The sequence below is a fragment of the Cupressus sempervirens genome, chromosome 8 (genome assembly GCF_028749045.1).
Source record: "Cupressus sempervirens isolate cs-2001-9-10 chromosome 8, ASM2874904v1, whole genome shotgun sequence".
NCBI classification, from domain to species: domain Eukaryota; kingdom Viridiplantae; phylum Streptophyta; class Pinopsida; order Cupressales; family Cupressaceae; genus Cupressus; species Cupressus sempervirens.
In genome coordinates, this window is record NC_143125.1 from 29,934,180 (window position 1) to 30,006,268 (window position 72,089).

Sequence of the window (72,089 nt, forward strand, 5' to 3'; positions counted from 1 at the left end):
GTCATCCTCGGCATGACATGGATGGCCTCACTAGTTGAGTTCACACTCAATCTAGCGAAATTGGAGATGAGATTCCAGCATGAGGGTAGAACTGTGGTACTTAGAGGGCTTTCAGATGGAGGTTGCAGAGTAGTGTCCTTGAGGAGAATGCAGAGACTTTTTCGTCATGATGACATAGAGTGGGCGGCAGAGTGCCACATTATGCCAACTTCACCAGAGCCACAAGAAAAGAGTCATCCAAGATGTCCAGAAGATACTTGATAGACACGCTAAAGTATTTAGCGATATTCCTCATGGGGTTCCTCCTGACAGAGGGATGGAACATGTTATTGAGCTCGAGGAGGGAGCCAAACCAATTATGATTACTCCCTATCGTCATCCTAAGAAACACAAGGATGAGATAGAGAAGGCAATTAAGGATTTGTTGGAGATGGGGTATATCAGGCCCAGTAAGAGCCCCTTTGCTTCAGCAGTAGTATTGGTAAAGAAGAAGGATGGAATGATGCACATGTGCATTGATTACAAGGCACTGAATAAGAAAACAATTAAAAATAGGTATCTCATTCCTACGATTGATGAGTTGATTGATGAGTTGCATGGGGCATGCTTCTTCACCAAAATTGATTTGCGATCCGGATACCATCAGATCAGGATGAGAGCAAATGACATTGAGAAAACAACCTTCCGATGTCACTATGGCCACTTTGAGTTCATGGTTATGCCATTTGGTCTAACCAATGCACCTGCTACATTTCAAAGTTGTATGAACCAGGTATTCAGGAAGCAGCTGAGGAGATTTGTCTTGATCTTCTTTGATGACATCTTGGTCTTCAGTAAGACCTGGGAGGAGCACTTACATCATCTAGAGGAGGTGTTATCTATTCTGGAGAGAGAGTCATTGTATGCCAAGGAATCTAAATGTGAGTTTGGCATGACTGAGCTCCTTTACCTGGGGCATATCATTAGTGCAGATGGCGTTCGGGTTGATTCCAAAAATATTAGAGCTATTGTAGAGTGGCCTACTCCCACAAACCTTACACAGCTTAAGGGATTCTTTGGTTTATGTGGTTTTTATAGGAGGTTTGTTAAGGGATTCTCACAGATTGCTACACCCTTGACAGATCTTACCAGGAAAGGAACCTTCGTGTGGACAGGGGCAGCACAGAGGTGTTTTGAGCATTTCAAGCAGGTAATGTCTTCATGTCCAGTTCTAGCTCTACCGGATTTCACGAAGCCTTTTGAGCTTCATTGTGATGCATCAGGTGATGGGATTGGAGCAGTATTGATGCAGGAGAAGCATCCCATTGCATTCGAGAGTAGGAAGCTCCGAGGAGTTGAGAAAATTTATTTTGTCTATGACCGGAAGATGTTGGCCATATTGCATGCATTGGCCAAATTTCGATCATATTTGGTAGGTGGATGTTTTGTGATCAAGACTGATCACAACAGTATTAAATACTTCATGAGCCAGCGTGATCTTAATGACTGGCAACAAAAATGGGTGACTAAATTGCAGGCTTATGACTTTGACATAGAGTTTGTCAAAGGTAAGAAAAATGTGGTGGCTGATACCTTATCTCGGAGACCTCACTTATGTGCTCTGGCAGAGATTTCAGGAGATTGGAGAGATCAGATTATAGCAAAGTATGTCGGAGATGCTTGGGCTTCTGGATTGATTTCAGGTACCATACAAGATGATCGCTATGAGGTGATAGATGGATTGATCAGAGTTCAGGATAGGGTTTATTTGATTCCGTCATCACATTTGAGAGAGGCGATACTGAAGGCATTTCATGATGCACCCACAGCTGGACATTCGGGGGTCTTCAAGACCTACAGGCAGATCCGAGAGCGATTTTCATGGAAAGGGCTCAAGGATGATGTTCAGAGGTATGTCAGGGAGTGTGTGGTTTGTCAACAGAATAAGGGAGAGCACACATTTCCTGCAGGTTTATTACAGCCCTTGCCTATTCCTGATAGGAAATGGGAAAGTATTTCGATGGACTTCATCACTGGTTTACCACAAGTGCAGGGAAGGGATTGCATCTATGTGGTGGTGGACCGCTTGACGAAGTTTGCTCACTTTTTTGCTATTCCGTCCACTTACACAACAGCACAGGTGGCAGATCTTTTCTTTAAAGAGATATTCAGGTTACATGGGCTGCCCAGATTCATTGTCAGCGACCGGGATAGTAAGTTTATAAGTGTTTTTTGGCAAGAGTTGTTTAGGTTGTGTGGTACAGATCTTACACCTAGCACTAGTTATCATTCGCAAACAGATGGGCAAACAGAGATTGTGAATTAATGGGCGGAAGGATATTTGAGGAACTATGTAACTACACAACAAAAGGCTTGGATCAGATGGTTGCATATGGGGGAGTATTTTTATAACACCACTTATCATATGTCCATCAAGATGACTCCTTTCATGGCACTCTATGGTTATGAAGCACCTAGCTTCATGGATTTAGTTTTGGGGGATAGTAGAGTGCCCAAAGCCAAAAACTTATTGCAGGATAGTCAGGACATCCTGAAAGTGCTCAAAGAGAATATACAACAGGCCCAGAATCAACAGAAATTGTATGTTGATCAGCACCGAATAGAGCGCAGCTTCGAGGTAGGGGATATGGTTTACTTGAGGCTACAACCATATAGACAGTCATCGCTCAAAAAGAGCGGAGCTGAAAAGTTGAAACCTAGATTTTATGGTCCCTACAGGGTGATTCGCAAAGTGGGCAAAGTCGCCTATGAGCTTGAGCTTCCAGAGGGCAATCGAGTGCACAATGTGTTTCATGTGTCTAGGCTTAAGAAAGCCATTGGTCAGAGTGTAGTGCCTTCTGCAGATTTACCCCCTTTGGATGAGGAGGGAAAGCTTGTGTTAGTACCTGAGGCTATTCTGGATACCAGAAAGAGGAAGCTTAGAAATAGGATAGTGAAGGAGTATTTGGTCAGATGGAAAGACCTGCCGGAGGAAGATTCTACATGGGAGAGTGAGCAGGTTATTCAGCAGGCTGGACTGAGATTGCTTGAGGACAAGCAATTTCAAGGGGGGCAGACTGTAATGTCCCCATTTTAGCAGTTGACCAAGTGTGTGTGCGTTAGCCTTGTTCTACATGGTCCCGAGGGCTAACGAAGGGTTTAATGGGATCTTGGAGTGTTTTGGCCTAGTCATTTCCAGTTTGGGCCAAAACGAAGTTGATTTACTCAGTTTCAGGCATACTTACTATTTTTAGTAAGTCAGCAGGACACAGTGCAGGTCAATTTTGGTGATTGGATTCGATACTCCTCGGTGAGAGCTTTCCGATGAGCTATCACTCGCATTATTCGGAGTCCGATTGCTAATACATTTTAATGCCTGAAGTTTTATTAAAGTAACGTCTAATTTAATTGTAAAATATTAAAGTGTTACTTTAATATTTATTTTATGGTGATGTGTACCCAAGGGAGACATAAGGGGTATTTTAATATATGTTTTATATTACACATCTTTTATCCCACATTGCCCATATGAGTTGAGCGGACCCGTGGGAATAGAATAAAAGGAAGCATTTGTGGCTCCATTAGACAGGGTTGAATATGAGAAGAAATTGGTGTGTGAGTTGCAGCTTTGTTCTTGGCATTTGAGGACGTCTATCCTCTCTTGTAACATTCTAGACGTCATTCCCTTGGGGTTTGGCCTTTGGAATTCTTTCTTATTGGCTTCATTATCAAGCAGTTTAGTTGCATTTCCGGCTACAGGCAGATTTGATATTTTGCTCATATCTTCTTCACTACTTGTCTGACACTTATGCCGCTTGGAGGGAATGGTATTATGAAGGTAGTGGACTGATTGGAGGACAAAGTATTGTAGCAGCAAGTTCGTAAGCATGGGCTGGAGTATTATGACAATATTGCTGAAGTAATTAATGAGTTGATAAATCTGCCATGTATTTGGTTTTATGAATTCTGAAAATAACATTTTATTAGCAGCAGTTCATTTCCACTTTGCATATTATTGTAGTTTCTTTCTTGTTTATGTTGTATGATACCAATTCCATACACGAAACACAACAAACAAATAAACGTTTGATTTCCGGAGTTATAAGGGGTTTTAAGAAGTTGAATGCAAACTGTTTGACATAATTCCTTTCAGCAATTTGGTTTAGTTTTTTGGAACATCCAAGGGTGTCCATTACACATTTGATCTCCAGGAAAAGTTGACACCATCTTTGAAATGGTACAGTCAATCCACAAAACAATCATCTGAAGAACAGATTCAGCCTAGACATAAATCATGATGGCAAAAGAAGATATATAAATCATAACCAAGCAGTCATGTGATGCAAACAGAACAATCATGAACCTTCATGTCTTATCCAAACAAATCCTGTTAAGAACCACCACTGAACTAGTTATCCATAGATAGCACACGTCTAGATGACTCGTGCAATTTAAGAAATAGCAAATAGAAGTTGAGTAATGCCCATCATAAATCAATTTGGACATGTCCGTTTAAGTGGGCTACATTTTAAATGAAGTTACCTCTGTACTATCTTCATTGTGAAAGGAAGACAAACAAATAGAAAAAATCATTACACTGAAGATAATACAGCTGGAGCTGATTCATCTATGCATACAAGTGATGTGTTAGACATGATTGAAAGGAACTTATGTTACACTACAAATAGTTAAATAAAAGAAAAAGTGGTCACTTAAACTTTATAAACTATAAGCATGACCAAAGGGCCTAAACTATCCATATATGAGAAAGCCCTATAATCCCACATTTTAATTCAACAATAACACATATATCCATTGTATGCATGCCCTTGGCTTCAATAAGTATGTCCTTCGCAGATCACCGGATCACCGGATAATTAACAATCAGTTTCAATTTGAAGGTGAAGCTGGCTATAGTATAAGGTGAACTGATGCACAAACAATTCAAGTTGTGTAACATTTCAAAGTTCTAAGTAACAAAAACTATAAACAGAGCCAAGGAAAAGTGCAATCAGAAAAATCACTCCTATGCCTGAGAAGAAACAGATCTAAAATGTAAAACCATATACTCAAAGGTTTAAAAATGGGGCCCCACAATACAAGAGAGATCCAGAAATTAGAGAGACGGATGTTGTTGTGATTTCCTATCATATGGAGAAAATGGATATGTTTCAAAGCATGCTAATGGTCATAACTCAAAAATTGGGTACTCAAGAGAACTGGAAGAAGTGAAACCCAAGTTTACATATGAGCATGGCGAGACGTCGAATGGTAATTACTCAATCTAGTTCAAAGAAAAAACCAACATACAGATCCAACGATTCAATGGACAAGCACGTGCCATAAAGATGGATGAATGGGTCTCTGAAATGAAGGTATATTTTAGGTCACATAAAGCAAATTCCCCTTACCAAATTCCTTTTTCTCATTTACAGTTATCTGGTCATGCATTATAAAATGCTGTGAAGCAGATATAATTTCCTTGTGATTGAGGAAAGCCTCACCCATTTAAAGAGTCGTTGAAGAAGCATTTTTACCCTGTATCTTCTAAAGAGGATAGAACTATGCAGTGACATTAATCAATTGATGAGGACAAATTATTGTATAGTATACCCATGAACTCCAAAAGAAAATAATTCAGCTACAAGAAGATGTGATGGAAACAGATATGCTGATTTAAATATTTTCATATGGCTGAAGTTTGTAAACACAGCAGCCATCAAACACCTGAGAACCCTCAAAGCCAGTAACATATTGACTCAATTCAAAACAATTTCAAACTTTTAAATATCTTCAGTAAATTCCAAAGCATTCCCAAATCAAAACTAATAAAAACAACCTTCTAATCCCAATCCAATCGAAATCATTTAGAAATTATAAAAATTGTGCGTACAAGCTTAAGATAATTATAACGATTGTAGGCACAATGCGAAGAAACGCTTACCGACGCCTATAGCGCAAATATAAATTGGGGAATGTCGCGAGACATCCTGAAGCATAACCTATAATCCAAACTGTTATTAGGGAATGGGGTTTCTCATTCCTTGAGAGCGCCAAAACAATAATACAAGCTGTTATGAGAATAACTGATATGATCATCTCAATTAAAATATAACGTTGCGAATCGAGTTGGCCTGAACGCATATGAAATCGCCAATTAGTAATTTCTCTAGAAGACGAAATATTCCTCGAAGGAAGAGGCCATGATGGGGTCTGTGTGCTTCTGGATGGTACATCAATTGCCACGTCCACCGAAACATTCAAATGATTGCAGTGACCTTGCTTCGATGTGTGTTCCATGACCAAAGAGCACCTGCCAGAGTCCAAAACAGCGGTGGCATCAGCCATGAAAATTGTCCAAAATTGCTCTCTAAAATCATGAATCCACCTTCATTTACGCCCATGGCTCCGCAGTTAGCTTCAGTTTAATTTCTAATTTTAGCTGGTTAATCATTTTTTTACTTCTAATTCTTAGGACACTCTCTTTTTGTTAAATTTAAATTTATAAAACAGTTTTAAAACGATTTTTAATTTAATTTTTAAAACCATCTGGCATAGACATTGGCCTCTCTTTTTATTTTAAATTCTTTATTTATTTTTATCTCGTCTTTTAACTTTACTTCTTTTGAAGCACATAATAAGCACATAAGTGTACAACTATTAGTTTACATTGTTCATGTGCACTACAACAGTCCAAAATATTGTGTTAAAATTTTATTTGATTAATATTGTAATAATAAATAAATATAATAATATGAAGTGGGCGTGCATAATGTAATAATAAATATAACTAGTTTATATATATATAGTTTTAATAATTATAATTTACTTTTATATATTAACTATAATAATGTTTTTATTTTGTGTTGTGAGTGCTACTAGCTTATATATTTTATATATATATATAAAATAAGTCAAGAGATATCCTTCTCGAGGCGCCTCTTTCCATAATCTCACTAAGTGCAATAGGCACCTCAAGAAGGATATCTCTTGGCTTATTTTATATATATATAATATATATAAGCTAGTAAATAAATATAATAATATGAAGTGGGCGTGCATAATGTAATAATAAATATAACTAGCACAAATATATATATATATATATAAGTGGAGAGATATCCTTCTCGAAGCGCGTATTTTCATAATCCTATAATTTTCATCATCGCATATTTATGTGAGTCTAAGAGGCATGAGGAAATGATTCAAGGTTCTTGATCTGCCTCATTTTTACTTCCATTTCTTCTCTATAATTTTCACGATTTTAATTATAATTATATTTAATCTATTTCTATTTTATTTTTCTGACATGTAAATGAAAGTCAATTTTTTTTCAAAATGAAAAATGTTTACATTGAAGATTGTTGCCACTGTAGAAAGCTTCTCGACTTAATTATTATTATTTCGTTAATATTATAATAAATATAATAATAATTGATCGTATTATATAGACCGAAAGTTTTATATATATATATATATATATATTAGTATATCAATACATTGTCAAATTTTATATTATATATGCTTCCATTTTTTCTTCTATATATCTATTTATGAATGTTTTTGTTTTGCTTATAATCTATTTTTATTAATGTAAATCTTGTTAAAATAGAATATAAAATCTGATAAAAAATATTTTTAATAATTAACAAAATATTAATGTGTACTATATGTTTTATATTATTTGCTATATATTTATATTAATTTTAAATTGTTTTAAAAAAGAAATGAATTTTTGGTTTTATTTGAAATTTTTCAATATATTACTAATTTATAATTATAAATTATTATTTATAAATATTTTTTGAATGTATTATTAATTTATATTTATTATTTTTAAATTTATCAAATGTTTAAATTCAAATTGATTTGTGAAATTATTTTTAACAAAAAAATGACAATTAATAAGACATTAAAATAAGCCAATCCTAATTTAAAAAATCATGTAATAGCTATGAATATACTAGTTGTTAATATAGTAAAATATTTTTTTTTTTTTGCAATAAATCAATAGTTTGATTCTAATATTAGTATTAGAACAATAGAGAATATATATAATTTTGAGTTGCACAATGGTAAATTTGTAAGATTCTTATTTAGGATCTTGGGTTTGAGTCTCAATAAATAATAATAATTAATCTAACTTCCTTCTATTATTTATATATAAAAATTTTAAAAATAAGTTGATTTTAAAAATTTATAATATATTCAAAATTAGAATTTTTAGTATATTTTTAGAATTTATAAATAAAATAATTTAGTTGTGGAAATTGAATGTTCAACGGAAAAGTTGCAGTTTCGCTGAAAAAATTGTAAATATTTCCTATTAATTTTTTATCGGTAAGTTCTTATCTCACTCCACATTTAACTCTTGTTTTGATATTTATTAGTTATCTCCCCTTTTAACTATTTTTTTTCTTTTTCTATTTATTTAAATAAATAATTACTTGTATCTCAATTGTGATCTCTATTTATTTATTTAACTTTTGATTTTTAAAATTGATTTAAATTTTAGTTTTTAAATTATTTTAATTTATTTTTTATATGAATTTAATTTTTTCTTTAAATATTATTTTTAAGTTTCTATAATTTATTTAGTCAATAGAATATTTGTTAGAGATGTTACTTTTTCATATATTTTTTCTCTTATTAAATTTTCAGAATAAATTTTCTGATGGGGTTCTAAAAAAAATCATATTTGATAAATTGAAATAAAATAAATAATATTTGTTAATCTATTTAAAAGATTTTAGTAAATATTATGTTATTTAAATTGAAAATTATTAATAATCAAATTTGTTCACAGAAAATTATCTTATATAAAATAATTTTATTATCGAGCACCTATCGACTTATCGTTGGCACAAAAGCATGCAACTGCTAGTTATTTTATAATTAGAAAGTGTGGTTATTATATCTTTTAATTTAAGATTAAATATTCCAAGAACTCAAATAAACCAATAAATAATTTTAAAAACAGTTTTACAATTTTGTACATTTTGCATTCATGTTTATATTGCAACTAAGTAACATAAAGTTCTTTGAACCAATCCATCTATGAGACCACATTTATGTGGTTTTTGGTTGAACAATGTCTTTTCATGTGGTGGATTTCAATTTGATCATATCGATTATGTTTGCAAAGTTATAAGGGTCATTGATGTAAAGTTATAAGGGTCATGTTTACAAACTCCTTTTGAACTAGGCTATCCTTGGGCTACTCCAAACGCCTCCAATTGGGTTCTACCATACTTAGGACTCTTCTAATGCCTTCAATAAGCTCAAAAACCTTGTTTCAACTTGTTACAAGTATTTAATAAGCTCAGATCCAACAGATTGGCCTACTAGGACTAGACCTAATTAGGCCACATTTACAAACCAACCCTATGAAATCAACCTCTCCAAGACTTAAACCCCAAAATAGTCTCAAGTCAAAACCCCAATCAAAATATTTTTGACTTTATTTGAGGTGTCATGCCTATTTGAACACCCATTTACCAAACCCTCACTTTTATGAGCCTAAGACTAGGGCTTTCTCAATCTATGGCTTCCAACCAATTTCAAGCTTAGCCAAAGGTTCCCTCACCATCCATTCAACATGTCTAGTCATTTCCAACATAAAATGATCTCATTTTTCAAAGAAATTACTCCATCCAATACATGGAATTGTGTACCCTTACCCTCAACAATTCACTTTTGCATCAATAGTTGATCACCAATATATACAATAGAAAATTATAATTATGTTAAGTTCCCTTGCACTACCATGATAAGGCCATACATATTATTTTTGTAGTTTTTTATGTTAACTACTAGGATTGTTATTGCACCAAAAGATCGACTTGTTAATGCCTGATATACCTACTAGACTTGCAGAAGACACAAGAGCCTGCTAAACCATGTCATGAATCTAGTGAGGGATGTTGACCCACTGCCAATAATGCCCCTCCCAACATTACTCATCGCGGCCTTCAAGAATTTGAACTTGTGACCAAGATCTAATACCAATTATTAGGAATAACAGTACACGAAACACAACTAAGAGTGGAGGCGAATTATTTGTATTTCAATTTTATAATTAAAACTTCAATCTTCTCAAATAAATCATCAAATTTATATTTCAATTTTAAGGTCCAATGATTCACTATGTAAAGGGTAGGTGAAATTGGTCAAAGTGTTCATCCTATCATCAAACCATCGACTCCATTAGCTCTAGTTAGTCAATTGTCCCCAATGTCAACCTTGTTTTTCCCATGAAGTTGCTCAAATGCTTGGGACCACCCCATACCAAAGTGTCCCCAAGGTGTACTAAACACAATTGGACAATTATCTTCTGAGGCACATATCTCAAAGCTTGTGAGAGGTACTAACAAATCAGTGGGTGATACAGGACCATTTCATTGAGCCCTACACTAACCTCTCTCTGTTATGGGAGATTCAACTTTGTTTAAATTTGGAACAGCAATCTTGTTTGTTATCAAAAATTATGTTGATGCTTGGTTGAACTTGGCACCACTATTAAGCGCGCTCAAGCTGGAGTAGTATTGGGATGAGTGACCTCCCAGGAAGTCCTAGTGCTTCACCTTTATGAGCATCACCTAGATTCAATGAGTGTGAAGTGTTCCATTTATTCTCATGAGAGATGGATTCATGTGAATTACTACTCATAAAACATGGTTCAATGAGTTTGACTCAAAAACTACACAATTAAATCCTGATAGCAATATCACAATTTGACTTGATGCAAAAAATATCTCCTACTTATCAATAAAACCATCAGCTCCATTAGCTCTGGTTAGCTAGATAAACCCTAGTAACAACCTTGTTTCACCCACAAATTCATTCAAACATTTGTGACCATCCTGGACCAAAATGTCCCCAAGGTGCACTATGCACAATTGGGCAATGATCTTATGAGCCCCATATCTCAAGTTTCATGAGCGTATTAGTGAATTGTTAGGTACTATAGGACTGTTTATCAAGCCTTACAATAACACCTCTCTATTTTGGGAGATTTGACTTCATTTGAATTTTTCAAGGCAATATCACATGATGCCAAAACTTGCAGTGATGCTCAGTTGAAAGTTGCACCACTAAGTATCTTTCAAAGCATTTTCCCTGGCATCAAACCGTTAGCTACACTAACTCTAGTTAGTCGGGTGAAGTCCAATGACAACCCTATTTCAATTATGGAGTCACTTAAATGTTTGTGACCACCCCAAACCAAAGTGTCCCCAAGGTGCATTAAGCATGATTGGGAAATGATCTATTAAGGCCCATATCTCAGAGCTCGTGAGAGGTATTAGCAAACTATCAAGTGTTATAGAAAAATGTAGTTGAGCCCTATAGTAATATCTCTCCATTTCCTGCGAGATACAACCTTATTTGAATTTGACAGGACAATCTCACTTAATGCCATAACTTGTAGTGATGCTCAATCGAAAGTTACACGACTGAGTATCTTTCAAATTGTTTGTTCTAGAATCAAACTGAAGTGTCCTCAAGGTGCACTAAGCAATATAGGACCTACACGATTGTGTTACAAAGGCCTACAATAACCTATCATTCCCAATGCATGTTCCAACAATATTACTCAAATAGTAAACATGTTTCTATTATATTATATAAATAACCATTTAAAAATATATGACATAAATGAAAAATTTTGATCTGATTTTAATTGCAAGAAACTAAATTTTTAGAGTACAAAGATACACACAGAATGAACAAACTAAATTGATTTATAGGTTTCATATATATGAAAATGAACAACAATATTAACATATTTTACAAACAATATTAACATTAATAGAAATGCAAACTCCAACATTAAATAAATTTAAAATTATTATAAAATTTAGTGTAAATATAAATCAATTCTTACATAAGTTTTAAAAATTAAAACCATGCATGTAGTGATGGTTAAGTTGTTGTGTTGTTATCCTTGCCATCAAGGTTCAAATCTCATGGGGATGAGGTCCCCCGTTTGTGGCCTCATTGGTTCATAGCTCCAGGTCAAAGCATTTACCCCTCTTTAAAAAAAAAAATTAAAACCATGCTATTGCTATTGAAACTAAAGTATTTTAAGTCACGTGAAAATACATTTAGAAAGTTAATAATAAAATGAAACTAAATAAAATAATTTATATTTTGCTATCAAGATTTTGAAGTTACCTTAGAAAAATATATCAAAATTTTGAAGGAATTTTTTTAAATAGAAATGTGTCGTGTGTGGCGCATTGTGGAATATTTGGACTTAAAACACCAAATACTTACAACATGGACACTGTCTTTAAACTAAGTACCTTAGATTTTATTATATCAACACTATAATATTTATCACAATATTTTTTTAACTTTTATGTGACTTTAAATTTTCCTAATTGTACTAATTTAATATCATTTACAGAATTTTTTATATTTATTTTCACTTTTTATTAATTAACAAATTCACAAAAAAATTGAATTTTGAATATTTTATGCCAAATGTGAACTTTTTTGGAATGTTGACAAGTGGCTTGATAGAGGCAAAGAGCTCTTTAACCATTCTATTTTGTATGTCATCTTTTGTACACCCTTTATCTTGCAACTCGACAAGGTTCTATTTAATAAAGCAACTGCCAACAATGGTTAAGACGGTGAACATTATGGTGGAAGAATGATTAGTAGACCGAAATGGAAGTGCACGTGTGTGGAAAATATACTGAAGAACAGTGGAAGACCGAAATGGAAGTGACAACTTATGAGTAGTGGAAGAATAGGTTGAGGGGAAAACAATGTTGGTTTAGCAAAAACTGACAGAATTGAAAAGCCTATAATCTAATCTGCAATTGTATTGTGGCTATCAACATATAATGAATTCATTATGGATGTTGGCACGTTTGGAACCAACCCTTCTCTGAACTTTTACACAACCTTATGTATGCTTTCCAAGTTCATTCAAGTAGACGTTCCAACATTTTGAAGATAATGTGTAAATGGGATTTATAGTTTTGATTGTTATTTGGCTTCAAGAAATGACGTGTGTTCTGGATGTTGTTTCCATTATTTGGCAGTGTGATTTGTAGAACCAATCTCAGAGAATAGCATCGCCTGTTAATAAACCTCCACCTTAAATCCTTCCGAAATGTTCACATTTTATTATAAAATTTAACAATCTGGATAAATGATACACAAAATACCATTGCCTGTTTATTAACGTCCACTGTGAATCCTTCCGAAATGTTTGCAGGTTATTATAAAAAATGACATTCGGGATGAATGATACTCAAATGTGGATAGAGGATATTTGCACAATGCAACAAATTATCAAGCTTTACATTGCATATTAAGATATCCCACATATTATGACATTAGGTTAGCATAAAACCGAGATTAGGTCAATCTTTATTTTTACAAAATGGAATACTCTTCTATATAATTCTAACCTAAACAAAAGGGGTCAACAAAAATTCTCTTATCAATTGGGAACACGCTGCACCCCGAGAATACACAAATAAAGCTTCTAAATCGCTTTGGCTACTTCACTTATAAAGATTGCTGCTTGAATCCATAATTCATTTTCAGAAACATATATCTTAAATTACATGATAATTCAATTAGCATATATTACATAATAAATACCCTTTTGATTATCTATTCTTTTGAAAACGAGTTTCAAGCTCAAAAAACAGGGTAAAATTTGAATTGCAAAAATTGACAAGCAAAATACAAGATATTATCAACAAATTGGCACGAGTGAAAGGAATTAAGCTAACAAAAAATACTGGAATTAACCATTGGGCTCTTCTGAAATTCAAATACAAGTAGAATCATTCTCAATGAAGTGACCAATGTTGTTTCTTGAGTGCTACATGCATCATATTCTCTTGCAATTCAAACTTCAGTGGAATGGAAAAAATTTAAGCAAAATCTCATTACAACTGTGCATTTAACCGAGCCTGTCCTACTCTGTTTCTCTTAGCCACAAAAGTTCAATTTTTTCATAACTTTTGCATAGGCCGGATGAACAAGGGCAGGCTGTCGAAGTCTTCGTTTTGACTTTTTGGACTGCCAAAGTAACAGGTAGATAGAGATGTTAAAATAAGTTTCAAAGATATCTAACCTGCCAAGCAATTAAAAAGAAATGCATAGTAAACTTTTTTAAACTGAGAAGAATCATGTCACGATAAAACAAAAAGGATTTGATAATACATTGCAGTGTCAAGGATTTTAAATGAATGCGAAGGTAGCGAAATGCAATCATATTCAAATACAAGAGACATGAGCTAGTTAAAGAACACTCAGCTACTACCTAACACCTATTTCTGTCAGAACTTGTTTTAAGTACAAAGTTGCAGAGAACATAACATCTAGCCAGAACCCCTACTGTAGCCAACAACCATTTTTGGACCAGATACAGATCCAAGCCAAACATACCCACAATGAACCCACATTCCCAGACCAGAAACCTGAGTAAATCCAGGTCGAACCTGCCCGACACAGTCAATTTTATATGAAAATAATTAAAAAGAAAAATGTTATTTAGAAAATGCATAAACCCACCCTAAAGTGAGAGGAGCATGAAGCTGCTACACAGGACTCGCATAGAGCAACGATATGGAGGGACATTAATGCTGCTTGTGGTTATAATGAACTAGCTGATGATGTTGATGCTCTTGATGAAAAGCAATCTAATTATTTATATTGGTTTTTCCAAGTGCATTTGCATAAATATAATGATAAACCATTTTGATTACCTTTAACATCTGACAACTGGCATTGAACTGTCGATAATCAACTGCACTCTATATTTAATTATGTACAACTATACCACTTGAAGTTTATATGTTTCTTTATCATAGTAAAAGAAATCAATCATAAATCATTAATAAATCATTATAATTGCAACCTGTCCCGACTGTTGATCTGACTCGGATTGGATTGCCAACATTTTCGTCTGGTTGCTGGCACAGTTCATCAGGCTGACTCTGTGTGTCTGCATATATATATATATATATATATATATATATATATATATAGAGAGAGAGAGAGAGAGAGAGAGAGAGAGAGAGAGGCTGAGTATATTGTCCGAACTAAGGCATACCAAACCCAGGCAAAAAGATTGGTCAACCACCAACTTAATGATTGTTTTCTTCACCCAGATTTCTGACCTTTTCAAAATACCCAGACGTAAACCACAGTCACAAATTCCTTATTTAAGAATTCAAAGTATTATTTATTTCACTTACCTCAATCCGAGCAAGCAGACTTTTGAGGTGCATTGGAGCTTATGTTATATGCCCCACCATTGTTTGTGATTCTAGATGCCTGGGATAGAATTACCAATTAACTCATACCCATTTACATGCTGAAACATACAGAGCTTTTAACAGTTCAGCAAAATCTTCTTATTTCGACAGTTCCCACCTCAAACACCTGAGTGCTCAAAAAACAACCGCACACACCATACAATTCTACAACCTTAAACATTCTTCGAGGTAGAATATGAAATCATACTTATCGAGCTGACTTTGTACAACCAAACCTAGCTGGCTCATTGCGACGAGTAATATGATATCAAATTGAAATTCATGTGGACGGGTCAATATAATAGGAGAATCTATTATTCCCAGGAGACCAAACTAGGCAAAGTATCTTTGTCTTCTTAGACACATTCATTCAATTGAGGTTCTTTGGTTACAATGTTGGCAATATCTTGATTCATATCTTTATTTTATGCTATGAGTAGATGATTGGGGATCATAGAGCAAATGTTTCAATGCTTCTAACACGGTATTAGATCCATGATTGTCATTAGTGCAAAGGCCACCAGACCTTGTAGAAACTATCAAAAATTCACAAAGTGGAGATTAAATGAAAAAAGATGCCCTACAACATTGAGAATATGGCGAGGCCAGGTATCTGTAAAAAGTTTAGACCAAAGATGACTACAAAGAAATTGGTGTGATTTTGTGATCCAGAGTTAGGGTTTCTATTACATGAACAGAGAAGATTACACAGAGCATGTACGATCTAGACACTGCATTTTTAATATCTCAAGTCTCCAAAGTGTCTCTCTCAAAAATATGCGAAACTTAAGGCCAGCACATGACAAGAACCAATTTGCAGATAACTTTTTTATATTTAAATAGTTTAATTATTGCTCTAAATTTGTCGGAAGGGAAAAAACACAAATTTTCCAGATAACATAACTTGGGAAAATGAATTCAAAACCTGTGTTGATGTTATTGTAGCTATGGTCCAATTCCTTCATGCCGAAATATATAACATAAAGGTTGTGATAATATAATTATTGGATTGACAAAAACTATATCATAAATTCTAGTATTTAATTGAAAATATAATTATTATTTTAATAATTATTATATTATATAATAATATAGTACTTACTAATTCTATTAAATTGATAATATTACTATTATATTAAAAATGATTATATCATAACTATTATATTATATAAATAACATAATAAATATTGCATGGTAAAACAAAATGATGTAGGGGAGCAGATTGTCGTATGGGGCTAAGGTTTCAAGTTGTGCAGGTGAATCAAAGGTCTTTGGTAATGATGATGACCCAGATGAGTCTAAGGTGCTTGGGTCCAGATCATGGGGAGTGGACTATATCTGCGTGTGTTGTTGTTGTTCTGATGTCGTGGTTGTTGGGTACATGGTCTGTGAGGGGGTGCCCTTCTACTGCATTTCAGCAGTTTGTGGGCCCTCTACTACCATTTTAGGGCTATCCCTTGTGGGCTTCTCTCGTGCCCATCACCAACGGCTGTTGTTTCTCCATTGGCTTGGAGGAGAGTTTGGGAAACCACCTTTTTTTTTTTTTTGGGTTGGGTTCCTGGTTGCTCTTTGTCAGGTCTCTTTGGCTGCCTTGGTGGATACCCTTTGCACTCATCTTGGGTTGGTACACTTTTGCTGGGTTTTGGGGCCCCTTGCTACTTGCCCCTTTTTTGAGATTGGTGTTCCTCTGCTCTTTTGGGGGGTCTTTAGATCTGGGGTTTCAGCTGAGGGGATCATGTCGTTTGGCTCTTGGGGTACCTTTCTTCTTAGGGTGGGTGCCCTTTTCCTTCAGGTTGTGTCTTGCCTCTGCGGGTGCCATGTTCGTCTTTATGAAGGAGGTAGCGTTTGTTGTTCTTGTGGAGCAATTGTTGCTTTCATTTCTCACCTGGCCTCTTCCAGAGGTGGTTCTAGGATGGCTCTGCTCCTATTTGGTTCCTACTAAGGTAGATCTTGTGCCTATTGAGGTGGTGCTTTCTGGTGTTGTTATTTCTTAGATTAGGCTCTGCCTCCATCTTTTACCCTTTCCTCTTCATCTTTTAGAGGGGATGACCATTCCCTTTGAGGTGGATATGGGCTGTTGGAATGTGGTGATTCATGGATGCTTGTGGTTTTCTGTGCTTTGTGACGGCAAGGAGTTGGAGCTGAATGTGGTTTGAGGTCCTTCTAAAAACGCCGTGATGGTTTGGGTTCCATGTTAAAACCCTTGATATGGTTAGCCAGATCTTCTGGTTGTTTATCTTCATGGGTGAATGCAGAAGTTAGGGGGAATTGTTGTTACCCCAAGTTTGGTTTTGGTAGACAAACTGCATCACCTGGTTCCTTGAAGATCAACTTTTTGAGGTTGATGATGATTACAGCGTTGGGTTTTTCTCTACCCAGTGATGCGAGGCTTTGGCCTTCTGATTGTTCTTTTGGACAGCATATTTCTTGTTGGTTTCATATATCTTTGCTGCAGATGGTTACAGGGTTGGGGCTGCTATTACCTCTTGCAGCGTTCTACTATGGTGGGGTTCCAGTTTCCTCTTGGTTGAAAGATTAGTGCCTTGGTCTCTTTTTGGGCTACTATTGCAGAGCAGCGTGTGGTTACTGTTTGGGAGAATATTGTTACTTTTGATTTTATGTCTAGTACCAGTGAAGAGTCTGTTGTCAATTCTGCTGGACCGTAGAAGTTTTTGGTTGGGAAGACAAGGTGGTTTTGACAGGCTTGGAAGGTTTACAATCCTTAGGAAAATCCTTCAAGGTTTGGGGTCCTTCTGAAACCCTACAAGGTTATGAGTTCCTTTCAAAAACCCATTGGGACTTGGCTTTGCAGGCTTGCCACTTTAGCTAAGTATTTAGTTAGTTGTGCTGTTATTTTAAGGTTCTTCATGCTGTAACAAGTTTTGGGGGCCAATCCCTGCCTTCTTAATCAAAAACATAATAATTATTATATTATAATATTTTATTATTACACCTAATGACAGGTGGTGTCCCTTGGTTATAGGGCACCACTAACACATAAGTAGGAAGATTGAGTCTTCCTCTAAGCAAAAATGGTGAATAGAAAATATACTCTAAAAATCCAACATGGTATCAGAGCCCATATGCAAGAGTAGGTAGGATGGTTGATGTGGATGTGGTGCAGCCCCCATTCTATGCTAGTTGAGCAGGATTGAGCAGAAAAGGGAGCTCAAACTTTGACCGGAGTCTGACAATTGATCAAAAGCAACCTTAGACAAGGTTAGAAGGTCGATCATATCAAATTCAGAGGGAGTCTAACATTTTATCAGAGGCAACCTTCAACGAGGAGCCCAACGTTTGATATCTAACTTCTTCGTAAGGAATAAGTTTGAGGTGCAATCCCTCATTAATGAGTTCTTCTCTGTGAGGGATAAGTTTGAGGTGTAATCCCCCGTAAGGCATTCTTCTATGTGAGAGAGAAGTTTGAGGTAAAAGCCTTTGATTCACCCTTTAATATGGTTTATGGTGAATGTCATGTGTGTGATGCCACATAAGAGAATCTATGGTGATTTCCTTATACCTATGATATGAATATCCTTGTGAGGTGATATGATCTCACAATGATACATCATACGACACTAGTATATTGTTATCTTCATTGTGAGGTGACAATCTCACGATGAAGGTTCATGTCTCATAAAGTAATTCCCATTACTTATGTAGATTTCTTGAAATCCACTATGGTGGGTGGTGCATGTGATGATACCTAACAACATGCCATAGTTGTAGATATCTTAAATCCATTATGGTGGATAACACAGTAATGATACATGACGACATGCCATTGTGGTAGATATCTTAAATACATTAAGGTGGGTAACACATGTGGTGATACCTAACGACATGCCATAGTGGTAGATATCTTAAATACTTTATGATGGATAATACAAATGGTGATATCTGACGACATGCCATATAGGTAACTATTTAAATCTATTATGGTGGGTAACAAATGTGGTTTTACCTGACGACATGTCATAATAGTAGTTACCCTAATCCATTATAGTCGATAGCACATATGGTGATATCTAACGACATGCTATAATGGTGGGCATCTCTAAATCCTTTATGATGGGTAACACATGTGTTGATACCTTATGATATGCCATAATAGTAGTTACCCTAATCCATTATAGTGGATACCACATATGGTGATATCTGACGACATGCTACAATGGTGGTTATCTCTGAATCCTTTATGGTGGATAACACATATGGTGATGCCTAACGACATGTCATAAAGTTAATCTGTTAAATTCATTATGGTGGGAGATTCTTGTAATAGTTCCTGATAACATGCCATAATGGTAGAAATCCTAATTCATTATGGTGGATAGCACATATGGTGATATCTGACGATATGCCATAAAGATAATTTCTACATCCACTATGGTGGATATTGTATAAGTTAATATATTTCCACCTAATATAAAAAGCCTCCCTAGCTACAGGGAGAGTGTTGAAGATATCATCACGAGGATGAACTAGAAGTTATCAAGAAGGATTCCTCCCTAGCTAAGTGGGAGTGTTGATGTTATTGTAGCTATGGTCAGATTCCTTCACGTTGACATAAATAACATAAAGGTCATGATAGTTATATTATATATTTTAATATAAAATAGAAAATATAATTATTATTTTAACAATAATGACATTATACAATTATTATATTATATAACTATATACTAATTATTATATTATATTATATTGATGATATAATAATCATTAACAATAATTATTTTATAATTATTATATTATATAAACAACATAATAAATATTATATTATAATATATTGTTACACCTAATGAAAGGTGGTGTCCCTTGGTTATAGTGCACCACTAACACATGAGTAGGAAGATTGAGTCTTCCTCTAAGCAAAAATGGTGAACAAAAAATATAGTTTGAAAATTCAACAACTTGGACAATTTTATATTACTCAGTAATTGGAAAATATTTGCTTAGTATTAACAAAGTCCAAGAGGTTAATATATACAAAAGAATAAAATGATGTTTCCTTAGGAAGCAATGGTAAAGAATAGAAACATTCTATTCTAGGTAAAAAAAAGCTAAAGAAAGCTAACAGATAACTACAAACTAACTAATATTAGAAACATTCTAATATTTACAATAGATTACAAATAGATAACCATTAACTAATAATAGAAGCTATCTATTATCGTAATACCCTCCCTTAATGGTTAATCTATCCAGAGCACGAAGTTGTCAAAAAGCATAAAAGGCAGATTCTGTCTGCTCAAAGTGCTCCGCACTCTTTGTTGTGGGTTGCAAACCAAATTGCTTAGATAGGGCCGCTAAGCGCTTCTAACATTCAACCTTCATGTGCCCATACTTGTGGCAATAGTTGCATTGAATGTTCTTTTTCCTAGAGTCTTCTAAAGCTAGAGCAAAGGACCTCTGCTGAGAAACAGAACCACAATATCGTTGTCGCAATATTCAAAGATGGTTAGCATCCATTGTTTCCACATGCCATAATGGTGACTGTTGAACTTCTGATTTCCCTCTAGCAAAATATTAGTCAAAGATGCCATAGCATCTTTTTCAGTGAAAAAGCATGAAAATCTGTAAGGCACGTACTTCAAGGCAAAAAACAGAAGACCCAAAAAAATGAAGAGGTACCCAAAAGAGAGCTCAAAAAACCCAGAAGAAATATGTTATCAGATTTTGGATCTACTAGCTCGAAAATCGAGGCACCCAAAAAAATGGACGACAACCCAATTGTGCTCTCTTAAAACCCACCAAGAATCTATAAAAAAAAAAATTGATTCTATACAGAAGTTTAGGGTTTTGAACCAAAACGACCCTTGCTGAAAAAAACAACTTTAAAAAAACTTAGGAAAATGGTGGATTTTCATAAAAAGCTGCAGAGTCTGGGCACAAATAACCAGCAAAGGTTTGTAAAAAACCTAGACGCCTCCAAATAGGCAAAAAATGACAGCTTTTTTTTTAAATGGAAGAAACGGGCCACAAAACAAATGCACGATTTTCAAAGAAATTTGGACACAAGTGGCAAAAAAATCTAGTCATGAGTTGTAGAGAAATGGCACCCAACAAACCTCCACATGAACAGCAAAGAACAACCCTCGATTTTCAGAGGATTTAGCCGTGCTAGTTGCAGATAGAAGGGCACAAGTTCACAGACCGAAAAAAAATCGAAGGAGTTACAAACACAATGGCACGATTTTTTTGGCAAAAAACTCTAGTCAAACTAGAGGTTTTGGAAGCAAATATGCATGAAAATAATTTTGAAAATAAAAGGCAAATAATTTCAACCAAGAAATTATAATTCTTTTCAAAAAACTTAAGAGTATTGGCTCTGATACCATATTACGAAGTAATTGGAAAATATTTGCTTGATATTAAGAGACCAAGAGGTCAATATATACAAAAGAATAAAATGACGTTTCCTTAAAAAACAATGGTAAAGAATAGAAACATTCTATTCTAGCTAAAAGAAAGCTAACAGATAACTACAGACTACCTAATATTAGAAACACTCTAATATTTACAATAGATTATAAATAGATAACCATTAACTAATAATAGAAGCTATCTATTATTGTAATATTTTATATCATTGGAAAGCTCTTTCTAAGATCTATTATGTGGTGAAGTGAGAATGTCTTTAAGGATTGTAGGAAGAGAAGGTTGTGCAATGAGGATGGTGAAGACCTTGCTCACACAAGCCCTAAGTGGAATCAACTATCAAGCTTGGCTTAAGAAATGAAGTTCACCGTGATGTTAGGTCTATGGAGAGTTGTTGACAACTTCAAAGTCAAAGAAAAGATGAAAAGAAAATTCTATAATACACCAATCCGAAGGGCAATGCTAAAGAGATAACTGAAAGGAATGCGTGATTGAGCTTTTATTCTAAGTGGTGGACAAGAAGTGTCCAAAATAAGTGTGAGATACACTGGCGAATATCTTCACTAAAGTTGATGACGGGCACACATATGAGCTTGAAAGGAAGTTAATTACACTTTATCCAAATTAGTGTCCAAAGTAAGTGTGAGATACACTAGAGAATATCTTCAATGAAATTGATGATAGGCACACATACAAGCTTAAAAGGAAGTTAATTACACTTGATCCAATCGAATTTGATAAGAGAGTATTATCTGTATCAAAAATCAAAGTTATTTAAAATCAATTAGGCAAATGTGGAGTCAAAGAAGGGATCAACTATAACTGTACATAATGAGTGAAAGTCACAAGTCACCATATGAATCTTTTCTCACTTCATTTCGAACAAGGTGATGTTCAGATCTCAAGTTTCTTTTAATGTTTTTTGTAAAATACTCATCATGGAGAAAGAAAAGCCCATCAGCTTGGGCATACTGAGAGTAAGCCAAAAGCTTGTATCATAAAGACGAAAGAGGGAAGTGAGAGGAGGATACCTCTTTTGGAATAGGATGAGTTAAAAAGATAGAGAAATGAGGATGATTATCTATATTGAATAGAGAGGTAGAGGATGTGGAAGCTATGGAGCACACTTCTATTTTGGGAAATACGAACACAACGTCTATGCTTTTCATCAAAAGGAGGATGAAGCCAATGAAAAGATATTGAACCATAAGAGCCAAGAGAAGTCAAGGCTAGATAGGTGAATAAAGATGACCCACAGAAGGAAACAACAAAGATGGATATCTGCACTCATTGCCAACACCTCTTCACCTATGTCATCAAGTTTATTCAAAACAAATGCCATATTGCAAAACTACAATTCGAGTACCAAATTGGCCTGGGGTTTGCCCAAGGTCCAGCCATCTTGAGTACTGGCCTATTATCAGCAACAATTTCCCCAGCTCTCAACAGATTTGTGTTCTATTGTGCAGCTTCCAAGTGGAAAAGGGGTTTCTAGTTTTTAGATAACTCGGATTTTTATATTTTCAAACAAAGACAGCACTTTGGTTTCTTTTTTTCTTATTTTTGTGTGGATTACCCAAAAACCTAGCATCAAGAGGGTCTATTTTCAGAGTTTACAGACTTTTATACCAAGGCAGCATGTAGGGTTCTTATTTCCCTGATTTCGTGCAAGTTCAACCACTTCAAGCAAGCTGCTTCAATCTCTCATGTCAGTAATGCTGCAAATAACCTTCATCCACCTACTTTTCCTTCTAGAGATATCACTTCCACATTTGCTTTTAAAGAATTAGCTCCAACTACTGTCAAGTTTAACTTGCAAGAGTCTGCAAATGAGTCACAGAGGAAAAATCACCAGGTTTAAAACAAAACTCGTCGAGTTTCACACGTTTCCAACATAAAAAATCACGGCTAAATTAAGTTAAAGCATGTAGAGGTAAGTTGATATGTGATTTAAAACACATCAGGGCAGCTTAAAATGCAAGTTAAAACAAGTCAGGCCAAGCTAAAACGTGTGTTAAAATGCTTATTTGGAATTTCACAAGAATTTTTTCTTTAAAATTTTGAACACCTGCATTTGCCTCTCCAATAAACCTTTGCCTTTGTTGACAGTTAAAATGCTTATTTGAAATTTCACAAGAATTTTTTCTTTAAAACTTTGAACACCTGCATTCGCCTCTCCAATAAACCTTGGTCTTTGTTGATCCTTTGGTAAGTTTTTTCTGAGTTGGAAATTTTGAGCTGGTCAAGTACTCTCCAAGTCCAAGTCTACAAACTGTGGTTCAAACAATGACATAACTAGGCAAGGTGAGCCCCTATTACCAACAACACCATGTTTATAATAACTATGACATAACTTCTCCCACAGAAGAATGCATTTCCACCATCCCTACTCGCAGAGGGTGGTCCACCATACCTACTCAGAGAGGATGGAATGAGGGCTTTCACCGCAGACTTCTTCCTGAGAAGAATGCATTATAGTAAAATGTATAAAATTGACTCCCTTTCAGTAGGAACAACTTTGATCACCAAAATAAGATAGTTGATTCCAATAAGATTGCAAAGGGTTAGAAATCTACCTCTGTCATGTAACCTCCCTCTAAAGCTAAATATACTTCTTTTGAATTTTCAGACTTATCAATTCAATCCCATGACTGTAAGCAATTGTTCCTATTTTCATGACTTTTGCATATAATCTCTCATTATCTCACTCTTCTTGATGCTTCCTGCAACCAAGAAAGATTAATAAAAATCTATCGATCATAAAAGATATATAGAGATCAATGCTAAAAGCATACACTAAACAATTATAGAATACTTATCTCTACAAATATCATAGAACTTGCTTTATAGAATGCGGCCATATCAACCAAATCTCCAAGTTCCATTAACCATTGTTTTGGGCATTGAAGGAGCCACGCATATTAGCTGTTGAAATTGCTTCAGAGCTAATTCCTCTGATCTTTGGACCCCAACAGATAATTGAGGAGAACAAAGCCTTGCAAGGTTTTGCACCAGTGCCTCGTTCATAGATACTTGATGATCAAAAACAGTGGGACAACTATTATGAATGCTCCATTTCAAATTGGAATATTTGCGGGAGCAGATTCCCATCCAACTGCTCCAATAGCAGACACCCCACTCAGTGATGTACCTGGAGCTAAGCTGATAGAAATATTTAATCCAGGAGAAGATCTTCCTAGATCTGACCTTCCAACAGAAATATTCACTACTCCAACACATAAAAGTCACAAATATAAAAAAAATATCATAGAAGACTTCTGCAAAGTTGAATATCCTTGACATGATATAAACTGATCAAGATGAATAATGCTTGCTAAGCCTTTTCTATATCCGCAAAAGAGAAAATCGTCCAATGTTTTGTCATTTGAATACAATGCATCATTGGCCAACAGGAGAAACACTGGTCATAACTGATGAAAACACAAAACCAACATAACCTGAAACAAAAGCGATATCTCTGAATGCGTAAGGCAGAAAAAGATGCTCATGGCAATCGATTTTTATCAAATGCTAAAGTATAAACAAAATTGTTCCTTCATTCATAGGGCGCGGCTTTTACATAGAGACAAAAAAAACACCAATCAAAAATTCCCAGCCAAAACATGTGTCTAATAACTATCTTTCTTGAAAGACCACAGCATTATATCACACGGCCGAGGATTACTTCTGTCATTTCAATCTTAAAAAAAAGAGCACTGTGAAACTGTTTTTGTTCCACACCTATCACTTTACTACCAGGCTCTCAAAAGCAAGGAGAGCAGTTACACATGAATATCCCCATGGAATGTAGCAAATGTTAGATTTCACCCAGAAATCAAATAAACAACAATAACGAATAACCAGAAAAGATACAAGAGACACACAGAAATATCTTAGGAAAACCCTTCGAGAATGAAGGGAATAACCCAGCCACATACAACAAAAGATCATATTATTGATAATGAAACTTAAGTGTACAATGCCTTTCGCTTGAAGCGATATATATAACATAAAGAGAGATTCTTCACATTCTAACCGAAGGTCTCTTTAGTTTCCCAAAACATAATTGTTTATTTTCATATGACACGTCTTTATATTTAATATTACAATTTAATCATAAGTATCCTCTTTAGCTGAAGATGACCATAACGATAATAATGTCCATATTCCTAGAGATAAAGATCTCTATCGCAGCTACAATCTTTAACACTCCCTCTTAGCTAGAGAGACATCTTTAGCTGAACAACCACACAAGGTTGCAACCAAAATGTCAATGATAGAATCAAATCACATGGATCCTATGAAATTCATGGAATCACTCAACATGAAAACCCTGCACGAAACACAACCAGCTTTCATCATGATGTTGTCATGGAATCACTCAACATGACACTAAGAGAACAATTTACTTATTATTAATAATCATGGAATCACTCAACATGATAGCCCTGGAAAAATTACTAATAATCATGAAATGGAATCTCTCAACATGATAGACTTGTAACAATTACTCATAATAATGGAATCACTCAACATGAAAAACCTGTAAAAATCATATTCAACTTTCGTCACGGACTCCCTCAACAAGATGCTGTCATGGAATCTCTCAACATGGCAAACCTGCAAAAATCATAATCATCTTTCATCACGAACTCACTCAATGTGATGTTGTCATGGAATCTCTCAACATGACAAGTTAGTAAGGTTTACAACCAGCATTTTATCACGAACTCCCTCAACGTGATATAGTCATGGAATCTCTCAACATGACTTCCAACTTCCATCACAGAATCCCTCAACGTGATGACATCATGGACTCTCTTTACATGATGTTCACTATGAATCTCTCACAAGTGAAAGAGTTATTAGGTTGACCTTATAACTATCATGAATAACAACTCGTAATCAGTAAGAAATGCAATTGCAGCTAAGACTTGTTTCCATCAGGAGTCTAAAAAACCTACTATAAATGAAATCATAGCTGAAACTCTTTTCCAACACAAGTCTCGAAATTTATAATACCAAAATATTAACAATATGTATAAAAATGAATGAGATTCCAAAAACACTCCCTCTCATCAACCATTATTAGATAGTTGATGTTACCTCCCTCTGACTAAACATCTCCCTCTGAATCACAAGCTTGCTCTGAATGCAAATATGAATTATCAATTCAATTTAGTAAGCAACACCCTCATGCAACCTGCATAATATCTCATCATTCAAGATGCACCCTACAACCAAGGTAGATTAATAACATCAATCCAAAATAGAAGCCAGTAACCAGTATGAGATATTAATGCAACCAAAGCAATAATGAATCCTAAATACCGCAAAATTGCATAATAAAAAACTTAGCTGTCATAATCTTCGTTGCAGACTTCATTGGCTTCTACATAGATTGTCCACTTTAATCGCAATTCCTTACTTGTCTTTTTTCAAACATATTCACTCTTGGAATCTTGCAGATCCAACATGTCCCAAACTTCGAATCATACATCAAGAACAAGAGTCATATCATAAACAAGAATCATATATTTGGAGGCAGTGCTCATGATAAATAACATCTTTCTTGCAAACATCATACAAAAGAAAGGATCATCACCACAACTCCTGACGATAAAAGGAAGACCAAAACGATAACAACTAAGAATCGGTTAGAAGATACGAACGGAAGCATGTCTGTTATAGGAAGAGGATTGTAATTGTTCGTGAACGATGCTTTAAGAAGCATGTGCAATGACACTTGGAGGTAGCAACTCAACCATCCACAATGGCCTAAAAGTACACGGCTAATGTTTGCCAGCACACCAAAAGAACTACCCAACAAACGTTTATGATATTCGGAAGACACTAGATTCCCTGTTGGTTACAACTTACAACAATCCATCAAGATACATGTTAATAAAGATTTAGTTGTGGTGCCAAGTCATCATAACCACGCAAGAAGGAAAAATTAAGATTCTCGGCAAAGTCATCAAAGCTCTCCTAGATGTTGAAGCATTTATGTCCATCTTTCCTTTTGATGACACTACAACTAATTTTTGACAAACAAGTATCTTGAGTCTGTATCATTAGTGACTTCCAATCAATGGACACATGCAGATGACAAAGTTATTGTTGTTGTGGAAACTGCAGACCCCAACTTTGAGAACCAATCGCTTGAAACAATTTCCACGCCTTTGGAAAATAATACAAGCTCCTCGTCTATTCTTCATATTATAAGACTCAAACCATGTGTGATGAGAAACATAACACCCGATATCGGATTTGAGTACATGCAACTTCCTTGAGCACTAGAGATAGGAAATATCATAAATGTCTTCATGACATTGAAGACAACTAATAAATAAGGAGAGACGTAATGAATCTTGCATGGTTACAATCACTAAGGGAATGCACCAACCACAACAAAATAGTAATATAGACAGATGACCAAGAGTTATCATGAACATACACCTCCAAAACCTCAAGATAAGTTACCAACACAACTATTAGCTTCAGCATATTCAAGACACTGATACATAAAATATCCAAGTCTCTTTCTCTGTGAAATAGACCAAACATAATAGAGACAAAAAGAAGAATACCATTCAAGTATGAAAGATTGAAGCAATCAAAACTTATAGATTGCCTACAAAATGCATAAACTAATGAACAAAAAAGGATTTCTTTATTGTTGTTATCTAACCCGACTCTAATACCATGTTAGATCTACCCCGGGAATCAGATAAACAGCAATAATGAATAACCAGAAAAGATACAAGAGACACACAGAAATATCCTAGGAAAACCCTTTGAGAATGAAGGGAAAATCCCAGCCACACAACAAAAGATCATTTTACTGATAATGAAATTTAAGTGTATAATGCCTTCGCTTGAAGCGATATATATAACATAAAGAGAGACTCTAAACATTCTAATCAAAGGTCTCTTTAATTTCCCAAAACATAATTCTTTATTTTCAAATACAATTCTTCATATTTCCATGCCTCAATGCATGTTGAATGACACATGTCTTTATATTTAATATTACACTTTAATCATAAGTGTCCTCTTCATCTGAAGGTGGCCATAACAATAATACCGTCTATATTTCTAGAGATAAAGATCTCTATCGCAGCTACAAGCTTCAACAACGGATGCATCCACCACATATAAGACAACTGTTCTTGATAAAGTCAGGAAACCATAAACTCTCGCCATGAAATGAGGAGCTTCAAGAGAAATGCCTAAATACAAGTCATCTTCCACAGATAATGAACATCAGGGAAGACAAGTAGTATTAATAGCTTTCCTGCCAAGTAAGAACCAATAAAACGACACTTGCAAATATTTAAGTGCATGTGTGCATTAGAGTTCGATTAATTTATCAAACCAGTGAGCATAAAATCATGGTTTCAATATAACAAAAAATTAAGACAAAAATATCTAATTAAATCATGGTTTCAATACGCATTTCATCCTCTTTATTTGATTGCTTCCCATTTGTGGAGTCTTGTTGGGTCTTCGTTCGGAAGAAAGTAGCACATACACGTGAGAAGACCATGAACCTTCAGTTGCTGGTTTTGACCTTGAAACAATGGTTAAGTCCTATCCAACGCCTACATGTTGCCCACAACATCTTCACATTCCCTCAGCTACAATGATTCAACAGTACCAGGTCTTCCATAAGTAGCTGCAATGAACCCAGACATTCCAATTTCTGCCAATACTCAACACTTCCCTGCTATAGCAGTTATTAGTTGTGTCCGCCCAGTTCTTCCAGCGTTCCATCGCAACTCCCAAATAGGACACTAATGATGATCAAATTACAAAAATAATACAAAATCTCATAGAAGAACAATAACAGAAGCGCAACATCGATATATCTCTGGGATGAAATTCCCATTGTACATGAAAACAGTTTGTCATTGCAAGAGATGAAAAGACAAATGTCTTCAAAAAATACGAGCAAAGCATCAACGGAAACACTAGGTAAAATGTGGAGTGAACATGTCATATGCCAAGGAAGAAAAACGGCAGAAACATGTTGTTTCAAAAGTCGTGTCTCCAATTTCCTTCCATTCAAACGATGACACTCTGCTATGAATTGTCGTAGACGACATGCAGTGACTACTAGATTCATCACTCACATCTCTCTTGCTACTTCTTTCCCTTTTCCTTAAAATGTAGAGGACATGTAGTGACTATCAGGTTTCCAAAATCACGCTTCAGAGATGCCTCAAGTCTCGATTGTTCCTAACAAGCAGCACCCAGATCCTTAAAAGCGTTGCAAGATATACGGTCTACATAGACCCAGTGAAGCAAATATACAACAATGCTCAAAAAAGATTCACGATGCACAAGCAACATCTACTGTGGCAGCTTTCATCATATATATATGAAACCCGACGTGGCTTGGAAAAGCCCCATTCTTCTCAAGTTTATTAAAGTCACGAATGCCAGCAACCAGAAAGTCTGGGCACAATCTTTTGACTTAATTGCAAAGCACCTCCTTTGGGACTCGTATTTTGATCCAATTTCATTGCAGCACAAAGTATCCTAACAATAAAATACCCTTTATTTTTCCTCTGTTCCTCAATTCCTTGAAGTCATTTGAACAAGCAAAGATACTATGCACATCATTGGATGCATCTTTATCTCGTACTCAGACGTGCAATATATACAGCTTAAAATCTTGGTGTCGTGTTCTTCTGATGAGTTTCTTGAGAACCCATTCAAACACATTCCTCTTGTTGATATTGACAGTAGTGAAAATAACCAACCAATAGAGATATGAGACATAGGAGATGCACGAGTCAAGAACAGAATGAAACCAAAACAAGAATACTGTAGCAAAGCCAATTATATCGGCTCAAGAAAAGACCATCTGAAACTATCATAGATATCACATCTCTATTGCAGCTATATCCACAACACTCTTAAATTGTAATAGAAATCTGAGATATAAACACAGACAAATGGACAAATGAGACTTCTTTAATGTTGTTATCAAACCTGGCTCTGATACCATGTTAACTTTTACCCAGAAATTATGATAAACAACAATAAGGAAGAACAAGAAAAAACACCAAAGACCCAAGATTATCCTGAGAAACCCCTTCCACTTGAAGGGAAAAACCCAACCACACCAGAAAAATATTGTTTACTGATAATAAATGTTCGAGTACAATGCTTTCACTTGATATGATTGTCACAACACAATCACAAATATATACAGAATTGAGAGACTCTTCATATCATAACCAAAGGTCTCTTCAATTTTCAAATACAAGTCTTTTCATATTTCTAAATGCATGCCTCTTCGCATGACACATGTAATCTAATTTTGGATATTATCATAAATAACTTCTTCAACTGAAGATGACCATAACAGTCATATGTATATATCATAAAATCGGAGATAAAGATCTCTATTGCAGCTACAATCTTCAACAACCATAAAGCTAGCAACTTGGTGTAACCTAATTCACCTAATAGTCAATGAAAATTTGGGTTAAATTCTTACCTTTAAGATTTTATTTCAGATCACCCATCCCACTCTTCCTATTCTTTCCTACTCCCCTTAAAATTATTACATCTCAAAAGTTTAGTGTGTAACCATTTGCTGGTCATCCAATGGTCCTCAAGAGCAAAAATTAGTGACAAGTGATACCATTATCATCATAAGTGTGTAAACATCATTAAGTTAATTAATCACTATAAAGTACAATTATTAATAACATGAAAAATATCTCCTACCTGTCATCCTGCCACATATGGAACAAACTAAAACCAGATTCTAGAAAAATGAAATAAAAAACACATATAAATGGAAAATAAGAGATAAATCCTAGCCATCCACCTGCACACAAGGAAAGACAATGCACATAATGTCCAAAGAGATGAAATATGAGCAGAAATGAGATAAATCCAAAACACACACATAAAGCATGAGTATAAAATTCCTAGTACAAGGGCTCTTATATTGGAGATAAATATTGGCGAGTGCATCAAAGATGCTCTGGTCTATGAAGCTCCTCAAGTGAGGGAGCATCTTGGAAACAAAACTGGTCAGATCAATTAGTCCTTATCAACTTTGGGGATTGCCTACTGATCTCAAGCTATTGCTCCTACGACCTTTCTTGCTTTTATTGTCTCAAGCTAAGTAAAGGTCATTTCCCTTCGTCCATGTACCTAGAAGCAGCCATGTAATGTCCCCTATTGGGACTTTACTCAATTTGTCCTAGACTTTCCAAATAAGGTATGGTTAATGTGGGCAAATGGGACTGTCAACTTGATTTCCTGATTTAGAGCCTGCAACAAAGATATTTGTAGAAGATACATTAACATTTACTTCAACAATGTTAAAAATAGAATCCTAATCCACTATTATAATATTCCAAGCATACATGGGGGATTCCTTTAAAGATTTACCCTGACAACCCATTGTCATTATGGAGCACTAGTTGAGATCATACAAGACATTTTGAGCTGTTCCACCCAGCCCAGAAGCACGCAAAGATAATCATCATACGGCCTCCCAGACCCACTTCATGCGTCTCTACCAAAATGGCTTCCTAACTACTTGCATTCCCTGTATGTAGCATATATCCCCTCCATAATGGGACAGCATTTTGATTGTAGGCTTTAAAATTTAAAGGACCATTTCATCTACTCTATATGGGTATGTAGAATTATAATGATATGTATACATAAACAAATATAGACACAGTAATATAATATTCTTCAATAATGACTCAGCTCAGCAATAATGCATTTTATCTCACACCCACTATTTGAAGATATTAGTTGCTGCTGGTTAAGTAGTCTATATCTGACTCTGAAGACTTTTCAGAATGCCTACAATCGCACTTCCTTGAAAATATTCTCTTTTATTTCGTCTTTATTTCATAATGGAATATTTCCCTTTCATCGCAGCCCTCCTCCATTTATATTCATTACTCTTTTGGGAATGCCATCCCTAGAGAGGAGACATGATCCTCAATTACAATTCAATTATCTATTTCTGATCACACTCCTTCATATTTGTTAGCAACTTAATTATTATTTATTTGGTCCTGATCACTAATTGGTTATGTTTTAATTATTATTATAAGCTCGATCTTGATCGGTGTTTTACTAATTAATGTCTAATACATCCGGGTGCTTCCTTCGCCAATATATAGTTGAATGCATTATCAACTAGATTGCTCCATTATCTACATCATGGTTGCTTGTAATCACTGCCTTCATGATTAAACATAAGCTTTGTCTTTTCTTTAAGTTACCAGATTCGCACCCTGGAGCCTTAAATCAGGTCCAGGTGCAAATTGGATCGTGATTCACGAATATCTTTGTGCTCAGTCCACACAAGGCCCATGTTCAGACGTGTGGGGGTTGGGACCTGAACAGACACACATGTCCAAACATGGACCTTGTGTGGACTCAAGAGGACTGCCTACAGACCGCCTAGGACCCACAGCTCAAACTCAATTAAAGTGGGCCCAAACTCACTTAAAAGGATTATTTTATTATTATTATTATTTCCCCAAACCCTAAAACGACCCTAATATGGAGCTTCCAAATACGTCTCATTTCACATTTGCTCTCTCCATATTACAAGTTTAAATTGAGGTCATTGTATTTGAAGGAAATCAGTTGTGAAGCGGCAAATACAATGGAGGCCAAATTTGTTTTTAGAAACTGCTAAGAATTTTCAGTAATTTTTTCAAGCGTATCAGTTTACTTTGATGTCTATCTTTGCTGACAACAATTTTGAAAATAGTTTTTATAACATTTGCGGCAACGCTAGAGATTTTATTTCTCAGAGAATTAAGAACTACGGAATATTTTAGAGGATACATGGATTAACTAAAAATATAAACGCCCAGAACTCTACTGTAATTCATACATTGATCTTAAGAACGTTTACGAAGCATAGCCTGGTGGTGAGAAAGTGTACAGAGCATACCCCTTTCTTAAAAGTTCATACAAAACGCAACCCCGATCATAAGAATGTATCTCAAGCTTCAATTTACGGGTTCATATAGGCAACCATTGTTTTACTAAATAAAAAGCGGAATAGAACCAGAAAGTTCTGCTCTACTTAATCATTAAATACGGAGAAAGGATACCCTTGAATTTTAAGGCAACCATTAATGCAAAAGAAACTGTTGCACAAGCAATTCAAATTTTCCCAAGGGAAAAAAACACCTACCTTTGAGTGAGCATTGTGCCTTTTTCCTACTCTCCAACGCCGTATTGTGCCATCGGCCTGAGTCCTAAATCTGGATTTATATGATCTGCCAAATAAAAATAAAGACCCTGTAAAAAAAAAACCCTGATTTCTGCTACCAGCGATACCCTAGAAAGTAAAAATAAATAAGTCTCAAAACAGTGAAAATTTTGCTACTTACGAATAGCTCTTCATCTTAGTTTTCTTCAACTTGGAAGGTGCAACGCGCAGATTCTTCAACGGCTTCTTCTTGGAAGCAAATGATTGTTTTTGAATCATCTGCAAAATTTTGTTCAAAAATGATCTTTTTTCCTCGAACTTAAAAAATCAATTTAGTATTGAAAAACTATAAGCATCTAAAAGGGGTTACCATGATAGATTGAGGGAGTGGAAATAGAGGCATTTGAGGGTGCCGTCGAAAAGATCGTGATCTGAAAAATGGTAAGCCATGAACTGACCTCTGAAATGTGTAACAGACATTCATGTGAGGAACGAAAAGACTGAAGGAACGAGAAGCGGGATGCGAAATACAACTGGAAAAAAGCCTTCCGAAAAAGATTGAGCCTGCGGATCGCAGGCGAAATAGCACTTGCATAGTCTGAAGCGTTTAACCAGGTAGGAAAAGAAGCAAGCATTTCATGCTTTACATCAACAAAAGAAATGGCAAATGATATTCCGATATTATTTTCCCCTTATAAAAGCCATCAGAAAAGGCTTCCTCTGCAGGTTATTGGGACTTGGGAGAGTGTTCGCGCTGGGGCAAATTTAATGGTGTTTTTGTGTTTCTATGGTTGTGCTATTTCAAAGCTCTTCTAGTTTCTCTATTAGCGGAGATTTATTTATAGATTAACATGACTTTTTCTATTTATTCTTTATTGAAAGAATGCTATTACAAGTAGGAAACTAATAACCAATACACATCTAGCATATAAATATATGATTAAGATTGATAGTTGTAGACTCCTTCTATATCATTGTCCTTGGAGCAGGAAGCACGCAGCGAGAGGAGGCAGTGGGTCGGGTCAATAGGCAAACATATTAGATAGTGAAACAATGATATGGCAACGAGAAACCAGTGGAGGAAGTAGGCAACAGTTGAAGAAAGGTCGGGCCCATAGGCAAAAACAAAAATACAAGACCCAACATTCGAACACAAACATCATCGGGTGTGTTTGCTTTATTTACTTGTCTCCTTTTACTCAATATATTTTATGTATTGGTATTGAAGAAGCAATATTAAATCAAAAATGGTAGAGACACAAACTGCACCAATTCAATATCCTAAATCTTTCCAAGTTGGAAGGGCACCTGGCATTATTTTTACATGGGGATCAGTAAAGCGGAATCAAAGGGAAAGTTAGCAGTGGTCAACCATGGGTGAAACATGGGCATTTCTCAGAGGGCAGTAGGGAATAAATTGTTTATCCAACCAAACCTAATGGATGGCACCAGTTTCAACAACACTTTTCAACTGTTGGGCCCAATGCTCAATGCCCTATATCATGAGGGTTGTAATCAATTTCTGAGAGAGCAAACAACTAGTCACAAAAAACCATTATCTATGGTTAACACAAATGTTTTAATGGGTGTGTAGGAGGCTATCACGCTGGACTTTCTGCAAAAAGAGACAAGTAATGTGAACAAAGGGTTGATATTGGTAAATGCAAATTCATACAAAAGAATTTTCAGACGCAGGTAGATCCGGAAGTTCAAGCAACCGCATAAGAGATGTCTTGTAATAATTTTGTCGTGTGTAAATGGCGTCTCTGACAATATTCGACAAATCAATGTGGAACAAACAGGGCTAGAAGAGAGAGAGGATAGGGGGAATCAATAGCAGGCAATAGCAAGCAAGAAATCTAAATCATTTATACACCAAGGAGAGGCAAGCACAGGGGCTAAAGCAGTCAACTTTCCAAAAACACAAGAAGATCAAATATATTATAGCCCAACCAAAACACCATTAACATGGTGCCCAGTGTTCAAATTTTTTAGAATAACTGAGAGGGGAGTGAATCAGTTATCTAAGGTCCAGATGTACAAATAAAACTTTTCACAGCTTAGTGAACCCATATCCACAAAACATTTTCATCGTGCATGCATCCATTAGATTATATAATCACTCAAACTTGTAGGTTACTGACAAATCAATTTGCAGAAATGTAAACATAAAACATAACAGATTCAATAACACATTTGACAGAATGATTTAACATGAAAACCCAATTTGGGAAAACCCACTAGTAACATGCTACTCATTCTCACTCTTATGAAGTGATGCTCTATGAAAGGTAAACCTTGTTAAAGGTTACAATACACACTGTTAAATGTGACCTGGTTAAAGGATTTCAATCACCCTGTTAGGAGAGAGCCTTGTTAGAGGACTTCAAATCATTCACTTAGAATGTCACCTGATTAAAAGATTTACAAATGACTGCTAGGTCAACCTTAATCCAAAGGATTTACCCTAGATTGATACAATGATTAGAAAGTAATAGTAAAGCTTGATCTGATAACAACTTACAACTTCATTTGTAGATTACAGATCTTTGTTTCAGTCCTCCATTTTGCTTGGCTTTCACACTCTTCAGCTCTGATAGCTTGTTCACTCTTCAAGCATCCATAACCTTAAGCCTTTTTGCTTTGCTTGCCAATGCAAACTCTTCTCTTAGGTCATCGAATGAAGCAATACCCTAGACTCCTTGTCTTCCTTAGGTTCTCACACATGACAACCCTTGCTTCTAACCAGCCATCTCTATAAATAGAGAATTAAGATCTTTTGTCATTTATCAACCATCGTCCATTTTAGGGTTAGGTCAAATTGGGTAGGATTCAATAAATCTAACCCTCATTTCATTTCATTCCCTTTTAGAAATGTCTACTCCAGTTTGTTGAAGAAGGAGATCGTTGAAAATAGATTGATTCAAGTATGATAAATGTGTTTCAATCATTGTTTTGTCACTAATGTCAAATCGACTATTTTGCTAGTAAGACAACTACTTATATGATTTAAGTACTATTACCTATTTGATTGATGAAGAGGATTTGATCAAAAGATGTGACAGTGGCACCTAGAGGAAAGGTTGAGTTATGATATGAAAAAGGAGTACAAGGATTAGCTAAGACAGCAATATCATAGTGCATTAATAATCTACTTAAGGTTGCAAAGGTTGGTTACACTAAGCAAGTTCAAAAAAACAAGTTAAACAAAGTTTGTCTACCAAGCTTGACCCAATAGATGGTAGGTGTTGAGTAAAGTTAGTGCAAGCCAAGCAGAAAATCAGTTGGAGCCGAGTATTTTAGTGTATGTCAAGCTAAACAGTGGATGTCGAGTAAAGTTTAGTTGATGTTGAGCACCAGTAAACTTTAGTTCATGCTAAGTGATTTTATAGAGGATGCTAAGCAACACAGTATATGTCAAGCATCAGAAGCAAGTTAATGTCGAGTGTCAACATTATTAGAAAGATTGTGGATTCAATGGATCTGAGCCAACAAGTTTGTTTTCTTGAATTGTGTGAACCAAGTAGAAGATAAGATTGATGAGCTGGTGGCACAAAATTCATGGTAAATTGTTTTGAGGCGAATTCAAAGAGGATTGAAGGAGAAGTTTCTAGAAGTAATATGGAATAAGGGGTAGATTCATTTAATCCTACCTAATTTGTCCTAACCCTAAATTGGATGATGGAGAATGAATGGAAAAAGATCTTAATTCTCTATTTATAGGGATGGTTGGTTAGAAGCAAGGGTTGTCATGTGCGAGAACCTAAGGAAGACAAGGAGTCAAGGATATTGCTTTATTCAGTGACCTAATTGAGAGTCTGCATTGGCTAATTGAGAGTCTGCATTGGTGTGTTAAGCAAGAAGCCTTAAGGGTATGGATGCTTAAAAGGTGAACAAGCTATCAATGTTGAATTGAAAGCCAAGTAGAATGGAGGACTAAAACAGAGATCTATAATCTGCAAATGGAGTTGTAAGTTGTTATCAGATCAAGCTTTGTTGTTACTCTAATAATTGTATCAGTCCAGGGTAAATCCTTTGGATTAAGGTTGACCTAATAGTCATTTGTAAATCATTTAATTGGATGCCATTCCAACTGAATGGTCTAAAGTCCTCTAACAAGGCTCACTCCTAACAAGGTGATTGAAATCCTTTAACAGGGTCACATTTAACAGTGTGTATTGTAACCTTTAACGGGGTTGGCCTTTCACAGGGCATCACTTTAGAAGAGTGAAAAAGAGTAGCATGTTACTGGTGGTTTTGCCCAAATTGGATTTCCACATAAATCATTATGTCAAGTGTGTTGTTGAATTTGTTATGTTTCATGTTTACATTTATGCAAATTGATTTGACAATAATCTACAAGTTTTAAGTGATTGCATAATCTTATGGATGCATACATGATGATAAATGTTTTATGGGTTCACTAAGCTGAGAAAAGATTTATTTATACATCTAGACCTTGGATAACTGATTCGCCCCCCTCTCAATTATTCTAAAGAATTCCAACAAAAATCTTTTTGAATTCGCCCTTAAATTAGTTCACCATGAATTATGTGCCACCAGCTCATCAACCTTATGTTCCACATGATTCACATAATCCAAGAAATTAAACTTGTTGGCTCAGATTCATCGAATTCTCGATCTTTTTCATAATGCTAACACTCGGTATTAACTAGCTTCTGATGCTCAGCACATACTGTGTTGCTCGGCATCCACTGTCAAAACACCCAGCACAAGCTAAAGTTTATTGTGCTCAACATCAACTAAACTTTACTCGGCTTACACTAGAATTGACTTTTCTTGCACTGACTTTGCTCAGCACCTACTATCGATTCGGTCAAGCTTGGTAGACAAACTTTGTTTAACTTGTTCTTTTGAACTTACTCAATGTAACCAACCTTTGCAACCTTAAATAGATTATCAATGCACTATAATATCACTTTCTTAACTGATTCTTGTACTCCTTTTCATATCATAACTCAACCTTTCCTCTAGGTGTTGTTACCTCATTTGATCAAATCCTCTTCATCAATCAAATAAATGATAGTACTTAAATCATATAAGCAATTTTCTTTCCAACAAGTAGCAGGTTTGACATCAGTGACAAAATCATGATTGAAACACATTTATCATACTTATATCAATATATTTCAACACCCAGGACTATATGTATAGGAGCTCATGGACTTAAAAAAGAGGCTTGAGGTTGTGAAAACAATAAATTGGGAAGAAGAAAACAACATGTATGAGGCAATAGAGTACACAAGTAAGATAAAGTAGGAAAACAAAGCTTTAAAGGAACAAATCTTAGGCATTCAGAAGAAAATGAAGATAGGACAACAAGAGCTAGAAACCATAAAGCAAGAATTGGAGCAATGGAGATTAGTTGGAAACAAAGAGACAGGTCTAACGAATGGAGCTGGCATAACACAAATAAAGGAAATTCAAACAACCATGATGGATATCGAATTCAAAGAGTCTCAATTAAAAGCAAAAATAGAAGAAGTGGGATCTTGGTATCAAATAGTTAGTGGAACAATGGACAAACAAAAGTAGATTATTGAATGATAAGTAAAAATACAAATGAAAGAAGAGCAAGATAGACGGAACAAAGTAGCTAATATCATAGTCAAAGGAGTGAAAGATTTTGGAGTAAATGAGAAAACTAACACACTAATGAGAGATTTTCTTGAAGATCAGCTGAAGTGGGCTGGTAACATTCAACAAGCAAACAAAATTGGTAAATGGGAAGACAAAGAGAGGGATAAGCATATATGGGTCACCTTGAAAACATATAGAAGATAAGAACAACATTCTTAGGAATAGAGGGTTGCTCCGAGGCACACATTTTTATTTGGATGAAGATCTTACCTTTTCCCAATAAGAAGATCAAAGAATGGAGTGGGAAAAGGTGAAAACAACAAGAAGTCAAGGGAAATGGGCCTTGTTGAAGTATGGGAAAGCCCAAATCAGTGAGTGTTTCTCAAGGGAGAAATAGCAATTAGGGACCCCACAAGACCACCTAAGTATTGTAAGTTGGAACTGCAAAGGTTATCCATGGAGAAGAGGTCTGGGGGTCGGGCCCATAGCAAAAGAGAGGGATATTATCATCCTTGTAGAAACACATGAGTGGGATGGTTGTAAAGTACCAGATTTTGAAGGATACAAAAAAATCAGTTTGGAATGAAGGGAAATAGATAGGTAAAGGACATGGGGGGATTATGGTGCTAATTTGGGAGGAGTGGTGTGGCATTGTGAAATTGGAAAAGGAGGACCCACATAAATAGTATATTTGGCTACAAATATAAGGGAACACAATAAATTCCAAGCTGGCTACATGTTACTTTGCCCATAAAACTCTAAATTGTACAAGAAGAGGAAACTAGACAATGAAGATCCTTATGCATCATTGAAAAAAGACATTTTTAAGTTTAGCAACATTGGAGACATAATGTTAGTGGGTGACTTCAATGCTAGGACAACTAACAATCAATCCTTGCAGCTGACCGACACTGATAAAGAGGCAAACAATCCTATATGGCTAGAAGAAGACAATGATCAACTTTGGAAGAGAGCCTCCAAGGATGGTGAGGGAGTTGTCTCACACTTTGGAGTTGAATTATTGGGGTTGTGTAATGTGTTTGATATGGTGATTTGCAATGGTTGAAGAGTTGGCCAAAATCAGGATGTATCAGGTGTAAAATGTATAATGGCCAAAGTGTAGTTGACTATGTAATTTGTTCGCAAAATCTTATAGCTAAAGTGTTTGATTTTAAAATTAGTTTGCCCTTTAGAGTTGAACTCCAATCACATGCCTCTTTTTGTTAAGATGGACTTTGTCTCAAACAACCCACAATATAAACATGACTCTCATGCATAAAAGACAACAATCAGCAAAGGCAAAGGCAACATCATTTTAAATCAAAAGAACAAAATTATTTTTAAGATAGTGCTTGAGCAACAATTCCATGAAAGTAATAATCTTTTGGTGGATGACAATTTCAATGAGAAATGTGATCCAATTCATAGCAATGTGTTGACCTCTAGTATACATAAGGCTCTAGATGCATGTAAAAGATTAAAAAACAAAAAGAGGGCTACTAGTACTTTACTAACCCATGGTATGATGAAGAATGTAAAGCAACAAAGAGATCTATGAAAGGTAATGAAACAAACAAAGAACTCAAGAAATGGTATAAAAAATTGATTCACACAAAGAAAGAAGAGTATGTCACAACTAGAAGGAAAAAGTTTATATCCCTCAAAAAACATGACCCCAAGAAGTTTTGGAGAGAGCTACAACATGCAAAAAAAAATTAAAAATAACAACATTATGAATGTTCAATTACTTGAGTATGCCAACCAACTTTATGAGCACCCATAAGAGAAAAACACCCCTCCGTTTGTGAATACAATGAAGGAAAACTTTACGGTTGAGGATATCAATGTAGGGATAAAGACTCTAGCAAATGGTAAAGCTAGGGACATTGATGGGTTGCAAGCTGATTTTTTTTAATGGGGAGTGGAAATCCTTGTGCCTCATATAAAGGATATATCTTTAATTATGTTGCTTGTGAGGATCTCCTATTAGACTGGACAACTAGTGTGGTTATCCCCCTCTTTAAGAGTGGAGATGTCAACAATCCATCAAATTACCACACTATTATGGTTAATCCACTTTTGGACAAACTTTGGGAGTATGGTAGAACGTTGGATCAACAAATGGGTAGAAAAGGAAGATAAGAGAGCAAGAGGGAAAGTGATCCAGACACTCCACAATTGATTATTGCATCACTCTTTGGTGCATAATATAGAAAGTGCGGGACAAATAGGGAGAAGAAGTCTACTGTTGTTTTGTAGACTTCAACAAATCTTTTGACACAGTGCCTAGAGACAACTTATGGAATAGAATGAAAGATTTGGGGATTCTAGATGAGTATAGAGAAGTAATGCATAGATAATATGAAAAAGTTAGAGCCAAAATCAGAACTAGTGGTAGAATGTCAGAATGTTTTGGAAGTGACATATGTGTTAAATAAGGATGTCCTTAATCTCCTACCTTTTTTGGGTTGTACATCGATAATCTAGAAGCTTAGTTAGATAAAATAGAGGGGGGAGGTGTTCACCTAGCAGGGTGTGTGGTGAAGCTTCTTTTCTATGCTAATGATCATATTTTGATATAAAAAATGGCATAGGGGCTAAGAGATCATTTAGGGCCTTAGAGCAATTCTGTCAGGAAGTTGGGATGCATGTGAATATTACTAAAACCAAAGTTATGATTTTTTCTTTAAGGAGAGAAGAAAAATATATCACATTCATGTTTGAAGGCAAACTGTTGGAAATTATGAAAGAATATAAATATCTTGGGATTGACTTCCATTATAAACTTAGCTAGGAAACTTGAGAGTGAAAAGGATTCAAGGGGGCTAGAAAGCCTCATTTTTACTCTAGAATAGATACAGGACAACGAAACTATGGGACTGGAAAACCAAGAAGACTCTCTTTGGTTTGTTGGTCACACTAGTGGTTCTTTATGACTGTGAGGTGTGGGGGGGCAGCATGTAAATGGTAGTGGAGAGAAATAGAGAGAATTTAGAAACAATTACTCACAAGCAATCTCAAAGTCAAGAGTTATGTGCCTTATGAAATTCTTATGGCTGAAGCCGGGGTTTTTTCGTTAGATGCTTTAGTGGTAATCCGATTACTTAGTTACTTAAAGAAGATTAAAAACATGCAGGATCATTGTTGGCCAAAAATTGTGAAAGGAGAGGCTCTTAACCGAAGGAAGAAAACATGGATGAAGCAAAACATTAAATGGTTGGCTAAATGGAACATCAAGTTACAAGATTTTCCAAACACAAATGCAGATATAAGAAAGTTTGTTAGAGGGAAGTTTCAAAATGCCATGTGGAACAATAATATGAGTAGAAAAAAATCCTATTATATTAAATAATTTAATCCAACCGAGGAACTTGGTGAAAAAGAGTACCTTGGGGCTACTATTAAAGGAAAGGCAAAGTAATTAGTGGCACAATTGAGGATAGGATCTCATCACCTTAGGTGCGAGATGGGAAGATGGAAGAGGCCCAAAGAGACTTAGGAGCAGAGAATTTGATATTTTGTAGGTTTGGAGCAGTTGAAACGGAATGGCATTTTCTCTTAAAATGCACGACATACGACAACATTTGATCTTTCTATAATGTCATCTTGAGGGTGGACAACATGCATAGTTTAATTGAATGGGATAAGATAAAGATGACTATTGGGTTTTTGGTTAAGATACATACCAAATATTAGAAATGGAAAAGAATTAAAAAATTATCTAATGTGGTTGATCTTTGGGCCCTTAATCTGCTCAAGTCTCATGGACATCATTAAAAAGAATTTGTTCATTCATTCATTAAAACCTCTTGTGTTCATAGTTTGGTTAGTTGATCACATGGGGCACATTTATAGTGGTAAAGTTCTTGACAAATAATAACACGTGTTAACCCATTCTAGATGTTTTCCCTCAAACTTTAGCTAGCTCGCCATGTGTCATTTGGGATGCCCATGCTTAAAAGGGTCCATTGATACATATTTTTGGAATGTCCTCTTGCATGAGTATCCTATGACCAACAACATTCTAGATAGTTAATGCATTCACTCCACTCAAATTGGCTCATGTAATTGTGGTCATTTCTAATCAAGCCACCATGATTTTGCTTTTGAGCCCAAGTGGCAAGCATGCTACAACTAGCCAATTAAAGAAGCAGATCCGCCTTCGACACAAGGAATCGAGTGATCCATGTTGGATTCTTTGGCATATTGATTGATTGTAACAAATTATAATCATTGTGTGGTCATATTTGCTGAGGTTTGTTCTATAAAGCCCGAGGGACTTGTATAAAGAAAGAGGTTGGAAATATTAAACTTTTGTTTTGTAGGTAAGGAAATAATCTGTATTATTTGCAAACTTTCTATTTTCTAAGAACAAGACCATGTGGCTTGTCAACAAGGGGTACATACTATAGCATTTACTTTCTAGGGAATTCTTCTTCACCTTTGCATGTTTTCTCTTGATAAATCATGGGGACTATTCATTTGGTATTTTTTTCTTTTTACTAACCAATGTATCATGTGTTGAATCTTTATAAGTCTGGTCTGGCTTGTTGATGTGGGAGCAATTATTTTATGTTTGTTTAGTTTACCACAAAGGATGAATTCTACCACTTATAGCTTGCTCCTTAGGAAGAGTAATTTTAGGAAGTGAGGTATTTTCTTACAACCCCTATAAGAGCTATATATGCATGTTGATAAATAGGGTCTTATATTGTATTATGTGCTGGAAAGACTTGCACTTTCTTTAAGAGTTTTGTGCCTTTATTTGGACCCTTACAACTCTTTCCCACAAATAGATATGAATATTTTAGCACTATGTCTAATGACTTTGGCTTCTTGTTCTCCTTCGAACAATAAAGAGTTTGTGATGCACTATGTTGTAGCAGATTTGTGCATGAAACTTTGATAAAAATTTATAGAACCCCTGCAAATACCATTGGATGCATTTTCTTTTCATCCAATAAAGATTTTGTATGACATTTCACCTCCCCTTAGATTAGGTTGTTTGTTAAAGGTTTATTCCTTCCTTTTCTCCAAACACTCCTCATGAAGAGTTGGCTTTTAAAATCCCAAAGGTTGTGTTGTAGGTCAACCCCATCACACTGCTACAATACTTCCCAATTACCCGTATTTAGGCATGAGCCTCTTAGGAATCAACAGTATTTTCTGACATATTTGGTGGGACAAAGTTGAAAGTAGTAATCAAAGATACTACATGCTTTGTATTTTTTAGTTTGAATGAAGAAAATAAGTGGACATGATAAGTAGCGACCATAATCTAGTTAGACATAGACCCAAGTTGCTACTATTTTGTTGATTGGTTTGCTCCTCAACCTTTTTCATAAGGACATGCTTCCTAGTTCATGAGAAATGTTGCTTGATTTCTAGCATGAGATGCATATTATTGAGCTTGAAAGACAACAAAGTATCTCAAGGCATTCCATAGGTATGCTTGAGGCCTCTTCTAAGGAATCATATATTATAGAAGAGTTTCTTTTCTTTTCTAAAGGACTTGTTTTGACATGTAGAAATTTCGTAGGTCTTATGTCTTATAGAGGATGGATATAAGGGGATTGATTTTTGGAGTTCTATTATAGTCCTTGATGCTAGATACAATTTCATTTTTTGAGGAAAGACTAGTGGTTTAGTGCTTGAAGTAGAAGAATGAACAAAATCTACATGGCCCACAACTAACAAAAGCAAGTGAAATTCTTGGAGAAGAAAGTCTCCCACTACCACATTCTAAGATTGATTATCCAAGTCTTGTTTTTTTTAGCTCCCCTATTTTTTTGATGATGACAAGGTTCTCACTCCTTGAATTTTAGAGGTTTTAGAAATCCCTTTGAAAGAGGTTTTTCCATGGGAATTTATAGGTAAGTTCCATAGTGATCAAGGAGAAATAAAGGACAAAGACATGTTGTTCTAACATGAGCTTGAAGTCTTTTGTATCATGGTTAATGAATGCACTCTGACTACTTGAGTGGAGTCCTCCATAGTGTACCAAAGGGCATAATAAGCAAATGGCAAGGTGTAGCAATGCACAAATGCATCCCCTATTGTAACTTACTTGAAGAAGGCATGCGAGTTCTCGACTAGGTATTATTAGCATTATCTACTTGTCATTATAACCAAGTCATGCTCACGTCAAAACATGAAAAGAAACCCCACAAAGATTTCCAAATGTTAAATGTAATATCAAAGGAAATTCCATAAAATTGTCACCTTTGGCATGTCATGAATAAGAAGGCTAATACCCATGTTACCTTTTCTTTATCAAAATATTGTAGAGCCATTAACAAAAAATAGAAGGTTAGGTTATAAGGGTAGCTACTTCTTCATCCCATTAAGTGGTTTCTTGTAAAAAGGTCAATTGTTAGATCAACATAAATAGTTAGGTTAATTTTCTTTTCAATAAGTACTACCATACAAGATGATACATTGTTCATGACTCGTGTGCAGTTTTCAGTTCCCCTTCTTTGTCTATAGTAAGTCTTTCACAATTATCATCATTGCACAACAAGCATACTTTTAACTAAACAATGATTTTGTTATATTGCATTAACCCCTTTTATTTATTAAGAGAAAGCACACCAATGTAGTAGAGTTTCCCTATTTTTGTGTATGCTCTTAGAAAGGTGTTTCATGTCCTACCATCATTGTGCATGTAACAATGAGGTCCCTTGTCACAATATTTCATTACTTTGCAAGTAAGATTAAAAATTCATTTTCAAAGCTTTAAAGTGATGAATAGTTTAAAATTGTAAAGGGTAGGAAAAATCAAACAGAAGCATCAAGATAAAATGAGCAAAAACTATATACATATATATATTTCATTTATCTTCAGTGTTTATTTACATTCCAAAATTTGCAAAAAGAAACACAATTTTTCTTTGTCATTCACAATTTCTTCACGTCATTGTTGAAAATAACTCTTCAATTGTATATTTTCATTGATGTTACACAAATGTCAGTTTTAACCGAATGGTGAAGAGTTTTTAGTATTAACCTTGCATATTTCAATATTAACCAAGCAGTCGGGTAAAGAAGACATTTCAGTATTAACCAAGCAGTCGGTTAATGAAGGATATCTTGCTTGCAGTATTAACTGAGTTGTTAGACATCAAAGGACCCACAGTATTAATCGAGCATTCAATCCTAGTATTGACCGAGTGATAGAAAAATGCAATTGTCTAATAATTAATTGATTGAAGCTGACTATTTGGATGGTTATTGATTATCTAAAAGAGTATTCAAGTTGACTTGTCCAATCTTATGATATATAAGAAAGGTCAAGTTGTGAGAATAGAATGTACATTTGGAATATTAAATAAGATGGATATGTGAGCGAAGAAAAAGGCAAAGCAAGAAAGTATGGAAGATAAGATACAAAGAACATCTGATCAGTAAGGATCCAGAGATAAAGCCAGAACAAAGATTTGAATCTGCAAAGATAGTTTCTTCATAAATCAGGTCAAATTATTGTTACCTTTGTTAATCTCATTGCAAGATATATTTGTTGGAATTCTTTAGAATAACTTGGGGGGGTGAATCAGTTATCCAATGTCTAGATGTACAAATAAAAAATTTCGCAACTTAGTGAACCCATATCCATAAAACATATTCATCATGCATGCATCCATTAGGTCATACAATCACTTAAACTTTGTAGGTTATTGTCAAATCAACTTTGTGGAAATGTAGGCATGAAACATAATAGATTCAATAACACATTTGACACAATGATTTATGTGGAAACCTAATTTGGGGAAAACCACTAGTAACATGCTACTAATTCTCACTCTTCTAAAGTGATGCCCTATGAAAGGCCAACCTTGTTAGAGGTTACAACGCACACTATTAAATGTGACCTAGTTTGAGGATTTCAATCACCCTGTTAGGAGTGAGCCTTGTTAGAGGACTTTAGATCATTCACTTGGAATGTTACCTAGTTAAAGGATTTACAAATGATTGTTAGGTCAACCTTAATCCAAAGGATTTACCCCTGACTAATACACTGATTATAAAGTAACAATAAGGCTTAATTTGATAACAACTTACAACTTCACTTTGCATATTACAGATCTTTGTTTCAGTCCTCCATTCTACTTGGCTTTCACACACTTCAACTCTGATAGCTTGTCCACCCTTCAAGCATCCATACCCTTAAGCCTTCTTGTTTTACTTGCAAATAGCAATCTTTTCTCTTTGGTCACTAAATGAAGCAATACCTTAGACTTCTTGTCCTCCTTAGGTTCTCACACATGAAAACCTTTGCTTCTGACCAGCCATCTCTATAAATAGAAAATTTAGATCTTTTTGTCGTTCATTCTCTATCATCTATTTTAGGGTTAGGCATGATTAGGTAGGATTCAATGAATCTACCCATCTTTTCATTTTATTCCATTCTAAAAACTTCTCCTTCAATTATCTTTGAATTCACTTCAAAATGGTTCATCTTGAATTTTGTGCTACCAGCTCATCAAGCTTAGCTTCCACACAATTTACACAATCCAAGAAATCAAACTTGTCAACTCAGATTCATCAAATTCACAATCTTTCTCATAATGTTGTCACTCAGCATTAACTTGCTTATGATGCTCAACACATACTGCATTTCTTAGCATCCACTATCAAATTACTCCGCATGAACTAAAGTTTACTGGTGCTCAACATCAACTAAAATTTACCCGGCTAACACTATATCATTTGGCATATACTAAAATTTGACTTTTCTTAGCTCCAACTAATTTTCTTCTCAGCTTACACTCATTTTGCTCGACACCTACTGTGAAGATTATTAAGCTTGGCAGACACAATTTGTTTTACTTATTCTTCTGAACTTAATCAATGTATCCATCCTTTACAACCTTAAGTGGATAATCAATGCACTATAATATCACTATCTTAACTGATCTTTGTACTCCTTTTTTATATCACAACTCAACCTTTCCTCTAGGCGCTATTGTTACCTCATTTGATCAAATCCTCTTCATCAAACAAACAAATGATAGTACTTAAATCATCTAAGTAATTGTCTTACCAGGAAGTAGCGGGTTTGACATTAGTGATAAAACAATGGTTGAAACACATTCTCATATTTGTATCAATTTGTTTTCAACAATATTGTCAATTAATGTCAAAACACTTAGTCATAATGGGCATACAATAGTAACTGAGTTACTAGTCTAAAGAGTTAACTGAGTTGACAAAGGAACCATGCAAACAATATTAATTGTGCAGGAAGTAAGTAGTGTCAATCGATTCATTGTGTCAACTGAGTTGATAGTTCATACCATGTTGTAGTGTCAACCGAGGTGACAATGTCTACTGTGCTCTAGTGTCAATCAAGTCAACAAAGCAATTTTGTTCCAAGGTGATAATCAAGCTAGCAGAATAGTGTCAACTGAGTCAAAAGTATCTACCAAGTGATTAGCATGAACCAAGCATCTAGTATCAACTGGGTGCCAGAGTTAGCCAAGGTGATAGTGTCGCCTGAGTATCTTCAATATCGCCTAAGTAAGCCATTGGACCCAAGTTACAACATTAAGCTGACTTGGTAATTATTTTTGGAATTAGTTATGTTGTAGCCAACCTTTGATGAAATCATTTGGATGGATATAAGTATGAAGTATTTTTCTTATCCAAAAAAAGATGTAAGGATTCTAATTGAAGAACTTCAATGAATATGGAAGAGTAGATTGTTTGAACGCTACAAGAATTCCAAGGAAAGGAAGAGACTTATCTATCACAATCGGGTGATCAGTTTACTTCAAATGATGTTCATCATCAATCACAGTTGCACATCAGAGATTAATCCACTAATTCATCCTAATAGGTGCATCAGTCCCAAATCCTTTAACCAGGTGGACCTAATAGTCACTCCTTAGTCCTAGCCGAGCATGGGTAGACTCGACCGAGTCACTAACTTAACCAAGAATGGTTAGTTAGTGATAGCTAAGCATTCAAGGGTTGAAGACCAAACCAAGCTTCTTCTACCCACCTAGGTATGAAGCATTTAATGAAGACCTAAATAAAGAATTTGATAAAAAGATGAAATCACAGTTTCATGTTCACCGTGAATTCAGAGTTTTCTAAAAAGTGTAGTATTCCTCAAGCTTCCAAAGTGATTAGCCACAAGTGTGTTGAAGTAATTTCTTAGGCAAAGTCAATAGCTTCAAATCCTTCATTAAAACGAGCATAATGGCAGCATCTTCTAGTTTAAAGGTTAAGAAGGGCTCGAAAATGTTAGTAAAAAGTTTAGATTGCATTCCTCTAAAATTTGAGCTTTATCCAGTAATTATCGAGGAGAAGGATCCTCAAGGAGCTCACTCATAGATACCTCCAAAGGTACTCCTCATTCATGACATCAGGTCATTTTATCATTGCTCTATTCAAGAATTAGGGAATCTTGAGCTAGATCATGCATATGGTGCATTGTGCAATAATGATGTGTTGAAGCTAGAACACAAACATATGGAGGTCAAGGGTTTGACCCACATTATCCACATGCAAAGGAACTTATGAGTCAAACGGATCAGGCTTATACTAAGTTGAGTTCATGATATGTCATTATGGCTAGAACAAACCTATCCAATCACCAAGAAGATGATCCACATGATAATAAGGTATCTAATGACAAAGAAATCTAAGGAAACCAAAACCCTAGATTAGGCAAAACTAACAAAGCTAACCCTAGTTGGATGGGATGGTAGAGGCATGAAGCTGAATAATGTGATAGACATGGAAATCAAGTTTGGCATCCATGTCATTACACACAAAATTTATAATTCAAGTCATGCAAACAATGTGACATGTGAAGTAGTAGACTTGGCATACAAGGTTGTCAAGAAGAATCTATCTTTTGACTTGGTTGAGCTTCAAAGCACCCAATTGAGCAAGAACATGGAGAGTATTCAGGCCTCAAAGATCAACACGTGAGTTTGGTTCACTCTTAGTTTGTTTATTATTTTATGTTTAGAAATTATTTCCTTCAAAAGGAAATGTTGTTTGGAAGAAAGACACCCCAATTTTGTATCAAATAAATGAATTCATAAATTAGATGGGTGGAAACTTTGAAAGAATCATGGCTACATACTTTGACAATTTCAAAGAAAAGATGAAAAGTAGGCTTAGGATCCACAAGCAACTTGTAGAGGATTATGAGCAAGATATATGCTTCCTAGTTGATTGTGAAAAAGTTCACATACAGGCAATCAAACCTAGGATTGCATGGGTAAAATCTCTAGCATATGAGGTGAATATTGATGATACAAAATCCATTGTTAAAGCACCCATCAATGAGCTTGTGGACCCCAAGGATACTTATTGTGGGACATATGATGAAGCTAAGACAAGAATCTCACTTGAGATTCAGATTCCTCAAATTCTGAAAAGCGGGAAGAAGAGGCTAGAAAGCATTGGAAAGAAACTTGCCAAATCAGATTCTCCTCTTGAGCTCACTGAAGGCAAGGGTGATGATGTAGAAGAGAAAGAAGATGAGGAAGAGGAAGAAGAAAGTGAAGAAGAAGAAGAAGAGGTAGAGGAACCTCCTAAGAAGAAGATGAAGACTTCATCCAAGCCTCCACCTAGGAGATCTATAAGATCTACTCCCATGATTACTGCCTCCAAGCCAAGAAAACCATGAAAGAAACTAAAGCTACAGGATGAGGATAAAGATGATGAATATGAAGACAATACCCCAACTATATCTTTGAAGAAGGCAGAAATAACTAGAAAATATAAGGGAAGGAAGGGGTATGGCAGGATTTAAATAGTTCAAGTATGACTCCAAAAGCAAAGAGGAGTAGAAATAGATTGAGGAAGCATTAGTTGTGAAAATGGTATAGTGGAAATATGACCCTTCTAAGCTTAAAGGACATGCTCCTAAAAATCTACCGAAGGTTATTTCACACCACTGGGACAATGCGACCAAAATAGAGGACATTAGAGAGCAAACCCTAAGAAGGCTCATGCCTAATCGCTCTGATAAAGAAGTAGACAAGGAAATGTCCAATAATGAAACAAAAAAAACTCCAAGATTTAAAACTTTACAAGTTTTGTCAAACAATATAGAAGATGTTGTGTGGGCCACAACAAAGACATGGGAGAACATTTTTGACATCAAGGAAGAAGTAACTCTTCTAGAGATTCAGACAATTGAGGATTCTGATGCTGAGAAGATTGTAGCAGAAGTCATGACATCACTCCCCTCCACTCCACCTAAGGTAGCATTTAAGCAACAATGAGTTGATTTGAATATAGTTCAACTGAGCTATGAAGTAAAGTTTGTTTTACCTTCCCTGAGTTCTATCACAAAGGAAACCGAGCAATGAGCTCCCACAATCTCGATCAAGCAGTAACAGAAGGACTTGGTTGACAAAGGAAAAGCTATTATTCCTTCTTTAGCAGCCAAGAGTAATGACAAATGGAACATAGTTGATGGCATTGATCTTGATGAGGAGATTGTAATCCGAAATTGGGACCAATCAAATCTATCAGCTAAGGAAATAGATATTTTGGGAGAACTATGGAAGAAAAGAGCAAAGCAATGAATGCTAAGAGCTGAAAGAGATAGGAGAAAAGTCTTGGAAGACATCAAATAAATATTTGTAGATGCTCTATCTATAGAAGAAAATGATAAAGTCCCTATCATTGATCAATTAATTGATATTGTGCATAAATTCAATGAGGACACTGATGGGCAGGACAAACTTCTTATGAAACCTGAAAGGAAGTTTGAGAATAAAATGCTAGAAAATGTAGCACAAAAGATAGCAATAGATCAAGTAGAACTATCTACTTTAATTTTCACATTAGAAATTGTTGTAAATAATATTGTACCTTTATTTTTAAATTTAAGTGATTCCACTGACTTTATCAAGGAAATAAAAGCGAAACTAGCCAAAGTTGACATGGACTTGAAAGATAGTGCAAATCAATTGACACTCAATCTTAGCTCCAGTTCCATTCATTTTACAAAAACTAGATTCTTGATAGATCTTTAGGCATAAATACTAAGGGAAGAGGCCATAATAAGAGCAACATTTATTGATATACAAGGTATGATACTTCCCGACATGGACATTATTTAGAAAATAATGGATTGTGCAAGGACATTGGTCAAAGACACAAATCTATCAGTTGCAGATCATATGTATGAGTTATCAATAGAGCTTTAGATTGATTTCACATCTTGAAGGTGCTACAAGATAACTAGGACAAGACATTATTTGTAATTTTGAAGGTACACAATAATTTTCTTTCTTATTTTGGTATAACCTTGTAAATTTTTGGCTTTTGTAACAAAAAAGGGGGAAAGTATATAGAGAAAGTAGAATGTACATATTTATACATATAAAGAGAGATATGTATAGGAAGGATAAAACATGTATAGTAGGAAAGATATGTAAAAAGTAGAAAAACAAAAACAATTTTGAAAAACCAAAAACAAATTTTTTAGTTCAAACCAAGTTGCAAAGTTTTCCCTACAAACCGAGCTGCAAAATGTAGCATACTCGATGGAGGAGTTTAACTGAAGAAGTTTTTCAAATCTTGTGTATGATAAGTGTTTTTTTCACTAATTCCAAAGGGGGAGATTGTTAATCTCAGTGTAATATATATTGCTAGTTGGTGTCAAAACACTTAGTCATAATGGACAAAGAATAGTAACCAAGTTACTAGTTTGTAGAGTTAATCTAACTCATAAAGGAACCATGCAAATAATGTTAATTATGTAGGAATTAAGTAGTTTCAACCAAGTTTTGGTGTCAATCGAGTTGACAGTTCATACTAAGTTGTAGTGTCAACCGAGTTGATAGTGTTTATCGTGCTCTAGTGTCTACCAAGTGATCAAAATGAATCAAACATCTAGTAGAATATGAGTGCCAGAGTTAGCCAAGGTGAAAGTGTTTCCTGAGTATCTTCAAGATCGCCTGAGTAAGCCATTAGACCCGAGTTATAACACTAAGTTGACTTGGTAATTATTTTTGGAATTAGTTATGTTGTAGCCAACCTTTGATAAAATCATTTGGATGGATATAAGTATGAAGTATTTTGCTTATCTTAAAAAAGATGTAAGGGTTATAATTGAAGAACTTCAACAAATATAAAAGAGTAGAACATTTGAAGGTTACAAGCATTCCAAGGAAAGGAAGAGACTTATCTATCATAGTCAGGTGATCAATTTACTTCAAAGGATCTTCATCAATAATAATAGTTGCACATTAGAGAGAAATCCACTGATTCATCCTAATAGATGTGTTAGACCCAAATCCTTTAACCAGGTGGACCTAACAGATTTTTGCAAAAACTCCTAAATAGAGTACATACTTAACCATACTGTATAAATATTTTCACAAGGTGGACCTAATAGTCCTTATTACTCTTAACTAAGTAAGATCATCACGAGTGATCATTTGTAAGCCTTGATAGGCAAACTTTATTACTACAGTTGTGAAGCATTGTGGGTGTCATCCCTACCCCAATTTTGCCTTCTACTTCAAGGGTTTATGGGTTACCAATATTATGTTATGGCGTTGTTACTTTACCATTTTATGTTTCATGCATGCAAGTAGATTAGAAAACTTATCAAAGTGGTTTAGTTCAAGAAGTTTAAGTGGTTCCTGATTCACCACACCCTCCAGTTACCTAGCCTGCATTACATTTCCAATAGAAATCTCTTAACAAAGTTGACTTAATAGTCATATTGTAAATCCTCTAACAAGGTGACATTTCAAGATTGAAATGTTTGAATACCTCTAACTAGGCCACTGCTAACAGGGTGATCTAAATCCTCTAACAAGGTCATACCTAACAATATGTTTTGTAACCTTTAATGGGGTTGGCTCCTAATAGGGCTCACTTCAAAAGAGTGGAAAATATTGTAACTAGTTGCATGGTGGTTTTTCCAAATTGTGTTTCCACATTAAATCTTGGTGTTATATGTGTTCATGTTATTTGAATTATGTTTTATGTTTCTACAACTAAGTTACTTAAGGTTATAACAAATTAATAATCATAAGATTGCTTTGTTAACCGAGTAATAGTAATATTCTAGTGTTAACCAAGTTGGATAATATTGCATGATCAATGGAAAGGTTGAATTGACATCTTGGGACAAGGAATTTTTTTTGTGGTAACTGATTCACCCCTCCCCTCTTAGTTACTCTCGTCATTCAAAACAATTATATGATGTCTTTTTTGGAAGCAAAATATTTTTCATTAGTAGGGATCATGCATCTCCATAGCTAGGTCTTTCTTTGTCTAAGTTGTCCTCACCTCCCCCTCTAGTTATTCTTGTGAGTCCTTATTCCCCTTATCACTTAACTTAGTAGTAGAATCATAGCCTTATGTTTAACTTGCCAATTAGATCAATATTTAGGTTTTAAAACATGACTCGAGGATTGACCATTTAGGCTAAGTAGTTATCTTTCTCATGGGGAGGGCTCATTTACCTTGCCAACCCATTGTATGTGAAGTTAAAATGGGTCAACATTGTGTATGAATTAAGTTCTTATTGAAGTAATGTTATTCTATAGATTAAGGGAAAAAATGCTAAAAGGTAAGTGTTTTGAATTTAAATAATTCACGTGCTTGACAAAATCCAAATGCTAGAGCCAAATTTATGCAAACAACTACAAAAAAGTTTAGGATATTTGGATAGGGAAATACTTAGTTTGCTTTGGTTACAAGACCAGTCATAGGAAAATGCTTCCAAAGATAAAAGGAATAGTTAGAAGAAATTGCTTCCAATGGTATAGGTATAGTCAAACATTAGAATTGCATCTATAAGTGAAAGAAAGTAATGATGAAATGAAAAAGGAATACTCACCAAGTGGCCCCCCTTGGATGAGTATGTCCAAAAATCAATTACATACTATAAACTTAAAACTTCATTTCTTTATTCATGTTTGCTATAAGTACTTGATTATGTTGTAGGAGCAGAACAAACATATTATGCTACAGGAACTAACATGGTTAAAGATGTTACAAGAAATGCAAAAACTATAAAGAAAGTTAAGAACATATTTTAAGTGTTTTAAATTTTAATGTTTGGAATAAAGTGCTATGATGTGGTGGCATAAATGGAGTAGTGATTCAATAAACTCTCCAAGTATAGCCATTTAGGACAAAGTTAGTTTTTATGTTAAGTTGAGTCAGTTTTCTTTAAGTGTTGTTTTGTGTGTGTTCACTAGCTTCAAGAAATTTTCAATACTTGGGAAAAGTTGGTGGAAAATTCTGATGCCTGATTCCTCATGATTCAAAAATGGTTTTATTTTCTTGCTTTTGAGCTAACATTTCATCTTCTCAATCATTGGATGAGAAAGTATTGAAATGGTAGATTATGTAATTGAAGGAGGACTAGATAGAGAGAAGGGAATAGAAAGTTTTGAGTTTTGTTTTTTATTTTTGTGAATTTTTCATTTTGAATGTGTGATTCCTTGTTTTCTTTCCAAAAACTGATACTCTGAATTCTAAGATCATATCGATGATCTTGTTTTAGAACAACAATGTATTGATATGTTTTGAATCCAAATTAATTTTGTTGTTTTGAAATTTGTTATAGGAAATCTGATTCCCTGAATCATTGAATGCAAATTTTTCGCTATTTTGAGGGTCACATTCATAAATAGGAGTTTTTAAAACTCTTTACGATCAGTTTCTAGGATTATAGAGGAGTTATGTATCATATTATTTTATTTTTATTTTTTATTTTAACTATTTCAATTACCCCTACTTGTACCTATACAGAAGGAGGCTATTGAATATGGTGAACATCCTTATGCATTCATTGATGTATTGAAAATCACATAGTTGATATGTGAAAAAGGAAGAGTCGGCTTGTATATGGGATTTGCAGAAGTTATAAATATCTAAGTATCTCATGGTCGGTGGTTAGTTTATGCTTGAGTCTTAAAATCTCGCATATAGAAAAGGTGGTGTAGATTTGAACATGGATAAATGTTGTTTGACAACCAGTTGTAGTTGGGTTGATGTTCATTTTTCTTTATTTATAGATGTTCAAGTCACTTATGTATTTCAATTTAAATAAATAAGCGGTTGGTTTGAGTTAAGTAGTGTAGGAAAAATCTAATGTTGCTACAAGAGGTCAAAGAAGTTCCTATCACATGTCAGTTTATCTATTAGTGCTAAGTGAGTTAGTTGGATAACAATATGAGGTGAGTTACAAATTGATCCCAAAGGTGCACGAAACCCTTGATGTGAACTTAGTTGATTGATTAATTTCCTCCTAAGTTTTCCAAGGTGAGGCTCTACATCATTTTTGGTATCAGAGCTCAAGAGTCTTTAGATTGTGTGAAGTTACATGTTGTATATTCTTGATCAAGATTCCTCAGTAGGGTCAAGCAAGATGGTGACCAATGTAGAGTTAGCTAAAAAGGTTGAGAAGCAAGAAGAGCTCTATTAGAAAGAGAAAAGAGAAGTGAAGGGGATATTAGCAGAATTATCAAATAAGTTGGAACACATGAAAATGGTGGTTGAGAAGAAAGAAATGAAAGAAGAAGAAGAGGAAGAAGAAGTCCCAGATGATGATGAGGATGAGTTATCTAAAACTGAGAATCCATTCATTAAAGCTTTGAAGGCTTTGGGAGGAAAATCCACTAAGTTACTTATATTTATAAGAAAGATGGATACCAAAGCAGTTTTGGAATGGATTTAAGCTTTAGAGAATTACTTTGAATGTGAGAAAATTTCAAAATCATAGCAAGTAAAGTTGGCTAAGTCTATGATGAAGGGATCAACCCTTACATGGTGGAATTTTCTACAAGAAGAAATAGTAAAAGAAGACAAGAAGAAGATTTTTTCATGGAAGAAGATGGTGTTTATGGTGAAAGAGACTTATCTCCTTGAAGATTATGAAGTACAGTTACACTAGAAGAGGCAAAATCTTAGACAAAGAGATATGGATATCTGCACTTATACAGATGAATTACAAAAGTTGAGTCTAAGATCAAAATTGGTAAAACCTGAGAATGTCAAGGTAGCAAGATACTTAAATGGTCTAAGAATGAATATACAAGAGGAATTGCAGCTATCGAGTCCTAACACAATAGTTAAGTGTTATCAGTTAGCTTTGAAAGTGGAGGAGAAAATCAAAAGAAGATAAGAGAATAGAAACAGAAGTAGAGGAAGACATTCATTTAGAGGAAGAGGCCCATTTAGAGGAAGAAGCCCAAATTTTCAACCACAAATAGAAACACATAATGAAGCAACTAGGTTCAATAATTTCAGAGGAAGTTTCAGAGGTAGAAGACCAAATTTCAAAGGAAGATCATCAGGAAGAATGAATGGAACAATTAGATGTTATAAGTGTAACCAAGAAGGTCACATGGCACACAAATGTCAAGCAAAGGCAAGCTCTAGTACTCATGGAGAAAGGAGAATACACCTTGCACAAGAAGTTGATTCACAAAATGATTTAGACACCTATGGTTATCTAGAAAGAGGAGAAGCCCTTATGATGAGAAGAACATTGTTGAAGATGCCTATAAAAGTAGAACCACCACAAAGGAAATCTATTTTCAGAACTACCTGTAAGTTTGGAGGAAAAGTTTGCAAGGTATTGGTAGACTCTGGTTCTACAAAAAATTTCATAGCTCTTGAAATGGTGGAGAAGTTAAAATTACCAAGAATACCTCATCTATATCCTTACAAATTGTCTTGGTTGAATAAAGGACAACAAACTATAGTGGCTGAACAAGCTTGGGTTGAATTTCATATTGGAGCATACAAAGACATATTGTTGTTTTACATTGTTAACATGGATGCAAGTCACTTACTTTTTGGTAGACCATGGCAATATGATCTCAAGGCACAACATGATGGAGTAAAGAACACATACACCATTACAAAGAATGGAAAGGTGATTGAGCTAATACCTCTAACCAAACCAAGCCAAGAAGAAGCAAAAGCTATAGAGGGAAAGGTCATGGTAATGGGTAAGCAAGAATTCTTAAAAGAAGTTAAAGGAAATAAGTGTCCACTCTTTACATTGATTCTAGTACTTAAAAATAAATTACAGAATAATGCTGAAAATTAGATTGAGGAAGAAAAATCATAAATGGAAAATTCGAACTTCAAGGTGGAAGTGGTAGAAAAGAAGACACAGAAGGTAGCAGAAGAAGTTAAACCAATTTTGGACAAGTACAAGGAAATCATAGCTGATGGAATGACAAGAAGTCTCCCACCTATGCAAGAAATCAGTTGTTGTATTGATCTCATACTAGGATCAACATTACCTAACAAAGTTGCATACAAGCTAACACCACAACAAAATGAATAAATGAGAAGGCAAATTGAAGAATTACTTGAAGCTAGTTTAATTGGAAAGAGTCTAAGTCCTTGTGTAGTACCTATAGTCCTACCACCAAGAAAGAGGGAACATGGAGGCTTTGTATAGATTTGAGAGCATTGAACAAAATCACCATAAAGTACAGATTTCCAATGCCTAGGATAGAAGATTTACTTGATTGTTTAGGTAAAGCAAGATATTTTTCAAAAATTGATTTAAAAAGTGGATACCATCAAATAAGAATTAGGCCAAGAGATGAATGGAAAGCAACATTCAGAACAAATGAAGGATTATACGAATGGAAGATAATGTCATTTGGATTGTCTAATGCTCCTACTACAAGACTCATGAATGAAGTTCTCAAACATTTTGCAAGAAAGTTTGTTATAGTATATCTAGATGACATTTTAGTTTTCAAAAACACAAAAGAGGAGCATTTGAAACATCTAGACTTGGTGTTAAGGCAGCTACAAGAAGAAAAGTTGATGATTAATTTGGAGAAATGCAGTTTTATGTAGGAAGAGCTGACATACCTTGGATTTGTAATCTCAAAAGGAACACTCAAGATGGATCAAGATAAGGTAAGTACAATTATTTCATGGCCAATTCCTAAGACTATTGTAGTAGTTAGAAACTTTTATGGTTTGGCCACTTTCTACATAAAGTTTATTAGGAATTTCAACTTGATTTGTGCACCAATTCTGAAAACCATAAAAGGATGACATAAATGTAAATTTTTTTGGACAACATAAGCTAGTGAAGCCTTTTAACTTCTTAAGAAGAAAGTAGCTCAACAACCAGTCCTCACATTTCCTGATTTTAGTAAAGTTTTTCAAATAGAATGTGATGCAAGCTGTTGAACCCTTGGTATTTGATCTTTGATTATTGTCATTGATGTCAATAATGTAATTATAATGAGAATATGGTATGATTAACAACATGTAATTATCTTATTTGATGTTCTTAAATATTGTTCAAAACATATTCAAGACAAACACTTAAGTGTTAAACAATTAACACTTAATGTTCACATTCGTTTAGAAAATAATTATAAAAAAACAATTTTGGTCTATGAGAAAGTCAACAAGATTTTTTATCAGATAGATCCCAACTATTATACATTTTTGGAAAGGTCTTTAAGTTATCTAAAATGGGTCTTTGTTAGTTTTTGCATAGCACATGTATGGAAAGAGAAAAAAATCTATTTATTAGAAACAATTACCAAATTGTTATGACAGTTTTAGCAGTTTTGGTCTAATGGAAGTTTGGGGTATGCGCCTACCTCCAAAATTTCAACTTTCTTAGTTTATAAGTAGAGGATACATTCCTCTAAAACATTCTATAGGTGGTTTTGATAGAAGTTACAGGATTTGTGTGGAATTCCTTGTAGATTGAATAGTTTGCAGGTAGATTTTTAACAACAAAGAAGAGGGTAATGCTTTACGTTTCTATTTTCATATTTGTGATTTGATTTTTTTGGTAAATAGATTTGTTCTTTCAGATTATAAGTCTTAAATGCCCAATTCAGAACAATAGCTTATCACAAATAGTTGGAAAGCCACTTGTGGATGAATTGGCTTTCCTTTGAATTGGTAGGTACAACTCCCTAAACTGGATTTGTAATGAATTATGTTTTCTTCCTAAATTACTTCAGGGGTATGTTCTTAACTTGAAAGCATAAGAGGTATGACCAAGCTAGACCTAAATAGAATCTATAGAAGTTTTTGAATACCAAAACGGTTTTATGCATTCACAAATCTTATGAATTCATAAAACTTATCTAAATAATAGCTAATACTGAACTAAGCGAATTAGAAATTGAATTTTTATTAATAAATTGAAAACACTAAAATAATTTCCCTTTGAATGAATGATAACAACACCTATTATATTCATTCATTGCTTCAAAATAGGGGAGGTGAAACTCTATTTTTCCCTCGTTTCAACTCAAACAAAAGAGAAAATGTAAACTAAATATAATAGCGACTGGAATAGAAAATGATTGACATAAAATACCATTCAATTGTCTATGCAACAAAACGTACTTCACACCAAAAATTTGCCCACCTTTTATTAATCTTTCAATTTCATACATATAGAGTTTTGAGATGACCGTTACAATGGAAGCTTAATCGGTTCATCTTTTGAAAATGACAAATGGCAAGATGCCAGTTTGTTGTACTACAAAATTATAAAAGAAAATGAAAAGGAGGCATAATATGAATCATTTAGACTTCTTGCCCTTTTCTGTTTTCACCCTATATGCCTTAGTAGCAACTATTATTGGAATTAACTCTTCATGTCTAGGTACGTGGCTATTGGTATACCTTAAGAGCCATTTAGAATGCTCTCTAGCTAATTCCTTCACAGCATTGGACTGATTTGGCACTTCCTCTTTGGACACGTGTATACATCCACTGAGTGCCTGTAATTCAGTGATCCTGCCTTGACTATGGAAATTTATATCTGATAAACTATCCAGGAATATGGAAAAGTTCTCCTTCATGATATTGACTCCAATAAGTACTTTTCCTTGGCCGCTAGTTTGAGAGTCTATATGTAATCCTCTCATAAGTTCAAATCCTTTGTCCTGTGTCTTCTTCACCTTTTCCTTTTTTTCTCTGAGCCCTTTTTCTACAGGCTGGATCATTTTAGCTTTAAATTGCATGCTTTGAAGCCACTTGAAAAAAAGCTCATCTCCCTTTGGTAATATTTTAGCTTCCACTGCTTCTTTGGCTTTCATTTGGATGATCATCTTCAAGAGGGAGATACTCACATTTCACCCTTTCTCCAACTAGAGTATTGCTATTTGATATAATGTTATCTTTTTCTGTTTCCAATCTTAAGATAACATTACCAATTTGCTCCACAATTGTGACTCCTTTCAATTTAAGTTTCTTGATCCATTCTTTACCAATCTGGCCATAATGCCTATCTTCTTGGAGCTGGGAAATGAGGGCTTGCACTTTAGCTGCGGTAGGAGTCTGGGTCACAGACATACTAGAGATAGTTGCTAGTGGAGTGACTAGTTGCTTGATAAATTTGTTCAATTCTTCTATCTTGGCTTTCGTCTTGATCTTTGATAACTTAAGACTTTCTAATTGTCCTTCTATTACTTCATTACTTGATCTCCACAAGCCAACTTTTGTATCATGTCTGGCCTCTCCAAGATCGATTGAATGCATAGTAAAATAATCAGGTGTCATGTCCTCGATTCTCCCTCCTTTGTTTGGCTTGGCTATTTCCATTGTCAAGTTCCCTATTTCTGGATCTTGCCCAAGTATTGACAAAGTCTTTTGCTTCTTTACCTTTGTCAATGTAGTCCCAAAATGAACTGTGAGAGATATAGTGTCTTTTGTAGAAATATTTGCATCCTTTCTCTTTCTCTTCCTTTCCAAAGTATCTTCTAACTAGGAATTTGTTCCTATCACTTTGGAAGCCATTCTGAGTGATTCAATATTGAACATCTTTTTCTTAATTGGAGTCATTGTTACAATAGTTGAAGAGAAAGGATTTTTTGAATCTTTAGAGATGAACTTGGAAGAAGTCTAACCCTTCTTTACTTCTAAAGTTTTCTTTGCCACCTCATCTAACTCAATAGACTCACTATTGCTATTCTTTCCATCCCCTAAGTCCACTATCTATATAGGGGAACCACTTGGCCTTAGAAGTGAAGCACCTACTAATGGAATAGGGCTATGATGAGGAGATGGGACTAGAGTAGTATGAGGGGATGGAACTAGAGTAGTATGAGGGGAAGGGACCACAGTGGAGGCACTGTCCTTTGGTTCTTTCATCTTCTTCTCTTCAGTGCCAGTCTGGGTTGCTATGACTAGTAAGGAACCATCATGACAGGTCTTAGCTATAGGGACATCCTTGTCCAGAGGTTGATCACCTCCTCCTGAAGGTTGAGCTAGCCCTTGAGTAGATGCTATGGTCATGCCTGATGTAGCACTCTGAGATAAAGTAGGTGTTGCAGCTGCTGAAGAAGCTTGAGTGGCTGCACCCTTACTCTAGCTCTTTTTGGTTGTCCACTTAACCCATTTCCCCATTCTCTTGATGATCCTAGCCATCATGATATCAAGACTCTCCTCCACATCCACATATGGTTCAGAACTGATAGGAACCCCCCTTAACTTGGTCAAATATGTATTACTATACATATTTTGACCATCATCCTCCAATCCTTCAACATTAAGATCAATACTATATGTCTTCACTTGTTCCATTGTGAGCTTGGAAAAAGCACGATCTCGGCTCTCCAGTTCATCCTTGCAATCTGCCTAATAATCTTCTATAGTGGTGAGATGCTTGATCATGCTCCCAATTTGTAGCGCCTCTCTTGCATATCCATTTGGATCAAACATGGGTCTCACAACCTCATATTCTTCCAACTTGTACTTAGTCTTGAATGCCTTGAGCATATTTTTGGCATCAGACTGAGACTCACAACTGTAAGCTCCAACCTTCATAGGGAATTCATACCCTTTCTTCTTCAAGTTAGAGCTCAACACGTTCACCTGGATCACTTGTCTCACGATCTCTATCAGTACAATCAGATCACTTGGGTATTTGGGCAACTTTAAAGGAAATCTATCGAAAGCTGCAAGACATAAATATAGAAAGGATAAGAATTGAATAAAGTAGCTACCAAACTGATTGATGGCTACCATTGCTTCTGGGCTGAACCTCCTCTCCAGGCATCCTTGGAGTTCCTTGCAAATCCTCATTGAAAATGAGTCATTAACTCTGACATATTCCACATAGCTATTCTGTAATTGCAAGCATGGATAAAATTCATAAATTTTCACATCATCAAGGAAGTTCTCTATTCTGGGAAGGCCTGGCCACAATTGTAGAGAAGCTAACATATAAATCAAGAAAGAAGACATGTAGAAGGTATTGTAAAACTTTGCAGCATTGAGGGCTCTAGAAAGATGTTCACTTACCTCATATTTCCAATCAACATAATGTGTATCTGAACAAATTATTTGTACCAAAAAGAAATACTGTTCAACAAAATTGAGTGCTTCTACCTCACCTTTCAATCGATGTAAAAGAACTAAAATGTTTATGTTCTCAAGCTTGAGATCAGTGTCGAATAGGGTCTTAGGAACCTTACTTTTAGCTCCCTATGGCTTTTGGACCCAAGAAATCATAATTTCCTTTCACCGCACCATTTTCTTCAAAGAGAACTTGGACATGGCTCCTTCTATTGTCAACTTGAAAAATTCTTCTCACTTTGGAACCTAGAGGCAATTTACTACAGTTTGCCTATCAATCGAGATTAAAATTGTATGATCAGGCAACAAAATTTGTTTGGTGTTTGGATTGTAGTGATTTATACATTTGACAATAAGCTCGGGAGCTTGAACTACCACTGGAAATCCAGTTGCTTCCACTAGCCTACTTCCTCAAAGTTTCTCTATTATAAGGTGAATTGGCTTTGTCCTTAGTCTCCTTTGAAAATGTTGCATGTCAAAGAAATAGAGTGACGTGTCTATAACATTCTGCAATGTTGACTTAACTCCATTTAGTCCATTGAATCTAGTGAATCTAGTGGCCATTTAATCTAAGATAGAGATGAATTGAAACCTTAAAATTAGAAGTAGCGCAAAGAGTAGAACTTTGCAACTGTAAGAGCTTTGAAAACACTATTCAATTCAATAGCATAATAGTTCAATAAAGAAAGCAGTAATTTGAAAATCCATCATGTTCATCTCTATATAGAAATCCTAATTCACCCATTAATCTTCAAGATCCGTGCCACACGAGTGAATTAAAGAATAAATTCGTTAGATTAGTAAATGCAGGGGTTTATAATGGATTTTTCCATGTCTTTTCACTGTTTTTGTTGGCCCAACGATACCTTTCTTTAATTACATACTTACTATCCCATTTTCACCAAGTTTTGGAGAATTAAGAATGGAGTACTTCGTAAGGAAACATCCGCTCAGCCATATTTTGCTTAAAATAGCTTCCCAAATGTGATTTACTTATTTCCATTATCATTTTAAAGTATCTTGTGATTAATTTTTGAGCCCAACATGCCTGTAGAAGTGATTTTTCAATAGATGCAGAAAATTGTCTTCTAGGGTTGAAAACCCACCGAGAAGAAAGCAACTTCTATTTTTCTGCCCTTGCCTTTATTTTCACTTTACCCTTTAAGTCAATGTGCCTCTAAGCTTCAGAAAATCTTAAAAGGGCTGCAAAAGTGAAAAAGAAATCCACTTGCTTTTCTCTCTCACAAATGCCTTTATCAGAAAACTGACTTCATGGATCAAAGGCCCACCGTGGAGAAGTTACTTCAGAGTTTTCCACTAGTTGTGATTCTGAGCACCATAATGAATCCTAAGTGACTCCCAAGGCATAATACTATAATGTAGGGATGATCTATCCATAAAACAACTCACTTCCTTCATGCTTTAGCTTGTAAACCTCCTTTGTTGACCTCTGTGAAAAATTGTCTTCACGGGTCGAAAACTCGCCGAGGAGAAGGCAATGTTGGATTCTTTGCAAGCTTCATTTTCTCCATGCACAAACTATGATAAGCCATGAACAAGTTCATCTTTGGAAATAACTTTGTGAAAATCATTATATGACCCAAGAATCTCCATCGAATTAGGTTCCAGATTACCCACAAACTCATGACAACAAGGCAAACCCACCCAGTTATGTAATGCGAGAGAAGAGAAAAGGTGAAAAACTTGATGGAGAAACTTTTCACTTGAGGGGGAAGAACTAGACTTGGACATAACCAAACCAAACTAAGACACAAGATCATTTTCCACTTTGCAAAATGGGTATAGGATGGAAAGTGGGGCAACAAATTTTTATTGCAAAAGTTTATCAGAGGTAGAAGAAGGGTTATATATTGCTTCTTCATTCATTCATATCAATATTTGATCAGATCTTTTAATGGAAAAATAAATAAATTTGGATATTGGATGTTTTGAGGAGAATAGAAGTATATCCTACATTGTGTTTTCAACAAGAAGTTGAAACTAGTGATTCATGATTTGTGTTGTGACATAGATGATCCTCTAATTTTATATCTCATTTGTTCCTTTTGGAAGTTGGTGCTTCTTGTATTCATGAAGTTGGTGTTTCAGGTGAAAGGGATTGGTGTTCCTTGAAATTGGCATTTATAAAATAGGGTGTTGGTGCTTCCCAGAGTTGTAGCTCTAAAAGATTTGCCCAAGAGGCCAATAAAGTTTTGGATTCAAAGTGGCTTTTTACCCTAAGGGGTTTTCCACATTAAATTATTGTGTCACTTTGTTATTCATTAACTATCTTGCTCGTGTGTTAAATTTTATAAGTTGTAATTGTTTCAAGTTTTGAAAAAGTATTTTAAACCACTAATTCACCCCTCCTCTCAGCAGTGTTTGTATTCCAACAGCAAGCACCATAGCAATAGGAGGTGTACTTAGTCAAGAGGGTAGACCTATAGCCTTCTTTAGTGAGAAACTCAATGAAGCTAAACAAAAATATTATTCCTATGATTTGGAAATGTATGCCCTTGTCCAATCCGTTAAGAAATGGAGACACTATTTGCTGCCCAAAGAATTCATTGTATACACAGATAACTAGGATCTTAGTTTCATAAATAGTCAAGAGAAACTAAATCATAGACATATAAAATCGGTGGAGACATTGCAAGCATTTAATTTTTCTATAAAGCATAAAAAGGGAGTTGCAAATAAAGTTGTTGATGCTTTAAGTAGAGGGACTTTGACTACATCACTTATTTAGTTGGAAACTACAAGACTTTCAAATCTGAAAGATATGTATGCTAGTGATGTTGATTTTAAAAATATTTATCAAGCATGTACTAGTTTGGATGATAGATACAATCATGAGCATGCAAATTTTTTGATTCAAGAAGGGTTACTATTCAAAGGAGGACAACTTTGCATACCAAAATACTTAATGAGAGATAACATGATACAAGAGAAACATAGTGGAGCATTATCTGGTCATTTTGGACTAGATAAGACTTTAGAGTTGGTTTGCATACATTACTTTTGGCCAAAAATATAGAAAGATGTGAGAAAATTTGTGGAAGAATGCACCATTTGTTAGAAAAGCAAAGGAAAAAGTACTAATTCCGGATTATATCAGCTCCTACCTATTCCTTCAATACCATAGGAAAGTATCAATATGGATTTTGTTATGGGATTACCAAGAACTCAAAAGGGGTATGATAGTGTTTTTGTTGTAGATAGATTTAGTAAAATGACAAATTTCTTACCATGCAATTCTATGAAAGATACTTCATACATAGCATATTTATTTTTCAAAGAGATAGTTTGAATTCATGGATTACCATTGAATATTGTAATAGATAGAGATGACAAATTTATAGGTCATTTTTGGAGGACCCTTTGGAAGAAACTTGGCACAAACTTATCTTTTTCATTTGCATACCATTCACAAACCGATGGTCAAACAAAATTTGTCAATAGATCTTTGGGAAATTTGGTAAGATGCCATACAAAATATCATGGAGAAAAATGGGATTCTATACTTGCTCAAGCTGAATTCTCATACAATGACACAATGAATAGAAGTATAGGAAAATCTCCATTTCAGATTGTGTATGGTACACACCCAAGAGGAATTCTTGAGCTTATAGAACTTTCAAATACTTTTCCTAGAATTTTTTGAAGCTATTAAAGAGGTCCAAGATCAAGTCAAGTTGCAGCTACACAATTCAAATAAGAAGTACAAAGAATTTTCTAATAAAAAAAGGACGAAAGTATAGTTCAAGGTTGGTGATTTAGTATGGGCATATATGAAGAAAGAAAGATTACCTCAAACAAATCATACTAAATTATTAACTAAGAAGGTTGGTTCTTGTCAAATCTTAGAAAAGTATGGAAACAATGCATACAAGATTCAATTACCTCTAGAAATTAGTATTCAGCCATCTTTAATGTTTGTGATCTCACACCATACAAAGGTTTAGAAACACAACCGACACATGAAGATTCAGTAACAACAGATTTGCAACAAGTACCCAAACCAACACCACCTCAATTGGAGAAGATACTTGATACAAAAATAAAGAAGACTTGAAGGAGACAATACACTCAGTATTTAGTCAAATTGGAGAACATACTAGCAACAAAAGCTATTTGGATGGATATGAAACAAATCAACAAACATGGTTCATCACTACAACATCTCATCTCAAGTGGACTTGAGATTCATTCTATAGGGGAGTATTTTGCAGGAGTAGAATAGACAAATTATGCTACAAGAACTAACATGGTTAAAGATGCTACAAGAAATGCAGAAACTATGAAGAAAGTTAATTCATGTTTTGAGTTTTTAAAATTTTAATGTTTGGAATAAAGTCCTATGATGAGGTGGCATAAATATAGTAGTAATTCGATAAAATCTCCAAGTATAGCCACTTAGGATAAAGTTAGTTTTCATGTTAAGTTGAGTCAGTTTTCTTCAAGTGTTGTTTTGTGTGTGTTCGCTAGGTTCAAGAAATTTTTAATAGATGGGAAAAGTTGGCAGCAAATTTTGATGCCTGATTCCTCATGATTCAAAAATGGTTTTCTTTTCTTGCTTTTGAGATGATGTTTCATCTTCTCAATCATGGAATGAGAAAGTATTGAAAAGGAAAATTATGTAATTGAAGGAGGACCAGATAAAGAGAAGGGAATAGAAAGTATTGAGTTTTGTTTCTGATTTTTGTGATTTTTCATTTTGAATGTGTGATTCATTATTTTCTTTCAAAAAATTGATACTCTAAATTCTAAGATCATATTGATGATCTTGTTTTAGAACAACAATGTATTGATCTATTTTGAATCCAAATTAAATTTGCTATTTAAAAAATTGTTATAGGAAATTTGATTCCATGAATTGTTGAATGGAATTTTTTTGTTGTTTTGAGGGTTACACTCATAAATGGGAGTTTTTAAAATTCTTTGCGATCTATTCTAGGATTGTAGAGGAGTTATGTATCATATTATTTTTGTTTTCTTTTGTTTTACTATTTCAAATACCTCTGCTTGTACCTATGCGAAAGAAAGCTATTAAATATGATGAATATCCTTATGTATTCACTGATGTATTGAAAATCACATTGTTGATATGTGAAAAAGGAAGAGTTGGTTTGTATATGGGATTTGCAAAAGTTATAAATATTTGAGTATCTCATGGTCGGTGGTCGATTTATGCTTGAGTCTTAAAATCTCGCATGTAGAAAAGGCGGTGTAGATTCAAACATGGGTAAATTTTGTTTGAAAACAGATGTAGTCGGGTTGATGTTCATTTTTCTTTATTTGCAAATGTTCAAGACTTATGTATTTCAATTTAAATAAAGAAGTGGTTAGTTTGAGTTAAGTAGTGTAGGAAAAATCTAATATTGCTACAGGAGGTCAAAGAAGTTTTTGTTGCATGTCAGTTTATCAGTTAGTGCTAAGTGAGTTAGTTGGATAACAATACGAGGCAAGTTACAAATTGATCTTGAAGGTGCATGAACCCCTTGATGAGAAATTAGTTGAGTGATTAATTTCCTCCTAAGTTTTCCAAGGTGAGGCTCTACATCAGATTAGAAAACATAGTTGACCCTTAGCTAAAAATTATATCAAAAACTAAAATTCTACATTACATAAATTCTTTTGTCCAACTAGCTAACTTTCAAAGAAGTGAAACTCCTTATTTATAAAAAAACCTACTAACTAAATAACTACTAACAAATTAATGCCCAAAGGAATATGGAGATTAGAATTTTGACACCACTAGAAATAAGGAAGAAAACCATCAACCAAATGAGGGACAACTTATTGTTCAATTATATAGAAAGTAAATATAGATTCTACTACTCATTAGATTGATTCCACATTAATAGTGACCATTTGACTTGTTCCAAATGAGTTATAATCAGTTTTCCATTAGACTACTTCAAAAGATGATCTATATTGACTTGGTCTCCAAAGGCATGACCTGCTTTGAGAGTCATTTGTTGATTGTTTCTCCATTAATCATCATGCATTGTAATGTTAATAGGCACAATAAACATGTAACACATTTACACATTAATTGTTAGAGTAACCATTCATTAATTACATTTACAACTATCAAAAAGTGTCTATCATTGATCATTGAGATATTAAAGTATAAGTCTAAGTGTATGATATCGAGTTCATGAAGTTGACCAAAGAAAACTAGAAATGAAGTCCTTGACACTAACTATGACATAACACCTTGACCAAGATAAATAAAATATTAAAAAAGTGACATAAACATTGAGAAATTGCTTGATTTTATCATTTTCCTCCAATCTCTTTTTGGTCCTCCAATAATAGGCAATTTTATGAATTTGGCATGAATCTTGAAATCTCCCATAGTGCTCTGGCTTGCTCCTTCTCACTATAAATTCCTTTAGAATTCTTTCATTGTTTTCAATTTGGTCCATCTAAAGTGTTTTTCATCTTTGTCATAAGCACCTTCACTGTCCTTGTAACCCAATAATGGCCTTAAAAGTATTGGTGGCTAAAATGTTATGGTCAACTAGTTATGTTGTCTTGTTTTACCCAAATGAAATGTAATTAGGCACCCTTTGTATTTCTATACAATAGCTAGGAAGTGAATGGGGATTTTTATTAAGAATATTGGATACTATTGGAGCTTGGGAGTGTTACAAAGGAGATGTATTAATGATAAGTTTTTTCATTGATGTCTACATACATTATTTAGTTCATGAAAAACTCATATTTTATATATTGTAAGCTACTTATTAGTTCAATGTAGAGAATAGTTGATAGATTTGGATATGTAAGCTTAAATTTGTGTAGAAGAATGAGTGTCAACATCATGTCTATATTTGTTGTATTTTATGTGATATCCTAGATGAGTTTTGGTTTGATTTGTGAAGACTAGTAGCATACCGATGTGCAAGAAAATGTAACAAGGGTGGTTGCAAAGTTTTTCTATATCTTAATGGTGAGAAGGAATTAATGTTGGTGAGCATGGAAGATGGTAGAAGACATATTTCTTCTCATATGTTTGGATTTATGAGTCATTTAGCTTATCATAGAAAGGTGGTTGATGTGTAAAATGTAATTCACTTTACTGGCAATTGATTGGGTTTTTATAGCAGGTAAATTATCATTTACAAATGTTATATTCTTATTGTAATGTATGAGAAAAATTATGTAATGATTGTATAGATTCTTATGAAGGTGTGCATGTCTTAGCATGGTCCGATGTGATTAATTTTACATTAGGGAAGCTCTAATAAGATGATGCAGGAGCATCTAGAGGTATAAGGGCAATCCTGTGTCACCCAAAAAAATGTACTTAGACTAAGTTTCTGTTTCATGTGTTTTTATTTTTGGACACCCATTTGGGTCAAATAAAGGTTCCAACTCTCACAGTTCAACTATCAGTGTGCTAGAAAATCCCAAAAAAATAGGAGCATGCAATTTGGCCATCATTTTGGTGACCTAGAAGGTGTAAATTGACCAGATGAATGTAATTGTGATTTAGAGCATTCCAGAAAAAGAATCAGGTCAAAAGGTTTGAAAGTTATTACAATTTTTTGGGTTTTGGAGACCTCCTAAGAATGCTTCAAAGTTAAGTTAGGGGTATTAAATGACCTCGAAAAGGGACAAAAAATGGGGGATGAGCAAAGCTGTCCATAGGGCTATAAAGCGCTTCGAGAGCTTTTCGAAAATGTAAACGGTTCGTCAATCGGAGCTACGGTTCAAAAGTTATGCCTCCCGAAAGTTCAGTTACCATTCTAGATTCTTCTAGATTTGCATCGACTTCTAACGCAGCTTCTGGAACCTTCTATTTGGTCGGTGGATGCCTACTAGCACTTTCTAGAATGTACTCCTAGTCCTTAACCCTTCGGGGTCTATTTAAGGAGATTTTTGGCATTGTAAAAGGCAGTTCGGAGTGGAGTTTGAGAGGAGGTGCTGTAAGGAGAAATTATCTCCAGATTTATGCTATTGTAAGCCCTTAGGGCATGTTTTGAAGTTTATTTTCCTGTACTGTTGTACTAGCTTATTTTCTCAGTTAATATAATTTTCCCTTTTCTGTTGTGTCCATTTTGTTCTTGGGTTGTGTCCCCATCATAAGACAACCTAATTAATTATTTGTTAAAGGTATAAGGGAAGGTGGTTTTCCTTGTTTGGGAGTATCCAATTTGACAAGATGGTGCAAGCCTTGATGTTGGATTATCAAAGCAGAGTAGAGATGTTGTTTGGATGATTAGTGGACTTCAAAGGAACTATTTTGGCACTTAAGTTGTAGATCAGTCAGTTCATTCTTATTCATATGT

The 72,089-nt window shown here is 34.9% G+C and overlaps 2 protein-coding genes across 6 annotated transcripts in view; both read right to left on the reverse strand.

Moving 5' to 3' along the window:
* LOC149541424 (uncharacterized) overlaps positions 1-6,417 on the reverse strand; it is a 10,895-nt gene extending 4,478 nt beyond the window's left edge. Inside the window, exon 1 of the mRNA XM_089796689.1 lies at positions 5,924-6,417. Coding sequence (XP_089652815.1) covers positions 5,924-6,327 — 404 coding nt within the window. The 5' untranslated portion in view covers positions 6,328-6,417. The remainder of the gene's footprint in view (positions 1-5,923) is intronic.
* Positions 6,418-13,726: 7,309 nt separating this feature from the next.
* On the reverse strand, positions 13,727-34,691 carry LOC149541425 (Ribosomal protein L35). Of its 5 annotated transcripts, none has more exons than XM_089796691.1 (5): positions 34,244-34,691; positions 34,055-34,152; positions 33,856-33,940; positions 26,197-26,273; positions 25,589-25,986 (listed from the first exon to the last, which is right to left on the reverse strand). In XM_089796691.1, the coding sequence occupies exons 1-5, from the start codon at positions 34,466-34,468 to the stop codon at positions 25,941-25,943; spliced, it is 531 nt and encodes a 176-aa protein (XP_089652817.1). In that variant the 5' UTR covers positions 34,469-34,691; the 3' UTR covers positions 25,589-25,940. The 5 variants fall into 5 exon arrangements, with proteins under 5 accessions (XP_089652819.1, XP_089652817.1, XP_089652816.1 ...); XM_089796690.1 differs by having other exon boundaries at positions 26,188-26,273; XM_089796693.1 differs by lacking the exons at positions 25,589-25,986; positions 26,197-26,273 and adding an exon at positions 13,727-14,028 and having other exon boundaries at positions 34,244-34,688.
* Between the last annotated feature and the right edge of the window lie 37,398 nt (positions 34,692-72,089).

Excerpts from the sequence above, each read along its gene's own strand:
- LOC149541425 (XM_089796690.1), bottom strand. The coding sequence starts at position 34,468 with ATGCAAGTGCTATTTCGCCTGCGATCCGCAGGCTCAATCTTTTTCGGA. Across the intron at positions 26,274-33,855 it reads GGCACAATGCTCACTCAAAG|GTTTGCCATGTTGAGAGATT; the intron begins GTAGGTGTTTTT and ends TGATTTTTGCAG. Across the intron at positions 25,987-26,187 it reads GATTTTTACAGGTTTTTCAT|GGTTTTCATGTTGAGTGATT; the intron begins GTTGAGTGATTC and ends TGTTTCGTGCAG.